Raw genomic sequence first — 65447 nt, 5'->3', positions numbered from 1 at the left:
GCATATGATTGTTGTTGGTGAAGGTATTCACAGAGTTGAAGAAAGCCCTTTCCTTGAAGTGGAGAAACCCACCATGGGAAGCCTTCAATTGATGAGGAGGTTGAAAAGCTGAAAGCTGGGTCACATAGTTAATTCTAAGGCTTCAGGGTCTGTGACAACATCTGTGCACAAGAACAGTCTGCCATAGAGACAGTCCCTTCTTAGGGGCAGTTTGAGCCCTCATTAAAGCTATGGGTAAAACTTTAAACCAATTGCCTTATGTTTCCTGAGTTAGCTTACACAAATGCCTCTTAATAATGTCATTAGCCTTTTCAATTTTTTCTGAAGATTGGGGTTTCCAGGAACAGTGTAAGTGATATTCTATTCCTAGAGTTTTCAACACCCCTTGAGTTACAGCAGCTTTAAAGGCGGAGCCATTGTTACTCTGAACTTTAGAGTTTAAGATCCCTCTTACATCCTGAGAAGTCAGCACAGTAAAATTTTGCCTATTAGTATACTTATGAGCTTTAGGCATTAGCAAAACAATAGTAGAAATTATCCTTAAGCAATGTGGCTATAGCCTTTTCTCAGTAACAAACATACTAAACTCTGATCCTGTGGGCAAGCTCAAAGCAGAAGCCTGAAAGAGAGCATTTTAAACAGTCTTAAAAGCCTTTTGAGTCTCTGGTGACTCAGAAACTGGTTTGGACCTGCTAAGTCTCAGTTATAAGTTTATATAAAGGTTGGACAAGTTCCCCATAACCCAGAATCCAAATGCAGCAATAGCCTGTAATGCCCAAGAATCCTCTCAATTGTCTTAAAGTCATAGGTATATGATTTAATATAGGCTTAACTCTAGAAAGCATCCTTCAAATCAAAGACTGAAAAATATTTGGTTCTTTCAGGAATTTCAGACAATGAAGTAAAAGGATTAGGCACTTACTATTCATATACCTTGAACTAGTCTCCGTTTATCATTTAATTTATTTGTACCCAGAATAGGAGTGTTGCATGGACTGTTACAGGGAATTAATAGCCCCTGCTCCTTTAAATTCTCAATGATGGGTTTTAACCCTTCCTTTATCTCAGGCTTTAGTGGGTACTGCTTTTGATATGGAAATAGGCGAGGGTCTTTGAGCTTGATAAAGACAGGAACAGCATTTTGTGCTTGACCCACAGTTTTTCCATCAGCCCATAATTTAGGATTTACATTCTGTTCAATTAATGGGAGAGAAAGAGCAAGCTCCATATTTATGAAAACAGACGCCTGGACCTTGCTCAGTATATTCCTCCCTAGAAGGGGTGACAGAGAATCCAGCACGATTAGAAACTCGTGAGAAAACAGCACAGAATCCCAGTTGCAGCTTAAAGGATGACTGAAATAATAGCATTTGGCTCGTCCTGACATTCCCATTACAGGAGTGGATTGGGAGGAAAGCAGACCAGGGGCTTCAGTGAGCACAGAGAAATTTGCCCCAGTGTCCAAAAGAAATCGACTGATTGGCCCTCCACAGTTATTAATATGCTGGTTTCCTCAGGTGTAATTAGGACAGGAGCTCATGTGGGGACCCCAGGCACTGTCAGTCCCAATTGTCTTGAGAGTCTGACCCCTGGGGCCTACATCTTGTAGGGCAGTCTCCTGTCCACTATGGTTCTTTACAGACTGAACATGGAGCCTGGGGTGACTTAGATGCCTGAGGGCAATCCTGCTTGAGATGCTCCTCCTTTCCACAGTATTAACAAGTCTGTCCCTTTTCACCTGGGTCCCTCTGGGCATTTTTCTCAGGCTGTTTCAGAGCAGGTCTAACAGTCATTGTTGGGGCTTCAGTCTTTCCCTGGTCTTTTTTGTCTCTTATTGTCCTCCTCATATTCTCTACCGTAATACACCATCTGAGCCAGCTGCAACCGTTTTTTTTAAAGACAGATTTGGTCCAAACACCTGTTTTCATAATTTATGGCAGATATCAGAAGCCAAATGAGTGGGAAATCTATCTTTAAGATCATTTCTCCTCTGCACTTTCAGGGTCAATGTCAGTAAACTGGCAGAGAGCCTCCCAGAGTCTATCTAGGAATTTACCAGGAGTTTATCAGGAGTTTCCTTCTCTCCCTGTTCTATGTCAGCCAACTTAGCATAAAGTTTTATCATGTGCTCACTTGAAGCCCTACAATAATGCAATTGACAAAGTGGTTCTGATCCCACCCTCTTTTAGCCATGTTATAGTCCCAGTCTGGCTCTCTCATGGGAATTGCTTGGCTCCCAGTAGGGAGGAGGGCTATTTCGTGTTCCCTCTTTCCTCTTATCTCATGTTAAAGCCATTAATCTCCAAAAGTAGTAGCTTCCCCCAAAACTCGAGCTCTTGAGTCAGGAGTCAGCGTTTGTCCTAAGACATGTATTATATCTCACCAACTAAGGTCATAAAGTAAAATTAGCCCCATAAAGCCTTCTATGTACTTTTTGGATCCTCTAAATAGTCTACGGAGACTGAGGCAACCCCCCCTAGAAGAGTGCCCTGATTCTCAGCCTGTTCAGTTGAGAGCCCCATGTACAGGGGCGAAGTAAGAGAACAGGAAGCAGCTGTGTAGGTTTCACACCCAAATCTGTACCTTTAGGACACAAGACTGGCATGTCTCACAGAAAGATAAGAGAGCAACACTTATGCCACTTCTTCCCATTTCTCTTATTTTTTACAGAACCAGTCTAGTTGTAAAACTGTCATAATTAAGAGACCCTTCAACAGGCCAGCATTCCCCATCTCCCAAAGGATACCATGGCCATTCAATATCACAGAAGAAAATCAGGCATGTCTTTTTAAACTCTGGAGATCAAAGTCGTCCCAGCTTTTTTAAAAATACATTTTAAAAGAGTGGTTCTGGAACTGCTAGCTCCCATCTGTAAGAGAGAAAAAAGCAGCATCCACAGCTGTGGCTTTTTTCCACCAGAAGTGCCCTTCCCTGCTCTAGATGGGGATATAGACAGACTCTCCACCGAAGCTTTCCTTCCCTGGTCTGCCCCTTACCAACGCAGGTGTCTTGTCCCTGCCGGTTCTACCACTGAGGTGGCGTGGAGATGCACCAGGGGTAGACCTGATGGCATCCCAGATTCATGTCCAGTTCCTTACCACCAACACCTGTGTTTGGTTTTCCCATTTCCTCTGATGCCACCTGGGGTGGAGCAGAGTAGTTTGCCTGGAATGTTTCCGAAGGTAGGACTCCTAGGGGAAGTATCCATGTTCCGTGTGCCTATGTACATTCCTGAGTACAGTCCTGACCTCAGTAGAAGCAGTGAATCGTAAAGAGACGAACAATAACCAAGATATCCCTTCTAAGTGCCACCACGCCAGAATATGTGATAGCAAAAGAAGTTGTGGAGGGATGGTCAGTGAGGAAAAAGTGATTTTTGTCCTCAAATTACTAGGGCCAATCCTTCCAGTTCATTTCCACAGATTACATAAAAGTAATATCTAGGGAGTTGAGACAAAAGCCATCAGAGAGCCTTTTCTGGTCTGCTAAGAACTAGCACTACCAAAAGAAGAGGCCCATTATAATCCCAATCTAACCACATCTTGAAATTCGGATCTGTATTCTCAAAAACCTCATGGTCACCAGCAATGCATCTATCCACACAGATCAGAGGCACAGCCATGACAAAGACTCACTTTCAGGTCACTGGCCCCTGAGGCAGGCAGCCAAGAGAATGACCTCTAGACTGAGAGATGTTCCTGGAGCTAGAGTTCTGCCTAGTTCCCAAATATGCTTTTGTAACTTTCAGCTCTTAGCAAGGCTAGGTGCTTCCATACTTGGGGTCTAAGTAAAAGTACATAGTAACAGCATGGATCACAATTCCCTTGAAAGTCTATGATCCAACAGATTAGGCTAGTAGTTCTAATTCCCCATGCAATTATGAAATGGTCAAAGAGACCAGGAAAAGATGACTGAGAAAGGAAAATTCGGTCCACATGCTTTGCCCATCTCTGGTCATTCCCCTCACTGGGATGTTGGGTGTCTCTTGGTATTGACAAGTTGGTATAAACCCCCAATAAGCTTCCCCTTTTGGGGGCTTCCTTCAGTCATTACAAGGCACCTCGAAACCATAGAGCAGGGCTCAACACTTGCTTCGTGCAAGGTGTCTCATTAACTCACACAAGCACACCATAGAGTTATTAAAGTAAAGCAGAAAATGCCTATACTGAGAAAGCAGAGAGGCTTGAGGTCTTGAGTGCTCTTACCTGGTCCTGAAGATCCTGGATGAGCCCCAAAGAAGATAGGTTGTTGTTGAGCCATGAAAGACGCTGAGATTCTTGGCCTCTGGAGGAGAGGAATTCAGTCCAGGGCCAGTGACAAGGCTTGATTGCTCAGAGAGTTCATGTAATAAAGCTTTACTAAAGTACAAAATTGATTATATTCTTTGCAGATTGATTATACTCTTTCCAGCCAAAAATGGAGAAGCTCTATACAGTCAGAAAAAAAACAAGACTGAGAGCTGACTGTGGCCCAGATCATAAACTCTTTATTGCCAAATTCAGACTTAAAGAAAGTAGGGAAAACCAATAGACCATTCAGGTATGACCTAAATAAAATCCCTTACAACTATAGAGTAGAAGTGACAAACAGATTCAAGGGATTATATCTGATAGACAGAGTGCCTGAAGAACTATGGATGGAGGTTCAGGACATTGTACAGGAGGCAGGGATCAAGGCCATTCCCAAGAAAAAGAAATGCAAAAAGGCAAAATGATTGTCTTAGGAGGCCTTACAAACAGCTATGAGAAGAAGTGAAAAGCAAAGGAGAAAAGGAAAGATATACCCATATGAGTGCAGAGTTCCAAAGAATAGCAAGGAGAGTTAAGAAAGCCTTCCTCAGTGATCAGTGCAACGAAATAGAGGAAAACAATAGAATGGGAAAGACTAGAGATCCCTTCAAGAAAATTAGATACCAAGGGAATATTTCATGCAAAGATGGGCTCGATAAAGAACAGAAAAAGTATGGACCTAACAGAAGCAGAAGATATTAAGAAGAGGTGGCAAGAACACACAGAAGAACCACACACAAAAAAAGATCTTCATGACCCAGATAATCACAATGGTGTGATCACTCACCTACAGCCAACATCCTGGAATGTGAAATAAAGTGTTAGGAAGCATCACTATGAACAAAGCTAGTGGAGGTGATGGAATTCCAGTTGGGCTATTTCAATTCCTAAAAGATGATGCTGTGAAAGTGCTGCACTCATATGCCAGCAAATCTGGAAAACTCAGCAGTGGCCACAGGACTAGAAAAGGTCAGTTTTCATTCCAATCCCAAAGAAGGCAATGCCAAAGAATGCTCAAACTACTGCACAATTGTACTCATCTCACATGCTAGCAAAGTAATGTTCAAAATTCTCCAAGCCAGGCTTCAACAGAACGTGAACAGTGAACTTCCAGATGTTCAAGCTGGATTTAGAAAAGCACAGGAACAAAGATCAAATTGCTGACATCCGTTGGATCATTGAAAAGCAAGAGAGTTCCAGAAAAACATCTATTTCTGCTTTATTGACTATGCTGAAGCCTTTGGCTGTGTGAATCACAATAAACTGTGGAAAATTCTCAAAGAGATGGGAATACCAGACCATCTTACCTGCCTCCTGAGAAATCTGTATGCAGGTCAGGAAGCAACAGTTAGAACTGGACATTCCCCCTGGTCATTTAACTTATATGCAGTGTGTGTGTGTGTGTGTGTTAGTTGCTCAGTCATATCCGACTCTGCGACCCCATGTACTGTAACCCTCCAGACTCCTCTGTCCATGGGATTCTCCAGGTACATCAAGCGAAATGCCAAACTGGATGAAGCACAAGCTAGAATCAAGATTGACGGAAGAAATATCAATAACCTCAGATATGCAGAGGACACCAGCCTTATGGCAGAAGTGAAGAACTAAAGAGCCTCTTGATGAAAGTGAAAGAGGAGAGTAAAAAAGTTGGCTTAAAGCTCAACATTCAGAAAACCAAGATCATGGCATCTGGTCCCATCACTTCATAGCAAATAGATGGGGAAATAGTGGAAACAGTGACAGACGTTTTTGGGCTTCCAAATCACTGTGGATGGTGACTGCAGCCATGAAATTAAAAGAGGCTTGCTCCTTGGAAGAGAAGTTATGACCAACCTTGACAGCATATTGAAAAGCAGAGACATTACTTTGCCAACAAAGGTTCATCTAGTCAAAGTTATGGTTTTTCAAATAGTCGTGTATGGTTGTGAGACTTGGACTATAAAGGAAGCTGAGCGCTGAGGAATTGATGCTTTTGAACTGTGGTGTTGGAGAAGACTCTTGAGAGTCCCCTGAACTGCAAGAAGATCTAACCAGTCCATCCTAAGGGAAATCAGTCTTGAATACTCATTGGAAAGACTGATGCTGAAGCTGGAACTCCAATACTTCGGCCACCTGATGCGAATAACTGATTCATTTTAAAAGACCCTGATGCTGGGAAAGATTGAAGGTGGGAGGAGAAGGGGACAACAGAGAATAAGATGGTTGGATGGCATCACTGACTCAATGGACATGAGTTTGAGTAAGATCCGGGAGATGGTGATGGACAAGGAGGTCTGGCGTGCTGCAGTCCACGTTGTCACAGAGTTGGACATGACTGAGCAACTGAACTGAACAGAAAGTATAAAAGAGATAGAGAAAGCTTCTGACATAGACATCAGAAGCGGGCAGAAAGAGTGTTCCCCTTCTAGTCTTTAGCTGGATGTTTTATGTCTGTTAGAAAGCTATTACTGAAATAAGAGAGACACCTAAAGGCTGATGGAGTTTCACCAGGCCCCTCTCCCACAATATGCATTTTTGAGATAGGATGGCAAGAGGTGTGTCATCCCCCAGCCATAAAACAATTGGTATCAATTCTGGTTTGTTGAGCTATTATCAGTGCAAGGTTTGAGAAAAGAAAAAAGTTAGTCTTAGGTGGAACCACTTTGAAGAAAGGCAAATTCCAAAGCAAATACATAGTTTGATTAACATAGCTTAAGAAAAATATTTCCATAAGAAAAACACATTGGTTAGTTCAAGGTATGAGAAAAGTTAAGTTCAGGCGGAAGCAGGTGTCGTCACGGCAACACAGAATTTTAAGAGAAAAAAAATCTGACACTTGTAGTTTGTTTCCTCCTGCAGCTTAATGGAGAGATAAAAAATGTCTGACATTTGCAGCCTATTTCCTCCATTCGGAGACCCCTGGTCTTCCTGCCTGTTACGCTCTCACTGGGAAAGAGTGAGGGTGAGAGGAAAAGGGGGCGACAGACAATGAGATGGTTGGATGTCATCACTGATTCAATGGACATGAGTTTGAGCAAACTCTGGGAGATACTGAAGGACAGGGAAGCATGATGTGCTGCAGTTCATGCGGTTGCAGAGTCGGACATGACTTGGCAACTGAACAACAGCAAATAATATGTGAAGAGGTTTCCATTACCTCCATACCCTCATTTGTTAATATCGTAGAGAAGTGAAGTTACTTTCTCAAAGTCATAGCAGTATTTAAGCAGCAGAGGTAAGGAGAACTCTCTCAAATAGTGCCTTTCAAATATACACACAAGTCACTAAGGAATCTTGTTAAAATGCAGGTACTGATTCTGTATGTCTGGAGGAGGACTATGATTCTGCATTTCAAATAAGCTCCTAGGTGATGCTGATGCCGTGTTCTGCTAAACACACTTTGAATAAAAAAGCTCTAGAAGTATAAAACAACTTAGTGTACCTGGCATATAGGTGTCCACTAGATATTTTTTTAATTATTTAACAAATACAGAGGGGGAAAAAAAGATTCTAAAACTCTATTGTTGACTTCATTCTTAATCAGCAAGTCTTGATTGTTACAGCTTTTCTCCACAAGGATTTTATAAAATCAAATATTTCATGAGCAATCTGGAAGGTTTTCAGGTACAAGATGCTGCACACTTACAGAGAACACAATACTGGAAAGCTGAGAGCAGACATCAGCCTTTGGGTGGTATACTTAGTTGTAATGTAGTATAGCAGACTATTCGCTTCTCCATCCTTCTTTCCTTTTACCTGGCTGGTGAGAATGCTAGGAATTAATAAAATGCTTCACCCTCTAAACATCATATGAGGCTACAAGGGCTACAAAAATCCTGTCAGGAAGAAAAGATTCACTGGGAACACAGTTGAAGACCAATGCTAGTGAGCATTCTTTCCTAAGAGTAGATGGGTAGAAAAACTCCACATGAAAGCAAGTCACTGTGACTTCCCTGATGGCACAGTGGGTAAGAATCTGCCTGCCAATGCAGGGAACACGGGTTGGATACCTGTTCAGGAAGATTCCACATGCCGTGAGGCAACTAAGCCTGCGAGCTGCACCTACTGAAGCCGGAGTACCTAGGGCCTACGCTCTGAAACAAGAGAAACCACTGCAATAAGAAGCCCCAGCACCACAAAAATGAGTAGTCCCCATTCACTAGAGAAAGCCTGTGTGTAGCAATGAAGACTCAAGGCAGTCAAAAATAAAAACAAATAAGAAAAAATTTTAAAGCAAGTCACTGATATGGCAACTGCAGAGTTACTGTTTAAGAGTATAAACTAAGGATGCACACATGCTTGGTTGCTTCAGTCGTGTCTGATTCTTTGTGACCCTATGGAGTGTAGTGCACCAGACTCCTCTGTCCATGGAATTATCCAGGCAAGAATACTGGAGTGGGTTGCCTTGCCCTCCTCTAGGGGATCTTCCTGACCCAGGGATCAAAACTACGGTCCTATGTCTCCTGCATTGCAGGTGGATTCTTTACCACTGAGCCACATGGAAAGCCCATAAACTAAGTATGCTGCTGCTGCTAAGTCACTTCAGTCGTGTCTGACTCTGTGCGACCCCATAGATGGCAGCGCACCAGACTCCCCCGTCCCTGGGCTTCTCCAGGCAAGAACAGTGGAGTGGGTTGCCATTTCTTTCTCCAATGCATGAAAGTGAAAAGTGAAAGTGAAGTCGCTCTATCGTGCCCGACTCTTAGCGACCCCATGGACTGCAGCCTTCCAGGCTCCTCCGTCCATGGGATTTTCCAGGCAAGAGTACTGGAGTGGGGTGCCATTGCCTTGTCCGATAAACTAAGTGTAAGTACAGGTTAATGTGTAACAACTTCCAGAAAGAGTCAGTTTTGAAACTCTTAAATACTCCTATTAACAATTCCTTTTTAAGATAATTGCTTAACTGAGGTATAAATGACATCATAAACTGTACATCAGATATTTAAAGTATGCTGCTGCTAAGTCACTTCAGTCGTGTCCGACTCTGTGTGACCCCATAGACGGCAGCCCACCAGGCTTCCCCATCCCTGGGATTCTAAATTGTGACAAATGTTATCTTAGATGGTTTTTTTTTCACCCTTTTACATACCTAGTTACCAAGTTTACTCCCTAGCTAACAATTCTTTGTGTTAAATTCTCTTTGTTCCAGTAACTGATGTGGTTTCTGTCCCCTGACTGAACCTTGCTAATACATGTGTAGAGCAGCCATCAGCAACCATCACTACCATCACTTGCCTGCCCAGCCAAAAAAAACAGACAAAGCTCATTCTGGATATTCCCTTTCACTAAAGCAGACATCTTGGATGCCCCAACAAAGTCAGGTCTGTATTAATTTCTAGGTTCTAAGGTGCTAAAATAGTTAGTTCAAAAGTTTGTATGAAACAGGATGTCATTCAAATAAAAGAAAACCACTAGGCTTGTGGTAATTTGTTATGGCAGCCCTGGGAAACAGTATAGGTAGTAAGTGGGGAAAGACATCAATAAATTAAAAAAAAAAAAAAAGATGTGCTTCTATCAGGCAGTCAAGGAGCAGAATACTCTGAAAAGATAAGCATAAAATGTAATAAGCCTCAATTTTCCTTGGCAGATCTGAACCCAAGGTCACCAGAGTCTATATATGGAGTAGGAGAGCAAAGGTAATTTGTATATGTACCCTAGGGTACTTGGAACTCCTCCAATTCTCTAGGACATTCTTGTAGTGTGGTTTTCATGAAAGTATCTGTGTGGGATAACAGACTAACTGATAGTTGAATAGAAATTTGGAGGGCTTGAAGATTTCTCTAAATGACAGTTTGGATATTCCTGAAAGGAATGTTACTTTGAAAGGGGTGGGATGGGGTGGAGATGGTTACTGATGCTTGCTACTCATTCCTCCATCCAGCATAAATCATGGTGGTAGAGGTGTCCCATTCATCTATTAATTCCTGGGGTCCAGTGGCTGAGACTCCATGCTGATCAGGAAACTAGATCCCACACTCCACAATGAAGAGCAAAGATCCCACGTGCTGCAACTAAGATCTGTGAAGCCAAACACATAATGAAAAACTTTTTTAAAAAGAATGACTTTCTATCAAAAGAAAAAGAAGAGAAAAAAATAAAAGACCTCATAAGGTTGCAGGTCACAAAACTATCACTACAGGTATGATATAAAAATTTACACTAACAACCCCTTATTTCATAAATTAAAAAGCAAATCTATGCCTTTTACATTTATTTCTTCTTTCCCAACTCCTTTGGGCCACTGAAATTCTCTTTGCTAAGTGCTTTTCAAGCTCCTTGATAACAGCTTTTGGTAAGTAGCCCATCATTCCAATACAATTTAGCATTCACAGTGAAAAATGAATCTAATACCTCTATATTTTGATAAATGCAGTTTCAATTACCTAGTAACTAAAGAGTCTGGTAAACAGAGCAGGAGAGGAGAATGTCTAAATCCATTTTCTAGGGACACTCAACTGATTTTCCTAAGTTTTGTATTTAAAATGGTACCAATGAAGTTATCTAATGAATACCAAGGATTTCCCCTTCATTTCTCAAGAAAGCTCATACATGGTCTCGGAAATCAGTATGGAGGAGAAAGTAGAAATGTTAATATTTACTTAACAGTGTCAAGACTACACTGGAGCCATCCATTCAAAACACTTGTGAGGGACTTCCCTGGTGGTCCAGTGGTTAAAACTCCATACTCCCAGTGCAAGGGGTCTGGGTTCGATCCCTGCTCAGGGAACTACATCCCACATGCTGCAACTACAAGATCCCATATGCCACAACTAAGACTTGGTGCAGACAAATAAATAAAGATTAAAAACAACAACAACAACAACCACACACGTGAATCTAGGCTCTGGACTTTTAGTATTGGTAAAAAGTCAAAGTGTGAGTCCCTTAGTCACAACTGACTCTGTGACCTCATGGACTGTGGTCCACAGGCTCCTCTGTTCATGGACTTTTCCAGGGAAGAATACTGGAGTGGGTTAATATTGGTAACCTTTGGGAAACGGAGTAGACCACACATGAAGGAAAAAAACTGACTATACTTTATATGTGATAGAACATTTTCTGTTCATTAATGAGTTGATATGATACTTTTCTAATTTAAAAAAATATAACTGCCTTGTGGTGAGAAGGATTATGGGAGGAAGAAAGTGTCAATGCCTCTGCCACATGGCTTTTTCAAAAGCGAAACAGAAGTGGCAATGCCAACAGACACTTTAGAAAGATGGTTGGTAGAGTTGAAGAGGAATGCAAGAAGAAACAGAAGGTCATTGAAACACTCAAGTGTATTTAAAGCAGCTTTACTCATAGCAGCCCACACCAGGAAACAATACAACGTCCTTCTACATTACAACAGAAAAATAAACATTAGTTACCTTTGAAAGATGATATTTACTGAGAACAGACCTCGTGTAACCTTCTGAGCTTCTGGAAAAACTCTAATTTTATCAGGGTTATAGTTAAAGGGTGCATATGTAAAAATTCATGGACACTAAAGGTTAGTTTATTGTATATGTAATATAAGTCAATAGAAACTCCAGGAGATAGTGAAGGACAGGGAAGCCTGGTGTGCTGCAGTCCATGGGGTCTCAAAAACTAGGACAGGACTTAGTGATTGAAAAACAACAACAAAACATTACTAGAAAAAAAAAAAAGATGGCAATGTATTTATTGTATAAAACACACTCTGGATTCTTTCATGTTGCTTAGTAAACTCTGGAGCCTGCCAACTTGTAGCCAAGATGGTGATACCGAGAGTATGATTAGCCACATTCAGGTCTCACCTCTAGGTGGAATCAGAAGACCAGTTGTAGTTCAGACCCTCCCTGGATAAATCCAAAGCCCACATCAACCTTCCCCTTGACCTGGCCACACCTTCCTGCTCTGCTGATCCAGAAGCAATCATCTTCCAGAAGAGGAAGCAGTAAATACAATTGATCTTTGAACCATATGGGGGTTAAAGGCAGCGACTCCTCCCCAGGAATGGAAAATCTGCATACTATTCTATCTTGAAAACAAAGAAATTGATAAATGACTCACCCAAGGGCAGGAAGTTGAAAGAGTTTGGACAGAATCAAGACTCAAATCCTAGTTCTTGTGGTTCTACGTAATGTGTTCTCTAATAGAACCTAAACTTTTCCCAACACATTTAAAGATCTATAAAATGAAAATACGGGCACAATGCTTATTGAAAAAAAAAAAAAAAATCCATGTGTAAGTGAACCCTTACAGTTCAAACCTGTATTGTTGAAGTGTCAACTGTACTTCTAGCACTGACAGAGGTACAAATTCTCATCCAGAAAAAAAGGCTTTGAAGGATCCCATAGAGTCACTGTTTATATTACATTATACAGTAATCTCAACCACCTCGCAGCTTTCTCAACTTGAGACCTGATAATGCCGCTCTCAGAGCACATTCATCCCAAAAGTGGGGAATGCAGGTAAGAAATAAGGGACACAGCCCTTCAATGCTTCCATGTGATAGTCCCTACATTCCATCAGGTGAAGTGCACAAGTGCAACAGGACGGTCCACTCATGTCACAGTCTCCCCAGTACTTGTTCCTGATTCCTCCTAGTTTTTTTTTAGTTTTCAAAGCGTGCACTCGTTTCTCTGTTTGACAGCTTGTCTTCTTCTTTGGGGTTTGTTCTAGACTTCCTCATTCAGGACTGTGGAAAAGGAAAGCAGAAGAATACAGAAATAATAAAGATGTTAAATATCTCCTGAAGATCATCAAAATATTGCCAAAGTAGCAGCTTTAAAAGAGGAAATTGTTGATGTATTAATTTGAAATTTATGGTGCCATTATTCTCAGAAAGCATAATTTTAAAAATACAATGTGCAAGAGAAATGACAGCAGCAAATTCCTCCAAATGGGATTACAAACAAACGCAACCATCCTGCCTGGTTCACTAATGTCCAGTTGAGTCCTAACTCCATGAGGAAGATCCAGAAGTAATATCCTAATGTGAATATAGTATTTTGGACTTTCAAAAACACAGCAGCCAAGGACAAGTTCATGAACTAGGAGAGGGCTGTGCCCTAAATGTGAGAACATTGGTTACTGTAGACAGTCACCCCTTAACTTGGGCAAACACCAACCTTCAGACACTCCAGTTACTTTTCCATTACTTCCCTTTACCTCAGATTTGCTCTTTACAATCATCTCCTCAGGCACAAAAACATTCACTGTTACTTCCTCTGGGCTCTCAATGCCCACCGTAGCTTTTTCATGTTAAGAGAAGGCCTTAACATAAAACATTTTATTACTTGTGTAGGCCTCATCTGCCCCAAGTGGCTCAGTGGTAAAGAATCTGTCTGCCAATGCAGGAGACAGGAGTTCTGTCCCTGGGTGGGGAAGATCCCCTGGAGGAGGAAACGGCAACCCACTCCAATATTCTTGCCTGGGAAGTCCCATGGACAGAGAAGCCTGGTGGGCTACAGCCCAGAGGTCACAAAGAGTTGGACATGACTAAGCATGCACACATATCAGCACAGTAGATAGACCATGCAGTTAATATGAACCCCAGTCCTTGACTAGCTGGTTAGCTGTGACTAGCTGACTAGCTGGTTAAATAAGTCTAAGTCTCAGTTAATTCATTGAAAAAGATGAGGATAAGATTAAAATTTAGAGGGACTTCCCTGGTCGTCCAGTGGCTAAGACTCCAGGTTCCCAAGGCAGGAGGCCCAGATGTGAGTCCTGGTCAGGGAACTAGATCCCACATCCTATAAGACACAATGAGATCCCACATGCCACAATCAAGACACAGTGCAGCCAAATAAACAAACGTTAAAAGATTTTATATTGCTTCATTTAATCCTCACTGCAACCCCACAAAGTAGGTATTACCCAGCCCACTTTACAGATAAGGAGACAGGCACTAAAAGGATACATAACCTGCCCAAAGTCACACAGCTGCAAAACAGCAGCCTGAGATTGGAGGCACATGGCAGAGGTACGTGGCTCCTGGTATGTATAAACTTTCTGTTCTACAGTTTCATATACCTCAGTTACTATTAATTTTACTGCATGGGAATTTAGGATAGTGGTCAGATTGTAACAGAAATATTTAGCTAAAGATGAGCTTGATGTTTTGCAGGAGACCTGGGTTCGATCCCCACGTTAGGAAGATTTCCTGGAGGAGTGCATGGCAACCCACTCCAGTGTTCTTGCCTGGAGAATTCCCAAGAACAGAGAAACCTGGTGGGCTACAGTCCATGGGGTCGCAAAGAGTCGGATACAACTGAGTGACTAAGCACAGCACAGAAGACTTGTTGCTTATAAAGAAAAAAAGTAATGGTAGCCTGTGACCATCATGGGAGTAATTCATTGGTAAATTTATTTAAGACATATTTGAGGGCTCAGCACTGTTTTAGAGGATGAATACACAGCTATGGATGAGACAAAATTGTATGGTTTTACCTCTGTACCTTTTGCTGAGAATGTACCTACACACACACACACACACACACACACACACACACACACACACACATATATACACGTGCTTTGTAGTCTGGTCATTCCTCACTTTTTGCACTCAGTGTAATAAAACTCAGTTACTGCTCCAACTATTCTGGATTCCTACCTTCAGCACACATCTCAGAGTCCCTAATTAAACTCAAAGAGGAACAAGAGAATAAAAGAAGAACTTTAAAAAATAAAAAAAAAGACAAAGAAAGAAAAGAAAAAGGATGCATTTGAGAGGTGCCAAAAGAAAGAAACCAAAAACAAAAATTAGAGATAAAAAGACAGTTAAAATAAAGAGTGAAAAGGATGAAACGACACGGCAGTTTAGTAATATGTTTAGTACATGAAGGACTTTTACATGGAGAATAATAATAGGCTCTTCTCCTTAGGGAGTTATAAGGGAGGAAATCATTTGCAGTGAAAGTGGTACAGACAGAGGCAGCTAGCTTTTATTAGGCACTTCCCATAGGCAGGGCGTAATCACTACTATCAAGGGGTTTACAATTTAATGGGACAGACAGCTGCACATAAAAAGATGACTAGTAATCAATTTAATGGAAAAGATTACAAGAGCAATGAATGCAGAGAAGGGACAGATTTCAATGAATTCATAAGCTGCAATAGAAAGGAAACACTTCACTAAGGAGATAAAATAGTAGAGTCTTATCCATGAAAGAAAGAAAGGACTTGGGCAAAGGGTAGAGCTGAAGAAAATGACATAAAACATGATTGAAATGTCTTAAAAATGCATTTTTAGAGGCTCTTTGCTAAAGCCAACTTCACTTCTCCATCAGAACTTGCACCAGCTTCATCAAAACTCCTCTCCATTTTTTTTTCTCTTCTCTTTTCACCGGATAATTCCATCAATATAGCTTTCTATCATCTAAAACATTAAACCAAAACTACTGCTGCTATAGCTATTGTGCCATTTCTCTCCTTTTTCCTTTTTTTCTTCCAGTTTCATTGAGATGTAATTGACATATAGGGCTTCTCTAGTGGCTTAGTGGTAAAGAATTTGCTTGCCAATGCAGGAGATGCAAAAGACAAGGGTTTGATCCCAGGGCCAGGAAGATCCCCTGGAGGAGGGCTTGGCAACCCCCTCCATTATCTTTGCCTGGAAAATCCTACGGACAGAGGAGCCTGGCGGGCTACAGTCCCTGGGGTCACAAAGAGTTGGACACGACTTAGAGACCAAACAATAACAAATTGACATATAGCACTGTATAAGTTTAAGGTATACACTGCATACTTATTTGACTTAAATATATCATGAAATGATTGCCACAAGTTTAGTGAATTTCCATCATATATACACACACACACACACACACACACACACACGCACACATCAGAGTTAAAGAAATAGAAAAAAAAATTTTTTTCCTTGTCATGAGAACACTTATGATTCACTCCTTTAACAACTTTCATGTAAAACATTCAGCAGTGTTAATTATATTTATTGTGTTAAACATTACTTCCCTTACTTATGTATCTTATAATTGGAAGCTTCTATGGTAACTTCTGACCACCTTCATCCAAGTCCCCCTGCCCCCACCTCCCACTTCTGGTAACCACAAATCTAATCTTTTTTTCTGAGTTTGTTTTTGAGGTATAATTGACCTACAACACTGTAATAGTCCTGGCACACAACAAAGTGAGTTGATTTTGTATACATTTCAAAATAATCACCATGATAAGTCTAGTTAACCTCTATTACCACAAAAAAATACATAGTTATTATTTACTGACTATACTCCCCACACTGTACATTTCATATCCATGACTCGTTATTTTTTTTTTGAAATAAACTCTCCAAGCTAGAAGACAGTTTAGTCTATTTTTTTTTTTTTTTTTTTGACCACACCACATAACTTGTGAGATTTTTAGCTCCCACAGTGGCAGTGCAGAGACCTAGCCACGGAAATTCCCCTGTGACATTATTTTATAACTGAAAGTTTGTGCCTTTTAATTTCCTTCACCTATATCTGTCCTTCCTTTTCCTTTTTCTTGTGGGAATATTTTTTTGACATCATTGTCTATGTTCTCTGTCTCCTATTCCTCTCTTTGCATTCTCTTTAGATCCCACTACAGTCAAGCCAACCTCACACCAAACTTTTCCCATCAGGCCTCCAGGGACATTCACATGCCTAAATTCAGTAGTCAATTTTCAGGCCTCATCTCACTTATTTGACTTACTTGACACCTCTCTCCATGAAATGCTTTCTGACCTGGCTCTCAAGACATCAAGCTCTATTTCCTTAGTGCTCTCATTTAGTCCCAAGGTTTTAAATATCATCTATATGCTAATAACTCTGAAACTAATATCTCTGCCTTAATTCCTCTCTTGTGTATCTAACTGCCTGATACCTCTCTGCACGTGTCCAAAGGCATCTCAAATGTAACAAACCCAGGATTACATTTCTAATATTCCTCACTGTCCCTTAATTCTACTCCTTTTGGACTTTGCTGGTGCTGCAATGATTAAGACTTCGCCCTCCAGTGCAGGGGGTGCTAAGATCCCATTGCCTCATGGCCAAAAAACCAAAACACAAAATAGAAACAATACTGGATCAAATTCAATAAAGCCTTTAAAAATGGTCCACATCAGGACTTCCCTGGTGGTCCACTGGTTAAGAATCTGCCTGCAAACGCAGGGGACATGGGTTCAATCCCTGGTCCAGGAAGATTCCACATGTCATGAGGCAACTAAGCCCATGCAGCACAACTACTGAGCCCACTCTCTAGAGCCTTCGGGCTGCAACTGCTGAAGCCCACATGCCCAGAGCCCAAGCTCCCCAAGAGAAGCCACTGCAGTTAGAAGTCCTTGCACCACAACTAGACAGGAGCCCCTGCTCTAGGCAACTAGAGAAAGTCCACATGCAGCAACAAAAACCCAGCTCAGCCAAAACTAAATAATTTTTTTAAATGGTCCACATCAAAAAAAAAATCTACTCCTTCTACAGTGCTTTTCTTGATAATGATAGCTCTTCTTTGCTCAGGACAAAAATCTTAAGGGTCATCACTGAACTCATCTTTTTCTCACCCCATATTCAGTTTAGTAATCAGGTAATCATTTTTTCAAATAGATCCATAATCTGGAGGTCCTTTCAATGTGTTGTTGTTGTTCAGTTGCTCAGTCATGTCCACTCTTTGCAACCCCCATGGACTGCTGTACACCAGACTTCTCTGTCCTTCACCATGGACAAACTCATGTCCATCAGGTCAGTGATGCTATCCAATCAGCTCATCCTCTGCCATCCCGTTCTCCTTCTGCCTTCAATCTTTCCTAGCATCAGTGTCTTTTCCAATGAGTCAGCTCTTCATATCAAATAGCCAAAGTACTGGAGCTTCAGCACCAGTCATTCAATGAATATTCAGGATTGATTTCCTTTAGAATTGACTGGTTTGATCTCCTTGCTGTCCAAGGGACTCTCAAGAGTCTTCTCCAGCACCACAGTTATTTTCAATACCACCTACTATTATCTGATTTTAAGTCAAAATGGCAATTCACTCCAGTGTTCTTGCTTGGAAAATCCCATGGACAGAGGAGCCTGGTGGGCTGCAGTCCATGGGGTCACAAAGAGTCAGATATGACTGAGCTCATACACATGTCATCTCTATCCTGAATTATTACAAACTTGCCAGTTGATCCCTCTGTTTCCACTCCTCCAGTTTATTCTCAACATAGTAGCTGGAACATCTACATAAAATATCAGTCAGACCAGTGCACATCTTCAAGCTAATGTCTCCAGAGTCTTTCCACCTCACTCACAGGGAACAGCCAATGTCCCATCTCCAGCCCACCACACTCACAGCACTCGCTCTGCCTATTTTACTTCTCTGTTCTAGCCTAATACACTTAGATTTGTTCACCCCAGGCCAACTCCTCTGACTTCTCATTCCTGGGACACACTAGGCATGTTTCTGCTGATGAGCCTTTGGGCTTGATGTTTGTTCCCTCCACTTAGAATTTGCTTCTTGGGAATTCCCTGGTGATTCGATGGTTAGGACTCCAGGCTTTCACTGCCAGGCCTGGGTTCAATCTCTAGTCAGGAAACTAAGATCCTGCAAGACAAGAATAGGCCAAAAAAAAAAAAAAAAGGAACATGCTCCTCTCTTTTGGATACCTACATGCGTAGACTCAGTTTCTTTAGGACTTGGCTCTTACACCACTTTCTTAAAAAGGGCTTTCTTGATCACCCATGTAAAATTTTTAAACTCTTTCCCCAAACTCCTAACCTCCTTCCCTCTTTGTTTTTCCCCTTAGCACTTATTAGTTATCATACAATAAAATTTACTTATTTATTTATTATCTACTCCATTAAAATCTAAGTTAGCTCCTTGATGGCAGGGCTTTACTGCTGTGTTCCCAAGTACTTTAACAGTAATGACAAAATAGTTTCTCAGTGAATGGATGCTGGCAAATATTCACTGTAGTATTCGCATATCAAATAGAACTTCTATTCAGGAATGAATTGCTCCGTGTAACCTGTAAGCCATTTAAAATTGAAGAGTTCCTTTTTCCATGTCACATCTTCAACTATAAAGACAAATTATAATGCATTTGGCAGGCAATAAAAGGAGTAATCAAGAGATACTTTTTTACTAATATATTCTCATTATTGCCCATCAAAAGTGATGAAATTTTGTGAAATGCATTAAAAAATGGTAATATTTATATTTCAGTGGCTTCTGGTGATGTAAAACATATGTATATTAAACTAACTGGATGTGAAATTTGGAGAATTGTTTAAATCTCTTCAAGAAAATAATCCATAGAATAATCCACGTATGCTCCAAAATAATGTGTCATGGGTCGTGTAGCTCAGCATGATATTATCCAGCACTAAGAAGAAACAAAAAGAAAAATTAAAACCTATTTAGTTTTGACAAAATGCTTTTCTATCACTTAGAATTTTTATTTTAAGCCTACTGGAAATGTTTTTCAGACTTACTTAGACATGAATTTCTATCAAACAGCATTTTTGCACTTATAAAAGAAGCATAATATAAGTGAAATAAATCAGTCAAGGTGGTTTCTAGTACTTCACACTCAAAGGCTGACTCATCTGAATTACTTCTCAACTTGGTCTCATTCATGTCCATGTTTTTCCATCAACTTGCCAGTAAAGCAAAAAAAAAAAAACTATGAAAAAACACCAGGGCTTCCCTGGTGGCTCAGCTGGTAAAGAATCCGCCTGCAATTCGGGAGACCTGGGTTGAATCCCTGGGTTGGGAAGATCCCCTGGAGAAGGGAACAGCTACCCACTCTAGTATCCTGGCCTGGAGGATTCCATGGACTATATAGTCTGTGGTGTTGCAACCTTTTCAGAGCCAAAAAAAAAAAAAATTCTCCACACTGACCTCTGGGTGCTTTCCTGATCTTACTATAAAGCATTAATGTATGGTTTCCAAACTGTGACTAGGACTTGTACAGCCTTTCTCAGATGTTCCTGAAATGTCCTGATTGAAACTCTGAGTTACAGTTTTGCAATCATGCTACCAGGAATAATCAAAGACTCCCATTGCCCAGCAATGGTAACAAGATCATGTCTGCCCCTCCGGCTAACAGTCACTGTAAGATGCCCTAGATTCTGAGACCTCAATTTCAAGACATAAAATGTGCAAAAATGTGACACATAACATATGGTAACAAACTTCAGCTTGCTTTTGTCCGGTACCTGTCCTGGCTCTTGAGAAATCTGTATGCAGGTCAAGTCATGTCCGACTCTTTGCGACCCCATGAATTGCAGCACACCAGGCCTCCCTGTCCATCACCAACTCCCAGAGTTCACTCAAACTCACATCCATTAAGTCGGTGATGCCATCCAGCCATCTCACCCTCTGTCATCCCCTTCTCCTCCTACCCCCAATCCCTCCCAGCATCAGAGTCTTTTCCAATGAGTCAACTCTTCACATGAGGTAGCCAAAGTACTGGAGTTTCAGCTTTAGCATCATTCCTTCCAAAGAACACCCAGGACTGATGTCCTTTAAAATGGACTGGTTGGATCTCCTTGCAGTCCAAGGGATTCTCAAGAGTCTTCTCCAACACCACAGTTCAAAAGCATCAATTTTTCCCTGCTCAGCTTTCTTCACAGTCCAACTCTTACATCCATACATGACCACTGGAAAAACCATAGCCTTGACTAGACAGACCTTTGTTGGCAAAGTAATGTCTCTGCTTTTCAATATGCTATGTAAGTTGGTCATAACTTTCCTTCCAAGGAGTAAGCGTCTTTTAATTCCAAATCAGGAAAGGAGTACGTCAAAGCTGTATATTGTCACCCTGCTTATTTAACTTATATGCAGAGTACATTATGAGAAATGGTGGGCTGGATGAAGCAGAGCTGGAATCAAGATTGCCAGGAAAAATATCAATAAACTCAGATATGCAGATGACACCACCCTTATTGCAGAAAGCGAAGAGCTAAAAAGCCGCTTGATGAAAGTGAAAGAGGAGAGTGAAAAAGTTAGCTTAGAGCTCAACATTCAGAAAACTAAGATCATGGCTTCTGGTCCCATCACTTCATGGCAAATAGATGGGGAAACAGTGGAAACAGTGACAGACTTTACTTTTTGGGGCTCCAAAATCACTGCAGATAGTGACTGCAGCCATGAAATTAAAAGACGCTTACTCCTTGGAAGGAAAGTTATGACCAACCTAGATAGCATATTCAAAAGCAGAGACATTACTTCGTCAACAAAGATCCATCTAGTCAAGGCTATAGTTTTTCCAGTAGCCATGTATGGATGTAAGAATTGGACCATAAAGAAAGCTGAGTGCTGAAGAATTGATGCTTTTGAACTGTGGTGTTGGAGAAGACTCTTGAGAGTCCCTTGGACTAAAGGAGATCAAACCAGTCAATCCTAAAGGAAATCAGTCCTAAATATTCATTGGAAGGACTGATGGTGAAGCTGAAACTGCAATACTTTGGCCACCTGATGCGAAGAACTGACTCATTTGAAAAGACCTTGATGATGGGAAAGATTGAAGGTGGGAGGAGAAGGGGACAACAGAGGATGAGATGGTTGGACGGCATCACCAGCTCAATGGACATGAGTCTGAGTAAACTCCAGGAGTTAGTGATGGACAGGGAGGACTGAAGTGCTGCAGTCCATGGAGTTGCAAAGAGTCGGAAACAACTGAGTGACTAAACTGAACTGAGTAGGCAAATCATTTGATTTTGGCATGAGTGCACTGCAACTCTCCTTGCTAAGCACTGTGACCCACAGAATCTATCTTTTATTAACATGGTAAGATTTTAGTTTAGGTAAGAGATCTTTAAACTCATGTGGATGTTGCTATCAGATGTTAATATAAGAGAGCCAAGTTCAGTAGAAACAGAAATCCCATTGAGGTTGAACAACATGCAGAGAAAATGCCCTAAGTTCAGTTAAGAGGAATGTCATGGGTCAATTTGGTTTATTTTTTGTTTTTGTTGTTTTTTTTTTTAATTTAAATTTATTTATTTTAATGGAGGTTAATTACTTTACAATGTTGTACTGGTTTTGCTATACATCAACATGAATCTGCCACAGGTGTACATGTGTTCCCCATCCTGAACCCCCTCCTACCTCCCTCCCCATACCATCCCTCTGGGTCATTCCAGTGCACCAGCCCCAAGCATCCTGTATCCTGCATGGAACCTGGACTGGCAATTCATTTCTTATATGATATTATACATGTTTCAATGCCATTCTCCCAAGTCATCCCACCCTCTCCCTCTCCCATAGAGTCCAAAAGACTGTTCTATACATCTGTGTCTCTTTTGCTATCTCGCATACAGGGTTATCATTACAATCTTTCTAAATTCCATATATATGCGTTAGTATACTGTATTGATGTTTTTCTTTCTGGCTTACTTCACTCTGATTAATAGGCTCCAGTTTCATCCACCTCATTAGAACTGATTCAAATGTATTCTTTTTAATGGCTGAGTAATACTCCACTGTGTATAGAATCAATATAGTGAAAATGAGTATACTACCCAAAGCAATCTATAGATTCAATGCAATCCCTATCAAGTTACCAACGGTATTTTTCAGAGAGCTAGAAAAAATAATTTCACAATTTGTATGGAAATACAAAAAATCTTGAATAGCCAAAGCAATCCTGAGAAAGAAAAATGGAACTGGAGGAATCAACCTGCCTGACTTCAGGCTCTACCACAAAGCCACAGTCATCAAGACAGTATGGTACTGCCATAAAGACAGAAATATAGATCAATGGAACAAAATAGAAAGCCCAAAGATAAATCCACACACCTATGGACACCTTATCTTTGACAAAGGAGGCAAGAATATACAATGGAGAAAAGACAATCTCTTTAACAAGTGGTCCTGGGAAATCTGGTCAACCACTTGTAAAAGAATTAAACTAGAACACTTTCTAACACCATACACAAAAATAAACTCAATATGGATTAAATATCTAAACATAAGACCAGAAACTATAAAACTCCTAGAGGAGAACATAGGCAAAACACTCTCCAACATACATCACAGCAGGATCCTCTATGACCCACCTCCCAGAATATTGGAAATAAAAGCAAAAATAAACAAATGGGACCTAATTAAAATCAATTTGGTTTAGACTGATCACTTTTAAATATAAGATTCTGTGACTCTTCCAGATTTTTTTCTACAGAACTAAGTTATAGTATAGCTTAACTAGAGAAATTTATTAATTCAAAGTTTAATAGACTTGTGCTAAAAAAAAAAAAAAGAAAAAAATCACATTGTATATCATTATTTAGCATTTGTTGAATTCCTCATGTCTTATAACAGGTTATGAAATACAGTATTAAAAGTAATTCTATAATCCCTAGGAAAAAATGTTGGCCTTTTCAACTCTAGCATGAAAAGATGGGGCTGCCTGTATTATAAGTCAATCCACACTCTTAGAAACCCATTAAAATAGCTGGATATTATGTTCAAATCTCTTAAACTTCTTTGGTACAAAAAGGGGATTAGAAACCTAACTATTGAGAATGTTTTAGACCTGTGCACAGTTAAACTTACTCTTAAATCTGAGATTTGCAAGAGTTTTCCCTGAGGAAGAGAGCACTTGTACTTCTTTTTTTTTTTTTTTTTGCCTTATAGCATAATAATAATGCAATAAAAATAATGAGTTTGTACTTATTTATAAAATAAATAAAACAAGAAACCATAGTTAAATGTATTTCTCTGATACATAAAGAAGTGTCTCTTGGTATTCCAGGGGAAAGGGAGAAACTAAAGATAACTGTCAGAGCTTTCTTCTGGGCTGTTGACAGGGATGGATTCATTTCATTCTCACAGTACATTTATGAGATGGGAGATTTGGGAAACCTAGATCTCTTTTCTGAGATCAGGAGGCTAATGGAAGCAGGGCTGAGGCAGAGCCCAGTCTGCTTAGCCTTCATTCTCAGTGAGTGTCTTTACACTCTCATACCCGCTAACAGATTATTAGTCTACCAAAAGTGAGCCTTTCTGCCTCCACAGAATCCTAGATTTCTCAAAGAGAAGTAATTTAAAAAGAACTCAATCCATATTGAGACATAGACAGAGGTTCTATTTCTATCTACTGGCTAATAAGCTCAACAGTCTAGTAACTCAACAGTTTCTAAAATGTTCCCCCGCCGTAGGCTACGTTGCAGACAGTACTACCTAGATCCTTTCCCAGGAGTGAATCAAGATCGTTTGGGAACCTTCAACCTACCCTCTTCACTCTGCCACTCACCTCTTTGTCAGCCCCCTCTGCCTTCTCCAACATGGGACAGCTGGGAATGATGAAACCTGGTAGAGGAGACTGTGCTCCTGCCCCCTAATTTTAGAGTCTAGGGTCCTGGGGATTTACAATTAGGTTTATTCCTGAAAAGATTAAGCAGCTTCCTGCCCTTTATCCATAATTAGGAGAAGTCTTGCAAATCCAACTAGAATTCAGAATGCTTTAAGTACAATATACTCCACTAGGCCCTGCAGCAACCATTATTCAATAGAACGGACCCCTAATTCTTTTCCAGAGGCAATTTTAATTTTTTTCTTTCTTTCAAGACCTTCTCATTCTATGCATTGAGACAGCAACAGAAAATCTCTTTGGCTTCCTTCCTTCCCGCTACTCTATTTATAGTTCCAAATGTTGCCAGGTGTCAGCAACAAAATTAAAGCGGTATCATTAGAGTCTCTCCAAGCTGTTGTTGTTACTTAGGGTGCACCTAATATTTTACATTAGCAAGTTGCAGTGCAGTTGCCTTTATTCAACTATTCCAGACATTTTAAAGATCCTGAATGATTTACTCTTTTCCAAGCCCCAGACAAAGCTTCTCTCTGTGCTGTGCACATTTAAGCTGCTAATACCAGAAGAATTGAGCCTGGGGGAGTCATGATTCAAGCTGAAACTCTCCTTTGAAAGCGCCTGTGCTGGCTGGAGTGTACTCAACTTCATGTTGTGATAAAGCAGGCAAGTAGCTATGCTTTAACACCAAAGAAATAGAGCAACTGCTTAAGATGGTAATTCCCACACTTTTAAAAGCAGGCACACACCTTCATCAACAGGTTCAACTCATTTATCTATAAAATGGGAATGGTTTTAATTAAGAGATAAATTCTGGAAAAAAAGAAAACAGAAAAAGACTGCTTTCTCTATTGCTGTTGCTTAATTAGCTTTATCTCAGAAGAAAGCTGGAAACTCATAGCCTATTTAAGTTTCATTACTGTGACCGGAGTGTCTGCGGGTGGGTGCCTGGAGGGACAGGGGTCTCAGAATACCTCATTATGAACAAGCTTATATTCTGGCCAGCGGGTTAGTTAGGGATATGAAGCATATAACCAGGTGCTGCCATCTCCTCCCAATCCTGCCAGTCAGTGGGGCGGGGGAGGAGCGGGCAGAAGAACCAAATCTCAAAAAGTAACTGTGAGTTTCCCAAACTATACATGTTCATGAGAAAATATAATGGAGATATTAGATAACTGGAACTTGAATTCAGCAGACCTCCTTTGAAAGTCAGCCTGGCATTTGTAAGACCAAATGATGGGAGTAGAGAGAGAGAAGGAGAAGACAATGGCACCCCACTCCAGGACTCTTGCCTGGGAAATCCCATGGACAGAGGAGCCTGGAAGGCTGCAGTCCACGGGTTCGCTAAGAGTTGGACACGACTGAGCGACTTCACTTTCACTTTTCACTTTCATGCACTGGAGAAGGAAATGGCAACCCACTCCAGTGTCCTTGCCTGGAGAATCCCAGGGACGGGGGAACCTGGTGGGCTGCCGTCTATGGGGTCGCACAGAGTCAGACACGACTGAAGCGACTTAGCAGCAGCAGCAGCAGAGAGATGAAGCAACTAGGTTTCTTTGCTACTTTTGCTTTGAGCAGTTCCATGTGCTTTCCAGTTAACTCTCATCAAACCCTTTGGGAAATAAAAATTTTTGCATCAGTTTAGAGGATGTTGAAAACAGAATGTACAAAGGCTCTGACTTTGATCACACACAAACACAAAGCAAACCAAGCCTGAAACCATATACTAATCATTATGTCCAGGTGAACTGGACAGTCTGTCTGGCTTCAAAACCCCTGCTCTTTCCACTCTGCATGTTGAGTTTTGTTGTTGTTTTAAAAAAAAAAAAAAAAAAAACACTATTCAGGGAGTGAAAAAGAAATTAGCCTGTATTAACATGGTTTTTGAATATATGTGTGGTTGTTGTTGTTGTCATTCAGTCACTAAGTCATGTCCGACTCTGCAGCTCCAAGAACTGCAGCATGCCAGGCTTCTGTTTAAATGTGTTTCAGTTCTAAAAATTATAGAAGTACTAGCAGCAAAGAAGACATGCCTGGAAATCCAGAAATTAAAGCAGTTTCAGAATTGGAATTAGAAAAGATCATTCTGTGGCCTTCTACAAAAAGCATCAGTTTGTCAAATTATTAATTTCCTTTACAGCATTCCCAGAGAGAAATGTCACCAGTTCCTTCTCAGTTGTGTCTCAGGTTTCCACCACTGAACTAGGAACTTAACTATAGAATCAAATATAGTATCTCCACATATTCCAAGCCCTACCCCCAACTCCCACTCCATCCTCCAAGTCCATTTGCACCCACCCACTTTTGAGCAGTTAGGGGCAAAGTTCAGTTCCCAAATCCCATTATGTAGAGTTAATGTAAACATTAATCTATCTAGAATCTAATGATCCTTTAATTGCTCCAGGTTTAGGTAACCTGGGGAGGCTGGGGGGGGGGGGCAGTGCTACTAACAAAACAAGCTTCAAATCTAAAAGTTTATGAAATTCTGAAGATCTTTTTTCTTAAACAACAACCAAAAAAAAAAAAAAGGACTTTTAGACAAAACACTTCATTTTCATAGTCCCAGGCTCTTAACACTTGACTTGCCTCATTTTCTTTACAACTAAAATCAGTGTGCAAACACTTTTATTAAAATGCATAAGATTTGCTGTTGAGGCTTTTCAAGAGCTTAGAGAATGGTAGGTTTATTTGCAGCTATCTCATATTGATTTTTCTGTCATCTTTAGGCTTAACCAATTTGCTCCAAATAAGATTTCTGTACTACCTGCACCAGAGAGAATCTCAAAAACCTCAGTGGAGAACTTAAAGAAATAAAAAATATATAGATAATATCATAGCAGAAAAAATATTTTTCTTTATTTTACGTTGCAATTTACTCCAGAGACTTCTAAATAGTATGAATGAAACACCTGGCTGTGGAAACAAACCAAGACCAACCAAAGGAGGAAAGTAAAAGCTACCCATTCAGAGCTTTCTACAGCAATGGTTCAAATACCCTAGGAGCTTCACCGGTAAAATCTAAAACTGGGCCCCAAACACGGCGGGCAAGGAAAGAACGAAGAAAGAGGCAGCCCACTCTGGATTGGTAGCTAGTAGATTTAATAATATAGGGCTTCTCAGTTGGCGCTAATGGTCAAGAACCTGCCTGCCAATGCAGGAGACTTAAGAGGCGTGGGTTCAATCCCTGGTTGGGGAAGATCCCCTGGAGAAGGGCATGGCAACCAACTCAAGTATTCTTGCCTGGAGAATCCCATGGACAGAGAAGCCTGGCAAGCAATAGTCTATGGGTCTGCACAGAGTTGGACACGACGGAGGAGACTTGTTAAGGCACGGCCCAGGTTTAATAAGCAAAGTTGGCGGGGCGGGGAAAGGCATCAGAATTTACTTATCAGGCTTGTCTGGAGCCATCGCAAGGGTATTGTATTAATAGATCCCGTACCCGCCAGGAGAACTTTAAAAGTTTACACTGAAGCCTTAGCTGGGTTCAGCCAGGCAGCGATGGGCCCAACACCTCAAGCTCCGTCCTTGAAAATGGCTCCAGCCGTGGAAAGGGTGGGCAGAAGTACATTCTGGGGCTGGGGTGGGGGCGGGTGAGCCTCTGATTTTCCGGATCCGGTTCGCAGGTCAACTGGCGGTCTTGTCCTCTCCGTGATCTCCTCGAACCTCCACACCTCCTGAAGGGCTCTTGCAGCCTCACACGCCCCACCTTCTGCGGTGTGCCCTGAGCATTCAGCCAGGTTTTGCACCAGTTAAGAAGTGGCTCAGGTAGTTATCTTGCTGCACTGGAAGCAGACAACACAGCAGCAGTAGAGGAACACACAAGAGAAAACACAGATCAAAATGATTCCCATAGGGAACTCTGCTCAATGTTACGGGGGCAGCTGGGATGGGAGGGTAGTTTAGGGGAGAATGCATACATGTATGTGTATGGCTGAGTACCTTTGCTGTCCACCTGAAACTATCACATTGTTAACCATCTATGCTCCAAAATAAAAAGTTAGAAATAATTCCTAAAATAAGTAATGATATTTTTTTTCCACCAAGACCCCTCTGATCTGAACCACTGATTTATTAAATCTCCTGGGCTGAGGGTCAGATCAGTCAAGACATTCACTTCTGTCTTCATGTGATTTAATAAAGATGACACTTCGGCAGACTCATCAGGTATGTATGTATCCACGACCCTCTGGATAATGACACAGGTGCCTCCTTGTGAGGCAGTAATAATGTTCAAGGCCATGGTACTCTTGGCTTCATGTCCAAATGCCAAGAGAATTTCAGTGTTCAGTAAAGACAGGCTTTGCCAGCTGTCATTAAGGTTTGCTGGGTAAATTTAGTAAGGGTGTCTATGGTGGTATAATGCCCTCCAGGCCAGTGGAGGACAAGAACTAGTGGCCAGATGACCATACCAGTGGGAAACAACATCATCACCTGGCCTTGAGGAGGAGATTGGCAATTTTTGTTGCTATGGGTAGATTCTCCCAGAGTACAGCAGCCCAACCTCCCAGGTGAAAGCCATGGCAACCTATTTAGGGATATCCAATAAACACCTAGGAAGTGGGACCAGTCAGTGCCAAACCAGTCTCCGTCCTTTAATATGACAGAATGATTACATAGTTCCAGTGATATCCACATCATATCCCTGGTGCGATTGGGTTGGTTCCATTTAGAGTGATTTTTCTGTTTCCAGAATAGAGGTACCTAGGTTCAATGAGGGACAAGGCAATGGCACCCCACTCCAGTACTCTTGCCTGGGAAATCCCATGGACAGAGGAGCCTGGTAGCATGGGGTCGCTAAGAGTCAGACATGACTGAGCGACTTCACTTTCACTTTTCACTTTCATGCTTTGGAGAAGGAAATGGCAACCCACTCCAGTGTCCTTGCCTGGAGAATCCCAGGGATGGCGGAACCTGGTGGGCTGCCATCTATGGGGTCACACAGTCAGACATGACTGACAAGACTTAGCAGGAGCAGCAGCAGGTTCAAATATCCACAACCCTGGGTGAGCTACATGAACCCACCCCAAATCAGAATGGTGGAATGTTTCATGTAAAAAGAGGACAGCATTTTCACTTCACTTGTTTGTTCCTAATATCATTAATACTGTTTTCTTTCTACCTTCTATTTTCCGTGGAATTTATTCTTTGGCTGGGGTCAACTGATTTTGTTCTGTAAGTCTCTGTACTCTCTGTTAATGAGAATGAGACCTTGTTGTTAGTCAGAATAGTAGGAAAATATAATTTAGACTTCGTAGAGAAGGATGCTGATCTGTGTAGATAAAGCTCATTCTAACCACTTTGGACAGCAAGAAAGTTGAATGCTAATTAGAATTATTAAGGCTCATTGTCTTTTCCTGTTTGTCCTATTTCTGCCTCTGTCTCTCTTCATCACTTTGCCAAGCATCCCCCATGACTCTTGGGCTAAAGCCAGGTGATGAATCCCTGCAAGAGTCCTTCTCAGTGAAAGCACCAACCCATTCTTTTGAATCTGTCTTCACTTGCTGCTGCTGCTGCTAAATCACTTCAGTCGTGTCCAACTCTGTGCGACCCCATAGATGGCAGCCCACCAGGCTTGGGGTTCTCCAGGCAAGAACACTGGAGTGGGTTGCCATTTCCTTCTCCAATGCATGAAAGTGAAAAGTGAAAGTGAAGTCGCTCAGTCGTGTCCGACTCCTAGAAGCCTCATGGACTGCAGCCCACCAGGCCCCTCTGTCCATGGGATTTTCCAGGCAAGAGTACTGGAGTGGGGTGCCATTGCCTTCTCCGCTATCTTCACTTACCTTTAGACTTTTCTCCTCTTTATTCATCTTCATTACATTCTATTTGTGTCTACTGGTGAAGAGATGCAGTTATTCCTCAAATATAGTCTAACTGCAGCACAATTAAAATGGAAACAAAAAGGAAACATGACTGTGCTAAAAGTATTCCATATTCATTCTGAATTCCTTTATACTTCAGGCACATATGCCTATATTTATGACAATATACGTAAGAAAAGGAGGAGAAAAAGTTCTGTCCTTTCTTGCCTGCAAAATGGCATTGCACATGACCATGAGAGTGAATATACAATGGACAACTGCTGGACTATGTATATAAATAGAACTGTGACTCACAACCTGCAGCTACCTGTGCAGGAAGTCAACCCCCTCTTCTCTATAATAAACAGCCCAGGAAGCCAGCCTGCTATAGATTGTGGGGGCCCACTTGGAATTCCAGAGTTGAAATGAAGATTATTTTAAGCTGAAAGGTTTGAGATTCAGTAGATTCGGAGACAAGTCTTCTTGGAGCTTCCTATATCCTACAGGAAAAAAAAAAAAACAAAAAACAGCAACTTCTGGGAAATGAGGCTACCTGTCAGGGACATGAGAGGTGAAACCCCTGGGAAAGTGAGGAGAGTGAAGCGCAGGATAGCGTGGCAATTGACAATGAAACGGATGAAATGTCCAGCACAGCCCAACCCTTCGTAAAAGAAAGGCAATGCACAGCACTGTAACCCAGCCAGCAGGTCAACCCCCAATTCAGGAAATGTTCATGATGAGAGAACATACTCCCACTGAGCTTACTGAGCCTCTAAAGAACCTCTTTAGTGAAAGAGGAGAGTGAAAAAGTTGGCTTAAAGCTCAACATTCAGAAAACGAAGATCATGGCATCTGGTCCCATCACTTCATGGCAAATAGATGGGGAAACAGTGGACACAGTGGCTGACTTTATTTTTTGGAGCTCCAAAATCACTGCAGATGGTGACTGCAGCCATGAAATTAAAAGACACTTACTCCTTGGAAGGAAAGTTATGACCAACCTAGACAGCATATTCAAAAGCAGACATTACTTTGCCAACAAAGGTCTGTCTAGTCAAGGCTATGGTTTTTCCAGTGGTCATGTATGGATGTGAGAGGTGGACTATAAAGAAAGCTGAACGCAGATGAATTGATGCTTTTGAACTGGGTGTTGGAGAAGACTCTTGAGAGTCCCTTGGACTGCAAGGAGATCCAACCAGTCCATCCTAAAGGAAATCAGTCCTGGGTGTTCATTGGAAGGACTGATGGTGAAGCTGAAACTCCAATATTTTGGCCACCTCATGCGAAGAGCTGACTCATTTGAAAAGACCCTGATGTTGGGAAAGATTGAGGGCAGGAGGAGAAGGGGACGACAGAATGAGATGGTTAGATGGCATCACCAACTCAATGGACATGCATTTGAGTAAATTCCGGGAGTTGGTGATGGACAGGAAGGCCTGGCATGCTGCAGTCCATGGGGTCACAAAGAGTCAGACATGACTGAGTGACTGAACTGAGCTTATTGAAATAGCTGCCAAGTTCCAGGGAAAGTATCCAGGCCTGGTTAGTGCAGCTCTGAGGTACAAGGTGGGATGAGATTTCCCTAACTGGGCAGGATGCAGAGAAAATGTGCAACATAACCACATACCCTCCCCTCTGAAGGTGCCTGCCAGAGGCATGCTGGGGTGTGGGGGGACTTTGAGGAACTCACTTTTGTTTCTTTGGAGTCTCTTCACACTAGAATATATGCTTCATGATGGATGATAGTAAAGACTTTTGTCTGTTTTGTTCACTGTTGTGTGTCACCAGCATCCAGTGTGCCCAAACCATCATGGTAGTGCTCAATAAACACTTGAAGAAACCATAGGGGAAATGGAGCAGATCAAATGAAAACAATAAAGGCAAAAAGAAGATATTCTTGTTATACCCTGGCTTGTCAATAATGTCCTACCATGATAGCCAAAACAGTGAGGTGATTCACGGGGACTTATTGCCCTTGATCGAGACCGAAACACCAAGGCACAGCATTAAAACCTTCCCTTCTCCTCCTCCTTTTGATGACAAGCAGGGTTCTCAGCCATTTCCAATCAATAGAAATTGACTAGAGGCCACATAAGAAATTCAAGCTAGGCTTTACTGGGGCCTCTGCTGCAGCAAGTGGGAGTAAGAACAAGTAACAGGTTTCTTTGCTTGTTTGCTCTCTGAGAGGGGATGAACTTGTTCCTTATGTGGGGTGAGGTTAGAGGTATGGCCAGGGGTCAGGCCGGAGGGGTAGCTTAGGTGTTGTGCCCACGCCGCCAACAATGTTGAGTGCAGGAGGCATGCTCAATACCCTGCTTTTGTTCCCAACACTCTGTTTTTGCTCTGGGCACTTTTTGGTCTTTCTGTATCTTTTGTCCATAATTTGCCCCAGTGGCACATGCAGTTATTTTCAGTCCCTTGTGAAGATAGCTGAGCACTGAAGAATTGATGCTTTTGAACTGTGGTGTTGGAGAAGACTCGAGAGTTCCTTGGACTGCAAGGAGATCCAACTAGTCAATTCTAAAGGACATCAGCCCTGGGATTTCTTTGGAAGGAATGATGCCAAAGCTGAAACTCCAGTACTTTGGCCACCTCATGCGAAGAGTTGACTCATTGGAAAAGACTTTGATGCTGGGAGGGATTGGAGGCAGGAGGAGAAGGGGATGACAGAGGATGAGATGGCTGGATGACATCACCGACTCAATGGACGTGAGTTTGAGTGAACTCCGGGAGTTGGTGATGGACAGGGAGGCCCGGTGTGCTACAATTCATGGGGTCGCAAAGAGTCAGACACGACTGAGCAACTGAACTGAACTGAACAGTTCCTTTGTATTTTATCAGTCATTCTAGAACCTAAGCATCCTTCTTCCAAAAAAAGTGTGCAAAATAAAATTCTTTTTTCTTTAGCAAAATAAATATTCTCTATTGTTAAAAAAAAATCTTCAAGTTGATGTTTGGTAGAAACCAACACAATACTGTAAAGCAATTAACCAATTAAAAATAAATAAGTTACCAAAAAAAAAAAAATCTTTTCATTGAGCTTTTACCTCCACCAGCTGTCCCAATCTCTTTACATTTGAGGAAGAAATGGCCTGTGTCACTGATCTCCCCTGTCTTACCTTCAAGCGTAGTACATGTCAACTCACTTCCATCAGACTTTGATTCACGCACATGCTCTCCTGATTCTCCGTTCTCCCAGGTCTTTCTTTCTCCCTTTTGCCGGACCTTTTTGCTCAGCTCTTAGATAGTGGTTGTCTCATCTTAGCCCTCTCCCTATGTATCAATACTATTCTTGAACAGTGGCATTCACTCTGTTGAATGAACCCATTACCCCAACCCACCTCTGTGCAGAGCTCCAGGTAAATATCTCACAGTCATCTCCTTCTGGATGTCTTTCAATCACATCAAAACTAAAAGTACAAAACTGAAATTTTAAACTCTAATATGACAATATCTCATGAAACATTCCCTCTTCAAACTGCTCCTCCACTTTTGGGCGCCCTCACCTGTGAACAGCATCATCTACTGAGACAAGGAAACCAGCCCAGACTTATCCTTGACTCCTCTCTCTCCTACATTCAAAATGTCACGGTTGTGCAGGTTGAGTTCTCCAGGAAGCAGGCTCTGAGGTGGAGGTTAGTGGGTAGGAAGCTAATGAAGGAGTGCCCTTCATTTGTGGAAGGGGAATCAGGCAGTATTAAGCAGGAGGAGGCAGACTTTAACGCAGTCCCAACAACTGCCTGAGCTGACTCCATTGGGAGCTCTGATACTTGGAAGTGACTTTTCAGAGTTAGCTGAGATCGACTTAGATGGTAAGGCCTTTATGCTCCATCATCAATACCATGATTTGCAGAGTCCAGTGCAAGATGAAAATGCAAGACTATATTTAAAAATTAAGGTTTCCAAGAAGGTAACAGCAGAACATTAAACCAAGCACCGTGCACAGGGGGCTGTGTGACTGCATGCATTGCAGGTGCGTGAAGCTGGGACTGGCCCTCATCAGTCACTGCATATAGTCAAGGTCTCTCTGGAGTTGAGATCATCCCTGAAGGGGCTGGCAGCTGAAGGCTGTTTTCCAGTGGCACTGCCAGCAAAGGGGGCAACTGAACATCACTCATGAGGCATCTGGGCCCGGGTCACAGAATCCACTACATTAACCAAGCCTGTCCATTTTACCACCTTGAAATTTCTCATATCCATTCTCTCTTTGCAATTGACCCTGCTAATCAATAGAATTAAAGTTCTCATCATCTTGCCTTAAGTACTGAAACAGTCCCGTGCCTGTTAATTTCTCTTCTAGTCTGGTCTTCACATCCTCCACTACTGAATATGAGACTAACATACTGAATTCCTAAAATATTAAATGACTTCCATTGCCCACAATATTAAAATCTAAGCCAACATTTCCCAAACTGTGTTCATAAAACACTTGGTCTTCAGAGTAGAAAAAATATGATGCAAGTTTTCTTCTGAGTTATTTTTAAAATTCTTGTTTAATAAAAATACTAAGCCATTTATACAATTATAAATTTTATGATTTATAAACTTTAAAATTATAAAGTTTATAATTTTATGATTATCTTGCCAAAGGATTGGTGAGTATACCTCAGAACTCCAGAGATAGCAGGAAAATTCTCCTAATCAAAGAGTTTTATTCAATTCTGCATATTGACCCCTAAACAACATTTACTAACTACTGCCTAGATATATCATCATATTGATAATTTTTTTTTGTATTTTCCATCTAATTTTAATAATATCAGTGACATTATTCAATGTTTTTTATTGTATGCATGGATTTTATAAAATATTTTCCCTTTTGGATTTGTGGATTATAGAAGTCTGTCACTGCATTTTAGAACCTACTTTTTTCTTTACTGATAAGCACTTAAATATACTTACAGAAGTAGTACATAGAGAAAGATGTAGGCATCATAATTGTACAGCCTGAAGAATTATCACAAAATGAACATAATAATGTAGCAACCACCAAAATCAAGAAATAAAATGTTGGTAATTCCCTGACTCAGCACTTTAACTGCAGTGGCCCAGGCCTGGGTTCAATCCCTGGTTGGGGAATTAAAATCCCACAAGCTGTGTGGTGCCACCTGAAAATTAAAAAAATAAATAAATAAACAAAATGCTAGCATCTAATGGCCTCCTTTTGCCCTTACAGTCCACTACTTCTTTTATCTGTCCCAAAGTTGCCCACTACCCAACCTCTAACAATTTGTGATCTACATGAATCCAAGTTTGATTTACATGAGTTCATGTTGATCTTACTGTGCCAACTAACGGTGGAGCTGGGATTCGAACTGAACTCTATATACAAAGCCTATGGTTTCAGAATGTTCCTAATTGTTGCTTCCATTCCCTACTGACATAATAAAAAGAAAACAGTTATTTCGTCAAATTACAGAGGTTCCCACACTGCACCTTGACAGGAAAAAAAAATGCCTTCCACACAGTTAAGCAAAATATATGAATGAAGATAGACTTAAATCTAATTGTTTATTAAACAATGAAGCTACTAAATCTTACATCTTTGGATTGATATAAGAACTATATATAGGTGTGTGTATGTGTGTGTGTGTGCAAATATATATATATGTATATTATGGTCATAGAAACCCATATCTGTAAGAAAATAAAATATATTTTCTAAGTTTGACACAAATTCATTTGGCAGTAAGAGCTGCCCAAAACCTCTATGAGCCTAAATATAGTCTTTGTTTATTATGCAAATATATTGTATTATGTTAACATAATAAATAAATATATTTTGCTGGTGAAATGTTAAAATGTTTGAATAAGTTGTGTGATCCCAGACCTCCTAGGTGTGTCATGCATGTAATGTAGCATATATAACAAATCTGCAATATAGTAAACACATGTGGGTTTTGATGTTTTTAAAAAGAAAAATCCTGAAAGAAATTAAGGACTGTTGACCTGTTAAAGCAAAGAAAAGTCATGCAAACAATGCTCTCTTCCACTAAAAAATGACTAAAAAATAAAAATATGGTATTGGGAAATAATAGCCATACTAAATGGAAAATCCGTGAGATTTCATAGTATAATAAGCTGCCCTCTTTCATCATTTCTCCCTACCGAAGTAAACAGAAATGTCTTTTAAATATCATTTTTAAGGCTTTGTACACATTTGATCATTTCTAAATCCAAATGCATCTTACAATTAATATGCATGTTTAGTATGTAAGAAAAACAGCTATGTATAAATCAGGGATGAACATTACAGTCACATATATTGAAGCAAATAAGTTATGTCATGTCATACCTAAAGCATTCACCTGTTTCTACTAGTGAAGCATGATTCAATAAAATTACAGAATATCCATAGCCACTCTATAACTCTGTCGGAGACAGTTATAGAATTCCAAATGATGTGCTGGTGTCTAAGGTTATGAGAACTGACTTATACAGACCTAGTCAGAAATCCTTTCACAGTAGCTAAATTACTTTTCGGAGCAACACCTCAAGTTAGCAGACAAGAAAATATGTTTATTCATTAAGCACTCTGTTATATCATTGAGCTATAAATATTTAAAAAGTTAAGTTAGATTGTGGAAATACCACAATAAAGAGCACCTAATTCATAATTATTACTTATTGATTGTAAACAGGAAATTTTATATATATTTGTATATATGTTTATATGTAACATTATTATGAGTGTTTAAAAGGAAGTTATCACAAGGAACACATCATTCTGCAACTTGCTTTTTTACATTGCTACATAGTATCCCAAGGGTGCCTATCCCACAGACATTTCCCACAATGATGAATATTTTGGTTTCTCATTTCTTGGCTGTTTTAAATGTGAGTCAGACCATCTCTAAAGGGCACATTAACAATTGGTATATCCTGGTTGCCTACAAATCACAGAATAGACACCTGGCTTTGAGAAGGAAACTTATTTTCCCTGAGCATCATTTTATACTATTTAAATTTTCTGTATGTGAAAATAACAATTACAATGTTTATTTTTTTAAAAACTCTAAATACAATATTAGTATCATGTAATCATTAAAACTGGAAAACAGAAAAAGTAAACCTGCAATGAACTTCCCTTCTTCAGCATATTTTTTGGTTAAAATCTACCGGACAGTGTGTTAGAGTTGTACATATCTTGCCTCATTTTGCCTTATTTAGCCTTTGTAGAAACCTTCCAGTTCAGTTCAGTTCAGTCACTCAGCCGTGTCTGACTCTTTGTGACCCTATGAATTGCAGCACGCCAGGCCTCCCTGTCCATCACCAACTCCCGGAATTTACCCAAATTCATGTCCATTGAGTCGATGAAGCCATCCAGCCATCTCACCCTCTGTCGCCCCCTTCTCCTGCCCCCAATCCCTCCCAGCATCAGGGTCATTTCCAATGCATCAACTCTGCATAAGGTGGCCAAAGTATTGGAGTTTCAGGTTCAACATCATTTCTTCCAATGAACACCCAGGACTGATCTCCTTTAGGATGGTCTGGTTGGATCACCTTGCAGTCCAAGGGACTCTCAAGAGTCTTCTCCAACGCTACAGTTCAAAAGCATCAATTCTTCGGTGCTCAGCTTTCTTCACAGTCCAACTCTAACATCCATACATGACCACTGGAAAAACCATAGCCTTGACTAGACGGACCTTTGTTGGCAAAGTAATGTCTCTGCTTTTGAATATGCTATCTAGGTTGGTCATAACTTTCCTTCCAAGGAGTAAGCGTCTTTTAATTTCATGGCTGCAGTCACCATCTGCAGTGATTTTAGAGCCCCCCAAAATAAACTCTGACACTGTTTCTACTGTTTCTCCATCTATTTCTCATGAAGTGATGGGACCAGATGCCATGATCTTAGTTTTTTGAATGTTGAGTTTTAATCCAACTTTTTCACTCTCCTCTTTCACTTTTATCAAGAGGCTTTTTAGTTCCTCTTCGCTTTCTGCCATAAGGGTGGTGTCATCTGCATATCTGAAGTTATTGATATTTCTCCCGGCAATCTTGATTCCAGCTTGTGCTTCTTCCAGCCCAGTGTTTCTCGTGATGTAATATGCATATAAGTTAAATAAGCAGGGTGTCAATATACAGCCTTGACATACTCCTTTTCCTATTTGGAACCAGTCTGTTGTTCCATGTCCAGTTCTAACTGTTGCTTCCTGACCTGCATACAAATTTCTCAAAAGGCAGGTCAGGTGGTCTGATATTCCTATCTCTTTCAGAATTTTCCACAGTTTATTGTGATCCACACAGTCAAGGCTTTGGCATAGTCAATAAAGCAAAAATAGATGTTTTTTCTGGAACTCTCTTGCTTTTTCGATGATCCAGCGGATGTTGGCAATTTGATCTCTGGTTCCTCTGCCTTTTCTAAAACCAGCTTGAACATCTGGAAGTTCATGGTTCACGTATTACTGAAGCCTGGCTTGGAGAATTTTGAGCATTACTTTACTAGCATGTGAGATGAGTGCAATTGTGTGGTAGTTTGAGCATTCTTTAGCATTGCCTTTCTTTGGGATTGGAATGAAAACTGACCTTTTCCAGTCCTGTGGCTACTGCTGAGTTTTCCAAACTTGCTGACATATTGAGTGCAGCACTTTCACAGCATCATCTTTCAGGATTTGAAAGAGCTCAACTGGAATTCCACCACCTCCACTAGCTTTGTTCGTAGTGATGCTTCCTAAGGTCCACTTGACTTCACATTCCAGGATATCTGGCTCTAGGTCAGTGATCACACCATCGTAATTATCTGGGTCATGAAGCTCTTTTTTGTACAGTTCTTCTGTGTATTCTTGCCACCTCTTCTTAACATCTTCTGCTTCTTTTAGGTCCATACCATTTCCATCCTTTATCGAGCCCATCTTTGCATGAAATGTTCCCTTGGTATCTCTAATTTTCTTGAAGAGATCTCCAGTCTTTCCCATTCTGTTGTTTTCCTCTATTTCTTTGCATTGATCGCTGAGGAAGGCTTTTTTTATCTCTTCTTGCTATTCTTTGGAACTCTGCATTCAGATGCTTATATCTTTCCTTTCCTCCCCACGTGAGCAACCCCATGTCCGAGGTCAGGGGTGGCGACTGAGATGAACAACCCCACGTCTGAGGAGTGGCGGCTGTGTGGGTGCAGGAGGGCTGAGAGGAGCTACTCCACGTTCAAGGTCAGGAGGGGTGACCTTGTCCAAGATAAGGAGCAGCTTACCTTGCTCCTTACAAAGCTGCACTTTGCTGGAGCAGCCGTGAAGAGATACCCCACGTCCAAAGTAAGAGAAACCCAAGTAAGACAGTAGGTGTTGCAAGAGGGCATCAGAGGGCAAACACACTGAAACCATAATCACAGAAAACTAGCCAATCTGTGTACACAGACCACAACCTTATCTAATTCAATGAAACTAAACCATGCCGTGTTCACCAAGATGCTGGGGTCACCCAAGATGGACGGATCATGGTGGAGAGGTCTGACAGAGTGTGGTCCACTGGAGAAGGGAATGACAAACCATTTCAGTATTCTTGCCTTGAGAACCCCATGAACAGTATGAAAAGGCAAAATGATAGAATACTGAAAGAGGAACTCCCCAGGTCAGTAGGTGCCCAATATGCTACTGGAGATCAGTTGAGAAATAACTCCAGAAAGAATGAAGGGATGGAGCCAAAGCAAGAACAATACCCAGTTGTGGATGTGACTGGTGATAGAAGCAAGGTTCGATGCTGTAAAGAGCAATATTCCATAGGAACCTGGAATGTTAGGTCCATGAATCAAGGCAAATTGTAAGTGGTCAAACAGGAGATGGCAAGAGTGAATGTCAACATTCTAGGAATCAGCAAACTAAAATGGACTGGAATGGGTGAATTTAACTCAGATGACCATTATATCTACTATTGCAGACAGGAATCCCTCAGAAGAAATGGAGTAGCCATCATGGTCACAAAGAGTCTGAAACGCAGTACTTGGATGCAATCTCAAAAACAACAGAATGATCTCTGTTCATTTCCAAGGCAAACCATTCAATATTACGATAATCCAAGCCTATGCCCCAACCAGTAACGCTGAAGAAGCTGAAGTTGAACAGTTCTATGAAGAGCTACAAGACCTTTTAGAGCTAATACCCAAAAAAGATGTCCTTTTCATTACGGGGGACTGGAACACAAAAGTAGGAAGTCAAGAAACACCTGGAGTAACAGGCAAATTTGGCCTTGGAATACAGAATGAAGTGGGGCAAAGGCTAATAGAGTTTTGCCAAGAGAATGCACTGGTCATAACAAACACCCTCTTCCAACAACACAAGAGAAGACTCTACACATGGACATCACCAGATGGTCAACACCAAAATCAGATTGATTATATTCTTTGCAGCCAAAGATGAAGAAGCTCTACACAGTCAGCAAAAATGAGACCGGGAGCTGACTGTGGCTCAGATCATGAACTCCTTATTGCCAAATTCAGACTGAAATTGAAGAAAGTAGGGAAAACCACTAGACCATACAGGTATGACCTAAATCAAATCCCTTATGATTATACATTGGAAGTGAGAAATAGATTTAAGGGACTAGATCTGATAGACAGAGTGCCTGATGAACTATGGACAGAGGTTCATGACATTGTACAGAAGACAGGGATCAAGACCATCCCCATGGAAAATAAATGCAAAAAAGGAAAATGGCTGTCTGAAATCTTACAGATCAGATCAGATCAGATCAGTCGCTCAGTCGTGTCTGACTTTTTGCGACCCCATGAATCGCAGCACGCCAGGCCTCCCTGTCCATCACCAACTCCCAGAGTTCACTCAGACTCACGTCCATCAAGTCAGTGATGCCATCCAGCCATCTCATCCTCTGTCGTCCCCTTCTCCTCCTGCCCCCAATCCCTCCCAGCATCAGAGTCTTTTCCAATGAGTCAACTCTTCGCATGAGGTGGCCAAAGTACTGGAGTTTCAGCTTTAGCATCATTCCTTCCAAAGAAATCCCAGGGCTGATCTCCTTCAGAATGGACTGGTTGGATCTCCTTGCAGTCCAAGGGACTCTCAAGAGTCTTCTCCAACACCACACTTCAAAAGCATCAATTCTTTGGTGCTCAGCCTTCTTCATAGTCCATCTCTCACATCCATACATGACCACAGGAAAAACCATAGCCTTGACTAGACAAACCTTTGTTGGCAAAGTAATGTCTCTGCTTTTGAATATGCTATCTAGGTTGGTCATAACTTTCCTTCCAAGGAGTAAGCATCTTTTAATTTCATGGCTGCAGTCACCATCTGTAGTGATTTTGGAGCCCAGAAAAATAAAGTCTGACACTGTTTCCACTGTTTCCCCATCTATTTCCCATGAAGTGGTGGGACCAGATGCCATGATCTTCGTTTTCTGAATGTTGAGCTTTAAGCCAACTTTTTCACTCTCCACTTTCACTTTCATCAAGAGGCTTTTGAGTTCCTCTTCACTTTCTGCCATAAGGGTGGTGTCATCTGCATATCTGAGGTTATTGATATTTCTCCCGGCAATCTTTATTCCATATTGTGTTTCTTTCAGTCCAGCGTTTCTCATGATGTACTCTGCATTGTACATCAAAGTACATCTGCATGAAATCTTACAAGACAGGTATTATTGTCCTAACTTTACAGATAAGGAAATAGAGTTTAAACAAGTTAATATTCTTGGGTTACAGAGAGAGAAAGAGAGTGACAAAACCAAGATATAAACCAAAGTTTTCTACTTCAAGAAACACTCTCAGCCACTGAGCTGGACATTAGCTGCTTCTCTTCAGAGACTTCTCCTAAACTCCACTACCTTTGACTTTGCTACAACTTCGGGAATCATTTATAGGAGACTAGAGAACTAGATTTTCTCATGTTCTTGGATCCCCTCTCTTTATATACTTTCCCCTCTTGGTTAATTCTTACCGAACCTTCAGTGATCAACTCGAGCTTCACCTCCTCGTGTAATCACTCCCTAAACTTCAGACTGAAAAGAATGTGTTTTACCTGCTGTTTTCCCATCCTGTGCTATCAATGTGTTCAAAAAGCTGTTAAACCACCTAAGTATCTCTCAGCCAACAAGTCCTCAGGAAATCTAAATAGCCCTCAGACTAGCCGCAGCGCTAGTAATATTTAGCATACATTAGGCCCTCAATCACAATAGCTGCATTCAAGCCAAGGACAAATACAGACAAAGAACTTAAGGATGTTAGAACTAATTCAGGATTTCCAATTCTGGCTGCATATAGTAACTTAAGGAGCTTTTAAAATAGGTTATCTAGCCTTGTCCAAGAACTAATCAGAGTGGCTACGGTGGAACTACACATTCTATATTATTTAGAAGGCTTTCCAGGTGGTGCCAAGTTGGAGAATTCTATTCTACATGTCTCACTTCATGAAATATGGAGATTGAGACCTAAAGACATTAAATTACTGGTCAAATTTACACTGACAGAGGTGAAGATAGGAGTTGAACCCTAGTTTCTTGACTTATAGCTGCTTTACTTGATCACTCAAAACTATTTGTTAAGTGTCTTTTATGTGAAAAGCATTTTGCTAGGCACTGTAGATTCAGTGATGGGTAAACTAGAGCTTGCATTGTAATAGGAAAGATAGGATTAAACACATGCCCATATAATTACTTGCTTAACACTGGGTGGGGCAGATCCCCTAGAGAAGGAAATGGCAATCCACTCCAGTATTCTTTACTGGAGAATCCCATGGACAGAAGAGCCTGGTGGGCTACAGTCCATAAGGTCACAAAGAGTCGGACATGGCTGAAGCAATTTAGCAGCAGATTGTATTAAGAGAATCTGGTGGTATATACCCAAATAACTGGGGGACATGTTTTAGTCTGGGGGGAGTTGAGGGTTGTCGCATAAATCTTAATTGAGTTAAAAGTACACATACAGAAATAATTAGACTTGTGTTTTTCAACATAAGATATTCTTGGGCCCATAGGTCCTCTGGAAGACCTTGTTTAATTTCCTATTTTAATTTTGTTGACAACCTTAAAGATTAATAGAAACATTTTCCAGGAGTTCCCTGGTGGTGAAGTGTTAGGATGTGGTGCTTTCACTACTGTGGTTAGTGTTCATTCCCTGGTGGGGAAACTAAGATCCCATTAGCCATGTGGAATGGCAAAAAAGAAAAAAGAAACATTTTATGCATTTTTTAAAAATGATTGAGTTCTGCCCAAAGCTTCAAAACCCATTTGAACATGTGGTTTTTGATTGAATTGGCCACAAGTAGTACTACTCTAATTTTCTCAGGCTTATATAAAAAGAGCAGACCGACTTAATGTGTCTATACTGCATTCCTGCCAAATGAAGATCAAATGCCTACCACAAACACTACAAGAGTGAAGGTTTCATGGTAGTTCACATACCACAGGGCAGTGGTGGGTGAAGTGGGTCATGGCACAGCACCTGAGCATCAGTCAATCTGAACTCAAAAAAACCTGGGCCACGGGAATCAGACGCTGGTGCTGTGCAAATAGGATTTCAACACTCATCATCTACCCCACTAAGTTAGCAATGTGAATTGTTATTTGAAAAACAATGTAACAACTCTGTAAAAATAAGCTCAGACTAAATACCCTATATAACTCTGCTGCTGCTAAGTCGCTTCAGTCGCGTCTGACTCTATGCGACCCCATGGACCGCAGCCCATTAGGCTCCCCCGTCATACATATATATTGGGAAGGTGAACTGCAAGGCTGAGACAATGGGTAGGAGGGAGAATTATTTTTTAATACTCTTATTTATTTAGTTTTCATTTTTGGCTGTGCTGAGTCTTTGTTGCTGCACGAGATTTCCTCTGGTTGCTGAGAGCAAGGGCTACTCTCTAGTAGCAGTGCACCGACTTCTCAGTGCGGTGGCTTTTCTTGTTGAGGAGTTCAGGCTCTAGGCGCTGGGGCTTCAGTGTTGCAGCAGGTGGGCTCAGTAGTTATGGCTCGGAGGCTCTAGAGCACAGGCTCAATAGTCGTGGCGTTCAGGTTTAATTGCTCCTCAGCACATGGCCCAGATCAGGGATTGAACCTGTGTCTCTTGAACTGTCAGGCAGATTCTTTACTGCTGAGCCACCAGGGAAGCCCAGGAATTATTTTTTATTACATATCCTTTTGTATGTTTTTAGCAATTATTAATATCTTTCTTTTTAGTTTTAATTTTAGATGTGATGTTCTATATGACATAAAGAGTTACAATTGTGTGTGTGTGCTGAGTGGTATCTAACTCTTTGTGACCCCCATGGACTGTACCCCGCCAGGCTCCTCTGTCTATAGGATTTTCCAGGCAAGAACACTGGAATGGGTTGCCATTTCCTTCTCCAGGGGGTCCTCTCGAACCAGGGATTGAACCCATGTCTCTTGCCTCCCCTGCAATAGCAGGTGGATTTTTTACCACTGAGCCACCTGGGAAACCCTTCCCTTATAGCTCATTTGGTAAACAATCTGCCCGCAATGTGGAGACCTAGGTTGGATCCCTGGGTTGGGAAGATCCCCTGGAGAAGGGAAAGGCTACCCACTCTAGTATTCTGGTCTGGAGAGTTTCATGGACTGTATAGTCTATGGGGTCACAAAGAGTCAGACACGACTGAGTGACTTTCACTGGGAAGCCCAGTTTATCTAATTTTAAGTGTGCACTATTTTATATTGTAATACTGATAGCTGGACACCAGAAGACATAGGTTTTTTTCCTTTGAAGTGACTTGTTACTTTACTCACAAGGAAAGGAGGGAGTGTGCGTGCATGTTGGGGGTCAGTGAGAAGCAGCAGCCCCCGGTGGAGCTGAGCAGTCTCACAGAAGAGGAAGTTCCCACAGAACTCCTAGGCAGCCGTGAGCAAGGCTGACGCAGAACCAGCAGGGGGCAGGCCAGGCAGACCAGTCCCTGAAGCAGGTCAGCGGTAAGGAATTTAGTCTTTCCTCTAGGAATAATGAGAAGCCCTTGCTCTTTCCACCATATTAAATATATTTAGAAATCTTTTTTTGTTGCAGGCATTTGAAATTCTAAAACCACATTAGTTTAAATACTATTTCCTTCTCTCCAAATTCATCCAAAATATTAAAATTTGCAATGGTGAGCAAAGAATGGTATTATTTGAAGAAAGTAAAAAAAAACTGAGAGGTTTATAGATTAAATGTATAGACCCACTCTTTCCAATACAGTAGCTACCAGCCCCATGCAGCTTATGGGTTACTTGAACTGGGACTGGTCCCAGCTGAGGCATTCTGTAAGCATGAAATGCACATCAAATGTCAAATAATTAATACCAAAGAAGACTATAGATTATCATATTAAAATATGTTTACATTGATCCTATGTTGAAATATTGTTTTGGAGATATTAAGGTAAAGGAAATACATTACTAAAACCTTTCCATTTATTTCTTTTTATTTTTTTAATCTTGCTACTAGAAAATTAAAATTACCTATGTGGATCACTTCATATTTCTATTTGGGCAACAATGACATACTTCCTACTAGAATACACATAATAATTTTTCAAAATCGTAAAATTCACGGTGTGTGTCTGGTACCCTTGTGCTTTCACATGTGTTAATGCATTTAATTCTCATATGAATCTGATAAGTTAGGCACTGTTATTACCCCATTTTGCAGATTTTTATTCAGTTTATTAACTGAAGCACAGATGCTGCACAGAACATTTTTGTAAGCATACAGAAGAAACTGACAACAGTGGGGGTCTCCTGGGGAGGAATTAGGGGTTAAGATGTGGAAATAAATTTCTAGGCCTGAGATAGCACCATTCCTGCCCCAGGTTAGCAAACCAAAATTTAGGTAATATTTGTGTACTGTAAATGCTCTGCTTTACCAGAAATAAATGCAATCAGCCAATCCCCAAACACGAAACCAACTCTTACTTACCTACTTCCTTGCTCCTTATTCTTTTCCTATAAAAGCTTCCTACCTTTTACCTGACTTGCCATTCTCTGCACCCTTAGGAACACAACCTGGATGCTTTCTGTAGTGTCAAAGTGTTTATATCACCTAAATTGTCTTTAACCATTGTTAACTAGGGTCAGGGATGAAAAGGAGATTATTTCTCATTGTGTATCCCTTTGTACAGACTGAATTTATTACAATGTGAATATGTCATCTGTTAACCACTTTGGTATAACTATGAAAATAATAGAGACAAACTGCAAAACCACAGTGTTAGGAGCACAAACTCAAGTACATTAAGTACAATTGAGCACTTACTCAATTAAAAGTAATTGAGAGAAGACCAACAAGAAATAAAAGCAATAAAAAACCATTAAAAAATGTGAACCTTCCAATCTAATCACAGACATGTCTTTCTTGTTTATTACCTGTAATTTGCCAAAGTGACTGTTTCCTGAGTATCCAGTTGGTCTAAGAGCCAAAGCTTGCACACCAAGGAGCGAGGCTCAGCAATCATTTCCCAGGACTATGGTTCTCACTGAGACAAAAGGCCTGAAAAATACAAAAGCATATCGCTTCAGTTTATGCCTGCAGTCTTTTATTTAAGAAATAAGCTATGTACTGTTCTTCCTTAATACAAATGTGAATTTAACTTCTTTTTCCTAAAAACATGGATTAGAAGTCCCATGAGCCAAGGTTAGGCTCACTATGGTGCTCTTTCAACCAGACTTCTACTATATTATCACCATTATCAGTGAAACTCAGATTAAGATCTCTTCAATAACTGCTGTAGTTACTGAAAATTCCTGCCCCCGCCCCCCACAGTCCTACCCTTTGTGTGCACTTTGTGTGTATATTCCTCTGTGTGGTAGGCTCATTTTGGGGGGCTGGGAGTGTAGCAGTGGTGGCCCAGACAGACAGCAGTTTTTCTCTCACGGCTACTATTCTTGAAGAGGTGGAAAGAAAAGCAGGAATGAAGACCTTGAAAGGAGAGGTCAGATGTGGGAGGAGCTGCAAAAGTAACTGCGCCCTAGAGCAGCTGGAGCCGGCTGAGTCAGCAGAGTGGGGAGAGTCCAGGGACTGAATCCTTGCCACCGCATTAAATATTTGTAAGCCAGAGTCACACGTTTAGAATTTACTCTAAATTTAATGGGACTTTCAAGATTTCTATTTTAAAAGGTCTGGCACTCAAATACTGAGCACTGGTTTAATGATGGACCATCAAGTCACGGCACAGAATCAGCCAGTATCCCCCTCCCAGTGTGGGTAACTCCCCAGGACTGGGCTGGAAATGCCCTACTCCTGTCAGGCCCTGCCCTAGACTGGATCCTGTGTGCTTGCTAAGTCGCTCAGTCATGTCCGACTCCTTGCGACCGTATGGACTGTAGCCCACCAGGCTCCTCTGTCCAAGGGATTCTCCAGGCAAGAATACTGGAGTGGGTTGCCATGCCCTCCTCCAGGGGATCTTCCCAATCCCAGGACTGAAGCCATGTCTCTTGTGTCTCCTGCATTGGCAGGTGGGTTCTTTACCTCTAGCAGCACTTGGAAAGCATTTTCATAAGCTCCCCAGACTCCCTTGGCTTCCCTGGTAGCTCAGCTGGTAAAGAATCTGCCTGTAATGCAGGAGACCTGGGTTCTGTCCTTAGGTTGGGAAGATCCCCTGGAGAAGGGAACAGCTACCCACTCCAGTATTCTGGCCTGGAGAATTACATGGTCTGTATGGTCCATGGGGTCACAAAAAGTCAGACACAACTGAGTGACTTTCACTTCCAGGGGATTCATGAGCAGATTAAAGCTGGAGTAGTGCTTTGTAAGCTAGGGATCTCAGCTTTGACTGTATTCTGGAATCACCTGGTGGGGATATAAGAAACTGTTGGCAGCCTCTTTCCAGAGAGGCTGTTGTTATTGGTGTGAGCTGCAACCAGGGCATTGAGAATTTTGGAAACCACTCATCTTTCCAAGGTTGAAAATTACTGCCCAGAAGTCGCAGTGAGTGACCAGCAGCTGTTTTTCATGCTCAGCTGATTTCCTCCGCTCCTTTTTTCTTTTATTTTTCCTCCTAGCAGTTCCTGGGGCTCCTCTTGTTTCTCTGTGTTTGGTCACCAGCAAAATTACTTCTCTCCCTGGGGATTTTCAACTGCCCATGCTGAGGAGAGCAGTCTGGCTAACCCTAAGACAGACACACTGGCTTTTAATGTTAAGAATCAATTGGTTTCTCTACTAAGGCCACAGGCTGTCAAATAAAACAACCCTGAACAAGATACAAAACTCAAAATGTTCCTACAAATGTAATCCTTAGACCAAAGTGCCAGTAGGAACCCTCAGGCTCTAAGTCATGTCTGACTCTTTGCAACCCTATGGACTGTAGTTCACCAGGCTCCTCTGTCCGTGGGATTTTCCAGGCAAGAATATTGGAGTGGGTTGCCATGCCCTCCTCTCAACCCAGGGATCGAACCCATGTCTCCTGCATCTTCAGGCATTCTTTACCACTGAGCCAGCAGGGAAGCCCATATTCATTGTACTGTTGTTCAGTTGCTCAGCAGTGTCCAACTCTTTGCACGCCATGGACTGCACCATGACACACTTCCTTGTCTTTCACCATCTTCTGGAGTTTGCTCAAACTCATGTCCATTGAGTCATGATGCTATCCATCTCATCCTCTGTCTTCCTTTTCTCCTCCTGCTTTCAGTCTTTCCCAGCATCAGGGTCTTTTTCAATGAGTCGGATTTTTGCAACAGGTGGCCAAAATACTGGAGCTTCAGCTTCAGCATCAGTCCTTCCAATGAATTTTCATGCTTGATTTCCTTTAGGATTGCCTGGTTTTATCTCCTTGCAGTCCAAAGGACCCTCAAGAGTCTTCTCCAACACCACAGTTCAAAAGCATCAATTCTTCATCGCTCAGCCTTCTTTATGGTCCAGCTCTCACACCTGTACATGCCTACTGCAAAAACCATAGCTTTGACTAGACAGACCTTTGTTAGCAAAGTAATATCTCTGCTTTTTAATACGTTGTCTAGGTTTGTCATAGCTTTTCTCCCAGGGAGCAAGCATCTTTTAATTTCATCGATGCAGTCACTGTCCGCAGACTTTTGGAGCCCAAGAAAAGAAAATCTGTCACTGTTTCCCATGTTTCCCTATCTAATTTCTATGAAGTGATGTGACCAGATGCCATGATCTTAGTTTTTTTTAATATTGAGTTTTAAAATAGCTTTTTTACTCTCCCCTTTCACTTTCATCAAGAGGCTCTTTAGTTCCTCTTTGCTTTCTGCCATAAGGGTGATGTCATCTGCATATCTGAGGTTATTGGTATTTTTCCTGGCAGTTTTGATTTCAGGTTATGATTCATCCAGCCCAGCATTTCACATGATGTACTCTGCATATAAGCTAAATAAGCAGATTGACAAAATACAGCCTTGATGTACTCCTTTCCCAATTTTGAACCAGTCCATTTTTCCATGCCAGGTTCTATCTGTTGCTTCACTGTACATTGTGTATAAGGGACTTGAACAGTCAAGGATTTTGATATCTGCAGGGTCTCCTGAAACCAACTCTCCCCCACCTCCTGTAACTGAGTATCTCTGAGGAGCTGGTTCTTCCCAAATCCCACCCAGCACAGGAATGAGCCCCCCAGGCATTTTTGGCCAGCCCTTTGCTGTCATTTCTGTGGTTGACTTCTGGAGCCAACAAGTAGGGTCCCATAATCCCTGCTGCTGCTGAGGTCTACAACATCTCTCCCGTCTTTAATAAAATGGTTTCTTTTCACATTAGACTTCTCATATTGGAGCAAGATGAGTTGTAAGGAAAAGAGAAAATGGACACTCTGATTTTTCACACAATGGTTTAGCCTCAGGGCTCCAATATAGGGCTTCAAAAGGTTTAGCTTAAATCACCTTTATAAAGGACCATTACATAAGAGGAAACTGCCAAGAAAGCATCTCATTCTCTTTAGGTTTTCTAAACTTTCAGCCTCAACAAGTAGTTATTATTCAAATGTACTACTTGACAACTTGTTAGCAAAAGCACTGAAACTACCAGTGATGAATCAGAGTAGAAGGACAACTTTATGAAAATGCAAACTTCACACAAAACAAATCTAAAATAATTAATTAGAAAGGGAATGGAAATTTTAGATACCTTTTCCTTACTAATGATGATTATGAATATTTACTGACCAATACTGTTACCTGAAAAAGTGAGTTCACCTCTTGGAAGATGTCACAAAACACAGTAAAAGACACAATCAAGTCAAAAATTAGGTCTTATTACTTACAGCAAGTAAGGAGACTACTGGGAAATCTTTCCCAAAACAATGTTTCCCCAACAGCAAAATTGGGGAAATTTTAAGCTAAGGGTGCATGAATATTCATGAAGGGACTTCAGCAGAAGAGAATTCAGCATAGAACTGGGCAAAGGTTGCAAGGTCCAACCTTTAGTTGATTGAACTCTTGAGAATCAGAAAAGGTCAACATCAACATATCTTAGATTTAGACCTGTGCGAGGTCTCAGGTTGCAGTTACCACCCTTCACCTGCTGAACACCAACTAATTGATGCTTTTGAACTGTGATGTTGGAGAAGACTCTTGAGAGTCCCTTGGAATGCAAGGAGATCAAACCAGTCAATCCTAAAGGAGGAAATCAACCCTACATATTCACTGGAAGGACTAATGCTGAAGATGAAGCTCTGATGAAAAAAGCTGACTCATTGGAAAAGACTCTGATGATGGGAAAAATTGAAGGCAGGAGGAGAAAGGGACTAGAGAGAATGAGATGGTTGGATGGTATCAATGAGTTGAGCAAGCTCAAGGAGATAGTGAAGGACAGGAAAGCCTGGTGTGCTGCAGTCCATGGGTTGCCACTGAATGTGTCTGACTCAGCAAGAGCAACACCTCAGTGGAGGCGTTAGGTCCTGCAGAACTCAAAGGTACATATCAGATTGTTATGTATATCCCATAAAGAAGAACTAGGACTCTCTTTTATTGCTGGACTATTATTTATTGATTTCTTTTCCTTTATTGGCTTTCCTGATGGCTCATAGGTAAAGAATCCATCTGCCAAGCAAGAGATTCAAGTTCGATCCCTGGGTCAGGAAGTTCTCCTGGAGGAGGAAACGGCAACCCACTCAGTATTCTTGCCTGGGCAATCCCATGGACAGAGGAGCCTGGCAGGCTATAGTCAGTCCATGGAGTCGCAGAGCCATGAGTAAACAAACTTTTCTTTTGTTTCTTCATCCACTTAAGGTCCTTAGTTTTTGAGACTTGTTCCAGGGAAAGCGCTATGGCCAGGCTTAGATCACAAAATTACTTAGGCCAAGAATGATTTCTCTCATGTCAAAAAAGCCATTCCTGGTTCTCTTTTTCTGGGGACCCCCTACTCTATCTCCTTATAATACTTGCAAGGGAACTAAAAGATACTTCATGAAATATTTTTGCAGTGTTTTTTCAGGACTGCTTTAAAATGAGAAAGCAGTTGTTATGAGTCATTGCCTTTGTAATAGTGATGTTATAGTCTGCCTTCTTCCTAATGCTCCATCAGTGAAAAAATATTCTACTCTTTGAGTCAATTTGGATGCTGTTCTTATGCTGACTTTGAGTCTAGGCCAAAAATAATTGGAATTAATTCAGGAATTAAGTTTACTTATTCTGTAACATCTGGGCCTTTGTCAACTAGCCTTGCTTATTCTTGCAGTCACATTGCAATCATCAGCACCACTCTTGGAAGCTTTGAATTTAATTGCTCTCAGAACTAGTTTTTCTACTATTAGTACTGCCATTTGAAGCATATGTAACATAATCAGTGACTTCTTTCAGTTCAGTTCAGGCGCTCAGAAGTGTCCAACTCTTTGCAACTCCATGGACTGCAGCACGCCAGGCTTCCCTGTCCATCATCAACTCCCAGAGCTTGCTCAAACTCATGTCCATCAAGTCAGTGATGCCATCCAACCATCTCATCCTCTGTCATCCCCTTCTCCTCCTGCCTTCAATATTTCCCAGCATCAGGGTCCTTTCCAATGAGCCAGTTCTTTGAATCAGGTGGCCAAAGTATTGGAGCTTCAGCCTCAGCATCAGTCCTTCCAATGACTTCATTACATGTGCATTATATTTTCCATGTTTTGTCCCTCATCAAGATGATTTTGGCCCTTGGGGCCTTAGCATGAGCTCTGTCCTCTGCCTAGAATGTTCTTGCCTCTCAGGTCTTCGTATAACTGACTGCTTTTATTTAATTCTCAGTTATATGTGACCTCCTCAGAGAGCCTTTGCCTGACTACTCAATCTAAAGTAGTCCCCAGACACTCTTTATCACATTACCATATGCTATTCTTCCCTGTGCTAGGCACAATCTTAAATGGTTTTGGCTTATTTGTTGGTCTCTCCTTTCCCTAAAATCTGTATGGATTGCAACAAATTGTGGAAAATTCTTAAAGAGATGGGAATACCAGACCACCTTACCTGCTTCCTGAGAAATCTATACTCAGGTCAAGAAGCAACAGTTAGAACTGGACACGGAACAACAGATTGGTTCCAAATGGGAAAAGGAATATGTCAGGCTGTATATTGTTGCTGCTGCTGCTGCCACTAAGTTGCTTCAGTCATGTCCAACTCTGTGAGACCCCATAGATGGTAGCCCACCAGGCTCCCCCATCCCTGGGATTCTCCAGGCAAGAACACTGGAGTAGGTTGCCATTTCCTTTGCCAGTGAATGAAAGTGAAAAGTGAAAGTGAAGTCGCTCAGTCGTGTCCAACTCTTCAAGACCCCATGGACTGCAGCCTACCAGGCTTCTCCGTCCATAGGATTTTCCAGGCAAGAGTACTGGAGTAGGGTGCCATTGCCTTCTTCTGTATATTGTTACCCTGCTTATTTAACTTATAGGCAGAGTTGCTGTTGCTAAGTTGCTTCAGTCTTGTCCGACTCTGTGAGACCCCATAGATGGCAGCCCACCAGGCTCCCCCGTCCCTGGGCTTCTCCAGGCAAGAACACTGGAGTGGGTTGCCATTTCCTTCTCCAATGCATGAAAGTGAAAAGTGAAAGTGAAGTCGAGTACATCATGTGAAATGCTGGGCTGGATGAAGCACAAGCTGAAATCAAGATTGCCGGGAGAAATATCAATAACCTCAGATATGCAGATGACACCACCCTTACGGCAGAAAGGGAAAAAGAACTAAAGAATGTCTTGATGAAAGTGAAAGAGTAGAACAAAAAAATTGGCTTAAAACTAAACATTTAGAAAACTAAGATCATGGAATCTGGTCCCATCACTTCATGGCAAATAGATGGGGAAAGATTAGAAACAGTGGCAGACTTTATTTTGGGGGGCTCCAAAATCACTGCAGATGATGACTGCAGCCATGAAATTAAAGACACTTGTTCCTTGGAAGAAAAACTATGACCAACCTAGACAGCATATTAAAGAGCAGAGACATTACTTTGCCAACAAAAGTCCACCTAGTCAAAGCTATGGTTTTTCTAATACTTATGTATGGATGTAAGAGTTGAACTATAAACAAAGCTGAATGCCAAATAATTGATGGTTTTGAACTGCGGTGTTGGAGAAGATTCTTGAGAGTCCCTTGGACTGCAAGGAGATCCAACCAGTCAAGCCTAAAGGAAATCAGTCCTGAATATTCATTAGAAGGACTGATGCTGAGGCTGAAGTTCCAGTATTTTGGTCACCAGATATGGAGAACTGACTCATTGGAAAAGACCCTGATGCTGGGAAAGATTGAAGATAGGAGGAGAAGGGGACAACAGAGGATGAGATGGCTCGATGGCATCACCAACTCAACGGACATGAATTTGAGCAAGCTCTGGGCATTGGTGAAGGACAAGGAAGCCTGGCGTTCTGCAGTCCATGTGGCTGCAAAGAGTTGGACACGACTGAGCGACTGAATTTAGATGAACTTCCCTAAAATGAAGCTTCCTGTGCTTCAGGTCCATGTCTGTCTTCTTCTTTTTTTTAATTTATTTGGCTGCCCCAAGTCTTAATTGCAGCATGCAGGGTCTTTGATCTTTGTTACAGCATGTGAGTTCTAGTTCCCTGACCAGGGATCAAATCCAAGTCCCCTGCACCGGGAGCACAGTCTTAGCCATTGGACCCCCAGGGAGATTTCCTTGTCTCTCATTTCACAGCTTTATCCCCAGCCCCTAGAATTTGTTTCAGACACTGTGAGTGCTCAGTAAATACTGCTGACTATCTTTCAGCAAAATGGTGTGGATTTGCTGGCAATGGCACCCCACTCCAGTACTCTTGCCTGGAAAATCCCATGGACTAAGGAGCCTGGTAGGCTGCAGTCCATGGGGTCGCTAAGAGTCGGACACGACTGAATGACTTCGCTTTCACTTTTGACTTTCATGCATTGGAGAAGGAAATGGCAACCCACTCCAGTGTTCTTGCCTGGAGAATCCCAGGGACGGGGGAGCCTGGTGGGCTGCCGTCTATGGGGTCACACAGAGTCTGACACGACTGAAGCAACTTAGCAGCAGCAGCAGCAGCATCCAGTTATGGTAATTGGAATGAAACATTAGGAATATTTACTTTTAATGTATCAGAAAGACAACAAAGTTTTCACTATAGTATTGCTCTTTAGAAGACCTGAAAATTACAGTTCTTCAATAATGAAACATTGAATTATAGAAGTAGACTTACAAACCTGAGGAATTTTCTTCCCTCAAAGTCAGAGGATAACAAAAAGAGATTGGATCTTTTATGCTACTTTAATTTCTGTCACTGTGACTAAAACTCAAATTGGATTCACTGTCTCAGAAAGATATCCTGGGCCATAGTAATATAAAATATAGAGAGAATCAAGAAGAAAAATCTCAGCAAGAAAGGCATCTTAATATTACTGATAACTCACAGAGCATCTCATAAGTAGACTTACCTCAAAGAAAAGTTGTATTACAGTTGTGGGTCTGTAACTCATTACCAATATATATTTTGTTCCCCCTCCCCACCAAAAAAGTTTATATATGCTTTGCCTTGTAAGCACTGCTGATAATCTGATAAACCATAGCAATTTCAGGAGGAAGACAAATTTGCTGTATTTTATACTGTAAGCCACTACCAGAGTTACTACACCATTTAGATTTTCTATAAACTACCTTCTTTTCATATTTCTTACTGTTTTAATTCTAGCTGTGTATTGCACATATATTTAAATGAGAATTTCTTCTTTAACTGTATCTCTGTTTTTCACACATAACATGACTTATATGGGGCTGTTACATTCCCAAGAAAGAAAAAGAAATCATCTGCTACTTGGACTTTGTTTAGCTTGTTAGGTGTTTAACTTGACTCTAATGTACCAGATGTTATCCAGTTGGCAAAACAGTGCTTTCTTTCCCATCTGTGTGTGCTCATCTCTCCACTTAATCCTCCAGCTGTATTGCTCTCTGCCTCCTTGTATAAATAACAGTATTGAAATATTTCCCAAGAAACATGCCACTTTTTCTTAGCTTTTACTTCCTCATCCACAAAGCACTTGAGAGTCATCTGCACTCACCTCCCAGTACCCTCTGGATTCCCTCTCATGGTACCAAAAGCATCACAGGTACAGTACTGTCGCCCCATCTGTAAGTGTAAGAGAGTTCTGAAGCTGATTAAATCAGCTGGGATTGTAGCCTACTTCTGAATTCAGCTAGGCTTCATGAAGAGTTTTAGCAAAGATGTTTACCTTTCCTGAAGAATGCACATAGATTATTTCTGCAAACTAAGAGCAACTCATGCTGTACCAGTATCAGTGAATGATGAAAGTATGTTTAAAATCGTTTTCCCAAGCCCCAAAGCCCATTGAAATATTTTAATATCATTAACAAATATTATATATCTAAATAATCTAAGCTTATAAATCAACTATACCAGTAGAGTTCATCACTTTAAAATTCATTATTTAGACAATATCCTTCGTATTAATATCTGCTCTACAAATGCTCAAACTGAGAAGACAGTAACCCCTGATTCACCGGAAGAATAGGGAAGAAAAACAATTATTTATATAATAATAGTAATAACATGTTAATTGAATGGTTACTATGTATCAGACCCTGTGAAGAGAGATTTACATACATTATCTTTTTTTCTTTTTTTGGTCACCCTGCAGAGCTTGTGAGATTTTAGTTCCATGACCAGGAATTGAACCTGGGCCCTTGGCAATGATAGTATGGACTCCTAACCACTGGACTACTAGAGAATTCCCTACATTATCTTTTTAAATCTCATATGGATCCTAAGATTGGTAATATTATTACTGCCATTTAACAAAAAAGGAACCTGACAATTACTTTGCCCAAGGCCACATGGCGGATGGATAAGCCATGCAGGCAAGATTCTAAACAGAATATAAAAAAAAAAAAAAAATTACTTTGAATTTTTGAAATTTCATAAATTAGGGTTAAGAAAGGAAAAGCTATGGATGCTGGATTTCTCTTTCCATTTTTATTTTGACAGCTTTTAAATGAACACAAATTAGTTGTTGTTGCCTTTTAGTTACTAAATTATGTCAAACTCTTATGACCCCATAGACTATAGCCTGCCAGGGCGCCTCTGTTCATGGGATTTTCCAGGCAAGAATATTTCCTTCTCCAGGGGATCTTCTCAACCCAGGGATCAAACTTGAGGTAGGGAGAACATGAATATGCATTTCTGTAAGCCAAACGCTGCTGCTGCTGCTGCTGCTAAGTCGCTTCAGTCGTGTCCAATTATGTACGACCCCATAGATGGCAGCCTAACAGGCTCCCCCGTCCCTGGGATTCAAATATATCTTACCAAATGTCACTTTCCTTCATCTATCCATTTTTCCTCTTTGTAACCCTATTTTCAAACAGATCCAGGGACTTCCCTGGTGGTCCAGTGGCTAAGACTCCATGCTACCAATGCAGAGGGGCCCAGGTTGGATCCCTGGTCAAGGAGTTAGATCCCACATGCCACAACTAAGACCAGTACAGCCAAATAGATAAGTACTGTAAATAAACAAAGCAATAAGTAAACAGATCCTAGGTATCATATTATTTTGTATCAACATATTTTAGCATGCATCCCTTTAAAATGTGGCCATTTTCTTACTCAACATTCAAAAAACGAAGAGCATGGCATCCAGTCCCATCACCATATGGCAAAGAGATGGGGAAAGAATGGAAACAGTGACAGACTTTATTTTCTTGGGCTCCCAAATCACTGCAGATGGTGACTGCAGCCATGAAATTAAGACACTTGCTCCTTGGAAGAAAAGCTGTGACCAACCTAGATAGCATATCAAAAAGCAGAGACATTACTTTGCTGACAAAGGTCTGCTAGTCAAAGCTATGGTTTTTCCAGTAGTCATGTATGGATGTGAAAGTTGGACCATAAAGAAGGCTGAGGGCCAAGGAATTGATGCTTTTGAACTGTGGTGTTGGAGAAGACTCTTGAGAGTCCCTTGGACTGCAAGGAGATCCAACGAGTCAATCCTAAAGGAGATCAGTCCTGAATATTCATAGGAAGGACTGATGCTGAAGCTGAAACTCCAGTACTCTGGCCACCTGATGTGAAGAAATGACTCATCTGAAAAGACCCTGATGCTGGGAAAGATTGAAGACAGGAGGAGAAGGGGATGACAGGGGACAAGATGGTTGGATGGCATCAATGACTCAATGGACAGGAGTGTGAGCAAGCTCCAGGAGTTGGGGAAGGACAGGGGAGCCTGGTGTGCTGCAGTCCATGGGATTGCAAAGAGTTGGACAGGACTGAGTAACTGAACAACAACAATTTTCTTTCTGATTTAAATGTCATATCAACCAAATGAAATTAAGAATAATCTTTGCTGTTCACTAATACCTAGGCCGGTGGTAAAGAATCCCACTTCCCAGGGCAGTGGTAAAGAATCTTCCTGCCAGTGCAGGGGACACAGGTTCAATCCCTGGGCTGGGAAGATTCCACATGCTGCAGAGCAAGTAAGCCTGTGAGCCACAGCTACTGAAGCCTGCACCCTCTAGGGCCTGCAAGCCATGACTAATGAGCTTGCATGCTGCAACTACTGAAGCCCATGCACCTAGAGTCTGTGCTCTACAATAAAAGAAGCCACTGAAATAAGAATCCCATGCACTACAGCTGGAGGATAGCCCCCACTCTCCACAACTAGAGAAAGTCCTCACATAGCCACAAAAACTCAAGGCAATAAAATAAATAAATAAAAATAAGTAAATTATTAAAAAATTCCTTCTTGCATTTAGCACGTTCAAAACAAAATCTACATAAGATCCACATGGCACATTTGCTAATTATGACTCTTAAGTCTCTCTGAATCAAGTAGACTACTCCAACTTTCCCCTGTGTCTTTGTCAGGTAGAATATGCCATATTCTGGACGTGCCTGTTTCATTCCCTATGCAATCACTTAATTTGTTTCTTTCCTACATGGTTTTTGTAAATGAAAGTGTGCCCCAGAATCTTGATTAGATTCAAGTTCACTGTTTGGGGCAATAATACTTAGTGTGTGGATTAAGCACCACAATGTCTGATTGTTTCTCTATATTTCTGTAGGTAGATCAGTATATTTGTACAGTAACTACTGAATCCCTCCATTGTAAAGATACATCAGCCTTTCACCTCCTGGTTTCACCCAATGATGTTGCTTGAATTATTACATTAGGAGCTGCAAAACACTGACTTTCTAATTCTATCGTTCCTTCCATTTTCTCTACCTATAACTTCTGCAGAGGAGAAATTTTTCTGATACTTACTGGGACTATTTCTCAACTTTGTCAGGCAATCAAATCACAGTCTTAACACTGTAGGAGGAAAGTATAATTCTTTTTATCTAATTGTCAAATTTAAGATAAAAGGCTGATATTTTAGCAAGTTCTAATGCTGTCCCATGAGTTGAAGGGGATGAGGTTGGTGGGGACTGAGAGAGAGGCTCTCTTTCCCTCCCATTTGTTCCATTATGAATTTATCCTTCTCTATTAATAATTATACATTGATACTATTGATTTCAGAAGTGTCTAGTGTTCCACTGTTTGCCTAGATTAATGGTTCTCAAAATGTGTTCCCTGGACCAGCATCATCAGCATTCCTTGGGAACTTATTAGAAATGCGAATACTTCAGCTTCACTCCAGACCTACTGAATCAGAAACTCTGTGGGTGAAGTCCAGAAAGATATGTTTTAACAAACCCTCAGGATGGTTCTGATACCCACCAAAGTTTGGGAGTCAGTGGGCTAAATCATATTTAAATTAACCACTCATTTATTGTTGCTATTATAACCTGCTTTACTTTAGAATTGTTTTATGTCCTTTTCTGGTGAGGCCATAATTATGTAATGGCTTTTTTTGATGGTGGGCAGGAGGTGTGGGGACTTGGCTGTTTTGTTATTGCCTACGATTTCAATGTGCTCATCTCAGGGTTTGGCAAATATTGTTTTAGTTCTTTTTTTTTTTCTTGTATGACTTTAAAGTAGAAACAGTATTCATATGAATATAAAAACAAGCATCCAATTTTCATGTTAGAGAATGTAATATATTTATTTCTCAAACAGACAATGATAAGGGTGAAGGAAGTTAGAGTTCATTTGTAACTGCTGCTTTGTTTGGCAGTGGCTGGAAAAAAAAAACTGCTTCCCAAAGCAAGCTCAGTTCTTTAAAGAACATGTACATTTAAAGTCTGTTTTTTAACCAGTATATTACTTGAGATCATCATCAAATCCAACAGATACTATGTATCAGAATCACTGAGAAAGACACTTGCTTTAAAACATTAAATACTACCATTGTAACTTTGCTGAATCTTATGGACAACTATCAAGATGCCATTAAATTAAAGGAAAGTAAATGTGGATCTTACAACTAGTAAAGCCCTAATGTTAATTTTTACTAAGGCTGAAACATTCTCCCTATGAAATAGAAGGTTGTTGAAAATATTTTTAGGTATGATAAATTTTATTATGCATTTTTTGAGGCAAGAGAAAATCTTTCAAAAAGAAATCATGCAGTATAAGATAAATATGGAGTATCATATTGCACTGTAAAGCAAGAAGGCTAGCAAAGATTAACTGGGCATGCCAACTGGAGCCATCAAAGAATGGCACATCCCCCATGGATGGAATACTTTGCACTCCAGGACTTGCTCCTTGTATTTTTATCCCCATGCTTAATGCAGTTCCTGGTACCTATTACCTATTTAAGAATTAAGAAAAGGAAACTCAAAATTTGATCAGAATACTAGAAGGGCATTAAAAATAAATATACCTATATCTTCTATCCTGTTTTCCCTATGCTCATCGCCATGATACCCTCCCCTAAGCTCATACCACCACCACTATCACCATGACTTACTAACCAAGGACCTGACTAGTCACACGTACTATACATCAATACTAACTGGAGAGCAATTTGAGTCAATGTGGCCAGACACCCAAACATAGTCTCAGTAGCAATGAGGACTAAACCAAGCCCTGGAAGATTTGTTTGCTCATCCATTCAGTCATTTATTCATTACTTAGCCAATATTTGTGTGCAAGGCTCTTAGACAAAGGTTGACAATACAAAGTTAAATAATGCAGAGTCCTGTTAATCTACGAAATCCTAATCTAGCAAATCATTATACTATAGAATAAGAGTCCTGCCAGATCTGCAAAAGGCAAGGAGGGAAGAATTAAATGGGGTGAAGCAATTTGTCAGATAATTAACTAGGACATTTTTATCACACTGGTTTTACTTTGGACCACTAAATGAACTCAAAAATTTTCACTTTTCTTTAACAAAGAAAGATACATTATGATTCTATGCTCTATGCTGTCCTTGGAATCTTAACCAAAGCCTGACAAATACTTGATTACATACCTTTGGATTTATTATATGTCAGGTGGGTCATGGCAGGAAATAGCACCTATCAATGGTTGCTAAGTGCTACAATCTACTTATTTATTTATTTGGCTGCACTTGGTCTTAGTTGAAGCACATGGGATCCAGTTCCCCAAGCAGGGATTGAACCCAGGCCCCTTGCATTGAGATTGAGGAGTCTTAGCTACTGAACTACGAGGGAAGTCCCTGTGCTTCAATCTTTAAAGTCCATGACACATCTCCCTTCTACGCTCTCTTTGGTTCAAACATGGTGTTAATCATACCACCATTTTCCTGGTACCATATTTAAACCTCACTTTTATATTTTCCATGCAAGGATACTGGAGTGGGTTGCCATTTCCTTCTCCATAAATAATTTTAGTGCCCCAATATTCCACAATATTCAATCTCCCAATATTTTTGTAACTAATTTCAATCCCCCAATAAGTTCCAAAATTACTGCAGATGGTGATTGCAGCCATGAAATTAAAAGACTCTTATTCCTTGGAAGGAAAGTTATGACCAACCTAGATAGCATATTCAAAAGCAGAGACATTACTTTGTCAACAAAGGTCTGTCTAGTCAAGGCTATGGTTTTTCCACTGGTCATGTATGGGTGTGAGAGTTGGACTGTGAAGAAGGCTGAGCGCTGAAGAATTGATGCCTTTGAACTGTGGTGTTGGAGAAGACTCTTGAGAGCCCCTTGGACTGCAAGGAGATCCAACCAGTCCATTCTAAAGGAAATCAGTCCTGGGTGTTCATTGGAAGGATTGACGCTAAAGGTGAAACTCCAGTACTTGGGCACCTCATGCAAAGAGTTGACTCATTGGAAAAGACACTGATGCTGGGAGAGATTGGGGGCAGGAGGAGAAGGGGACAACAGAGGATGAGATGGCTGGATAGCATCACCGACTCGATGGACATGAGTTTGAGTGAACTCCGGGAGTTGGTGATGGACAGGGAGGCCTGGAGTGCTGCAATTCATGGGGTCACAAAGAATCAGACACGACTGAGCGACTGAATTGAACTGAACTGAATAGGTTCCCATGGGATTTTACCTCATCATGTATCACATAATCTTCCTTGTCTCTCCAGTTCCACCAACAACCACTTCATTCTGGTCTTCATGGTCCCTGTAAAAATCCCACAATCCTTCCTTACCAGAGTAATTTTCATAAAGCGCAATTCCCATCATACCTCTCTAAGTAACACAGCTGTGCTCATCATTAAATTCCCATCAGTGCTGACCCATAAACAGTCACCAAATGTTTGTTAGAATTGACCCCTGGCTTCACTAATAAATTTACCGAGGGAAGCAGAAAGGATTTAATATTCACAATATCTGCTTCACTGTAGTATCAAGAATGTTTATGTCCAATATCTGGAGTTTCTCTCTCCTTTGGACAATTGTAAATAAATTGAAGAACTGACATATTCTTCTTCTCTACCCACTCTGGTTTATAACAGGACATGACCGCACTGCCTCTCTGCATTTGTATCCATTTTAAATCAGGTTATTATTTTGAAGTTTACAGACTTTTTTTACATTTTTTTGAATTTCAAGTTGGCTACTCTCTATTGGTTTAAAGGGCCAATATTTGTCTGAAAATTGCCTTTCAGATCAGATCAGATCAGTCGCTCAGTCGTGTCTGACTCTTTGTGACCCCATGAATCGCAGCAGGCCAGGCCTCCCTGTCCATCACCAACTCCCAAAGTTCACTCAGACTCATGTCCATTGAGTCAGTGATGCCATCCAGCTATCTCATCCTCTGTCATCCCCTTCTCCTCCTGCCCCCAATCCTTCCCAGCATCAGAGTCTGTTCCAATGAGTCAACTCTTCCCATGAGGTGGCCAAAGTACTGGAGTTTCAGCTTTAGCATCATTCCTTCCAAAGAAATCCCAGGGCTGATCTCCTTCAGAATGGACTGGTTGGATCTCCTTGCAGTCCAAGGGACTCTCAAGAGTCTTCTCCAACACCACAGTTCAAAAGCATCAATTCTTTGTGCTCAGCCTTCTTCACAGTCCAACTCTCACATCCATACATCACCACAGGAAAAACCATAGCCTTGACTAGACGAACCTTTGTTGGCAAAGTAATGTCTCTGCTTTTGAATATGCTATCTAGGTTGGTCATAACTTTCCTTCCAAGGAGTAAGAGTCTTTTAATTTCATGGCTGCAGTCACCATCTGTAGTGATTTTGGAGCCCAGAAAAATAAAGTCTTACACTGTTTCCTCTGTTTCCCCATCTATTTCCCATGAAGTGGTGGGACCGGATGCCATGATCTTCGTTTTCTGAATGTTGAGCTTTAAGCCAACTTTTTCACTCTCCACTTTCACCTTTATCAAGAGGCTTTTGAGTTCCTCTTCACTTTCTGCCATAAGGGTGGTGTCATCTGCATATCTGAGGTTATTGATATTTCTCCCGGCAATCTTGATTCCAGCTTGTGTTTCTTCCAGTCCAGCGTTTCTCATGATGTACTCTGCATAGAAGTTAAATAAACAGGGTGACAATATACAGCCTTGATGAACTCCTTTTCCTATTTGGAACCAGTCTGTTGTTCCATGTCCAGTTCTAACTGTTGCTTCCTAACTTGCATACAAATTTCTCAAGAGGCAGATCAGGTGCTCTGGTATTCCCATCTCTTTCAGAATTTTCCACAGTTTATTGTGATCCACACAGTCAAAGGCTTGCCTTTGAATCATATCAAATGAGTTATCATACCCGTATGTTCTTGCATGCTTTAAAAATAAAAGGTATATTCCACAAGAATTTTTGTATCCTTTTACCAAACTCATATCTATGTCATCTTGATTGTGAATCAGAATGGTTTTCACTGTCTATATAGAATATTCAATCTGTACAAACAAGGTAATCACATTTGGTATTGTGTGGACTAATATAAGGGTCATGTGGATTGAATGCTGTCAACTAATCTTTTTAAAACTTACTCAAGGGACTTCCCTGGTGGTACAGTAGATAGGAATCTGCCCGCCAATGCAGGGGACCCGGGTTCGATCCCTGAGCAGGAGAGATTCCACATGCTTCGGGCAATTAAACCTTGTGTGCCATAACTACTGTGCCCATAAGCCACAGCTAATGAGTTCACATGCTGCAACTACTGAAGCCCATGGCACCTAGAGCCCGTGCTTTGCAAAAAGAGAAGCCACAGCAATAAAACACCTGTGCAGCACAAACAGTAGCCCCTGTTCACTGAAACTAGAGAAAGCCCACCTGCAACAATGAAGATGCAACACAACCAAAAATAAAGTAAAATAAATTAACAAATAAAACTAACTCTACACATAGGCAATGTGGAAAACTTCCTGGATACATCCTACACAAGGCTGCACTTACTCCAGTGTATTTCTACCACTATTCTACTGTGATTGTTGCTAACTGACTGTATTAGTACAGCTCCTTAGAGTTGAGGAGCTAGAAATAAACCATAGGAGGGGATCAGTTCAGTTCTGTTTAGTTGCTCAGTCGCATCCGACTCTTTGTGACCCCATGGACTGCAGCATGCCAGGCCTCCCTGTCCATCACCAACTCCCAGAGTGTACTCAAACTCTTGTCTATTGAGTCGCTGAGGGCATCCAGCCATCTCATCCTCTGTCGTCCCGTTCTCCTCCTGCCTTCAATCTTTCCCAGCATCAGGGTCTTTTCAAATGAGTCAGTTCTTTGCACGAGGTGGCCAAAGTATTGGAGTTTCAGCTTCAACATCAGTCCTTCCAATGAATTCAGGACTGATTTCCTTTAAGATTGACTGGTTGGATCTCCTTGCAGTCCAAGGGACTCTCAAGAGTCTTCTCCAACACCACAGTTCAAAAGCATCAATTCTTTGGCGCTCAGCTTTCTTTATAATTCAACTCTCCTATCCATACATGACTACTGGAAAAAACCATAGCTTTGACTAGACAGACCTTTGTCGGCAAAGTAATGTCTCTGCTTTTGGCATGCTATGTTGGTCATAGCTTTTTTTCCAAGGAGCAAGCATCTTTTAATTTCATGACTGCAGTCACCATCTCCAGTGATTTGGGAGCCTAAGAAAATAAAGTCAGCCACTGTTTCCTCATCTATTTGCCATGAAGAGATGGGACCAGATGCCATGATCTTGGTTTTCTGAATGCTGAGTTTTAAGCCAACTTTTTCACTCTCCACTTTCAATTTCATCTAGAGGCTTTTTAGGTCTTCTTCACTTTCTGCTGTAAGGGTGGTGTCATCTGCATATCTGAGGTTATTGATATTTTTCCTGGCAATCTTGATCCCAGCTTATGCTTCATCCAACCCAGCATTTCCCATGATGTACTTGGCATATAAGTTAAATAAGCAGGGTGACAAAATACAGCCTTGATGTACTCCTTTCCGGATTTGGAACCAGTCTGTAGTTCCATGTCCAGTTCTAACTATTGCTTCTTGACTTGCATACAGATTTCTCAGGACACAGGTCAGGTGGCCTGGTATTCCCATGTCTTT

The 65447-nt window shown here is 41.1% G+C and overlaps 1 long non-coding RNA gene across 1 annotated transcript; it reads right to left on the bottom strand.

The window, feature by feature from the left end:
• Window positions 1-28098: 28098 nt before the first annotated feature.
• LOC138988470 (uncharacterized) lies at window positions 28099-47110 on the bottom strand. The gene is made up of 3 exons (XR_011464680.1): window positions 46996-47110; window positions 46593-46716; window positions 28099-28289 (listed from the first exon to the last, which is right to left on the bottom strand). It is a non-coding gene; the product is annotated as an uncharacterized lncRNA (long non-coding RNA).
• Window positions 47111-65447: the final 18337 nt, after the last annotated feature.

The sequence above is a fragment of the Bos mutus genome, chromosome 1, assembly GCF_027580195.1.
Source record: "Bos mutus isolate GX-2022 chromosome 1, NWIPB_WYAK_1.1, whole genome shotgun sequence".
In the NCBI taxonomy this organism is placed as follows: domain Eukaryota; kingdom Metazoa; phylum Chordata; class Mammalia; order Artiodactyla; family Bovidae; genus Bos; species Bos mutus.
This window is presented reverse-complemented; position numbering and strand designations above follow the sequence as displayed.